This window comes from Uranotaenia lowii, chromosome 1, assembly GCF_029784155.1.
Source record: "Uranotaenia lowii strain MFRU-FL chromosome 1, ASM2978415v1, whole genome shotgun sequence".
NCBI classification, from domain to species: domain Eukaryota; kingdom Metazoa; phylum Arthropoda; class Insecta; order Diptera; family Culicidae; genus Uranotaenia; species Uranotaenia lowii.
The window spans coordinates 117,851,207-117,923,295 of record NC_073691.1 but is presented as its reverse complement, the minus strand read 5'-3'; the positions used below and the strand labels follow the sequence as shown (position 1 = coordinate 117,923,295).

General features: G+C 36.5%; 1 protein-coding gene, 2 long non-coding RNA genes and 1 pseudogene across 3 annotated transcripts; 3 read left to right on the top strand and 1 right to left on the bottom strand.

Annotated features, from left to right (window-relative positions):
- Positions 1-14,174: 14,174 nt before the first annotated feature.
- LOC129739344 (uncharacterized) lies at positions 14,175-42,950 on the top strand. The gene is made up of 3 exons (XM_055730753.1): positions 14,175-14,626; positions 29,113-29,405; positions 42,365-42,950. The coding sequence occupies exons 2-3, from the start codon at positions 29,394-29,396 to the stop codon at positions 42,797-42,799; spliced, it is 447 nt and encodes a 148-aa protein (XP_055586728.1). The 5' UTR covers positions 14,175-14,626; positions 29,113-29,393; the 3' UTR covers positions 42,800-42,950.
- A 2,102-nt stretch (positions 42,951-45,052) lies between these two features.
- LOC129739345 (uncharacterized) lies at positions 45,053-48,664 on the top strand. Its single transcript, XR_008735828.1, has 4 exons — positions 45,053-45,427; positions 45,495-45,588; positions 45,648-45,844; positions 45,908-48,664. It is a non-coding gene; the product is annotated as an uncharacterized LOC129739345 (long non-coding RNA).
- Positions 48,665-59,622: 10,958 nt separating this feature from the next.
- Positions 59,623-62,563, top strand: LOC129738227 (translocon-associated protein subunit alpha-like; annotated as a pseudogene).
- Positions 62,564-63,405: 842 nt separating this feature from the next.
- On the bottom strand, positions 63,406-66,183 carry LOC129739335 (uncharacterized). The gene is made up of 5 exons (XR_008735824.1): positions 66,169-66,183; positions 65,783-66,088; positions 65,348-65,696; positions 65,159-65,285; positions 63,406-63,671 (listed from the first exon to the last, which is right to left on the bottom strand). It is a non-coding gene; the product is annotated as an uncharacterized LOC129739335 (long non-coding RNA).
- Positions 66,184-72,089: the final 5,906 nt, after the last annotated feature.

The following is a 72,089-nucleotide window of genomic DNA, read 5'->3' as shown; positions in this document are numbered from 1 at the left end:
TCGGAATGAAATATTATTATTTTTAGTATTCATTGAAATTGAATTAATTACGAGCTTTAAAATCCCAGACAAAACAAAAAACAATCTACATTATTGAAAACACATTTTTCCATAGCCTGAGAATTAATGAATTTGGCATGGCGAAGATTTTTGATGCGATAAATGCGTCTTTGATACTTTTTATGCTGGTCGAATTCAATAATGTTGTCGTTAAAATGTAACAAATCGTATATGAGAAGTTAAAAAAAGGAGTTGTGTACGGTGAATAATCTATTATAGGAAATAATACCATTCGCATCGAAAATTTGTGCGATCTGTCAAATCAGTATAAAATCTGACGGTTTTCTACACTCTAACCGCTTTTCGGTTAAACTTTATACGGATAACTCCGACTGCAAAACATAGCACGAAATCCAACATTCAATGAATGATCGCTACCGTGTCGTCAAACTCTAAACTTATTGAAACAACTACAGGTTTTCATTTTTTTTTTCGTGAATTTGTCTGCTGATTGACCCCATCGCAAACAGGTTTTTTTTTACTATTCATTTTTCCGTGATTTTGACCGCTGATTGACCAAGCTCAAGGCAAACACAATTTTTTGTTTTATAAACAATAGATAATCCGATAATATTATTTGGTATACATGTTTGTTTGATAACTTTTTATTAAATCATCTTGCAATGTTTTCCGCTTGTTCATCCGATTTAATTTCAGTCGATAAATAATCCTTATGTCGAACAATGCTCATTTTTTTCTTGACTACTGTAATTTTTTTTACAGTGGTACCCTACGGGAGCCCAAATCAGCTATAGCAGAAATAGAAAAAAAGAGTGGATCAGCAATATATACTTTGTATACATTGAACCATTGGGTTCACCATGGGATCTATTTGCTGATCAAATAAACTTTAGAACTACTTGCCAATCGAAGGTTTATAAATTAAATCGATTTGAGCGACCATTTCGTGTTATGTTTATACAAAGAAATGTTTCCCCCCAAACTAGTGAATGATTGTAAATTTATATTAATTCAAGTAATTGTTCCTAACTGTGTAAATATTAACTCACAGTTATGTAAAAAAGAATTTGCGTGCGTAATGTTGTGACACTGGAGAGGCCATTCTCTCAACGATGTTTGGGAAGATTAGTTCGGTAATTAGTCGCGCATAAAAAAAAAGCATTAAAGTCACCAATAATAAAGAATTTAGATTTATTTTTGGTTTCACCAGTTATTTTTCTGTTCACCGCTACGTTGAAAAGGCAAATATGCGGCAATAATTATATCGACGTTTCTAATTCAATTCCAATTGTTTCTAAGACTTTTGTATTGAAAGAAGGAAGAAGTCCAAATTTAAGACGACTATTAATGACAATAGCTACACCCCCACCTTGTCGATCAAGTCGATCCTTTCGCAAAATTTTAAATAAAGCATTGCTTTTCAAGTTATTGTCCGGCTTTAAAAAAGTTTCAGTGACTGGAGCAATATGTACCTACACAGTAAACGAAAATTACCGAGTTCGGTAATTTGTTTCACCGAAATCCTACACAGCAAAAATTATTTCCTGTAAAATTAAGCAAATGTCCTGAAACAAAAAGGAGCAGGACATTTACCGTAATTTTACAGGTCAAAAAACAAATTACGTGACATTTAATTTTCAGTGTACAACATTTTTACAGGAAATTTGCTGTAATAGTAAATGAATCTTCGTTAACTTTCAAGGAAATCAATTTTAAATTACAGGTTTTGTTAATTATTTACCTGTTGATTTATTTTAATGGTAGCAGTTTCGGTGACACGTATTAGTCAAAAAAAAATTCTGTGTAAACTGTTCGGTAATTTTTTCGGTAAAAAATAAACGAACATCGATAAATGAAGAATCGATTTACCGATGCTCTTTTATTTTTTACCGAAAAAATTACCGAACAGTTTAACGATTTACACATGTTAGGATTTCGGTAAAAAAAATTACCGAACTCGGTAATTTTCGTTTACTGTGTATGTTTTAGGTTTTCAAAAATAAAAAGAATTCATCTTGGTTAGCCAGCAAAGATCTGGCGTTCCAATTCATAATATTTAAACACCTTTTTGGATCCATGAGGGAATCGTAAAGTCATAATAATTTTGTTAGCATAATTAAAAGAAGTTTGGAAAGCTTCAAACATTGAATTTGCTTTCAACATAAGTTCCCAAGCAACCAGAATTCCCTTAAAAAGGTTCATAGAAGCTTAATCAGCTCTCGTTTGTGTCTGAAGAGAATGCTAATCAGCCCAAAATTTAAGTTCTTAAAGCTACTTTCAAGTTCGTTTAGAGAACGCTATTCAGCTTCTAAGAGAATGTCAAGAAACTTCTACGCGCCGAAAAAAAAAATCCGATTGACAGATTGCTCTGACAACCACATGTCAGGTTGCTAGGTTGCCGGTCTATCATGGTCTACCTCATTGATTTTAATTATATTGTTTTGATTACAAAAGCTGCTTACACGCCTAGAGAATTGAACCGCTGCTCTCTAGGTTGCAATGAAACTCACCAGCCTCTCGACCAATCCAGCAATAGCTAATTGCCACTGTAATGATTAGTATTTAAACTTAATGTCATTTGAGATGATTGAGTGGGTTGGTCAATAGAAGGTACCTTATTTCGTTCAAGGACTTTCAGTACACAATATGAATCATAACAAAAATTCGCATCATCAAAATTTATTGGAATATCTTATTTAACATTTATAAGAAAAATTCGAAAAAATCTTGAATTCCATTTGTAAATATCAGTACAGATATAAACAAAACAAATACCATGACAAAAAATTGACAGACATTTTTGACATGTCGCTTAGAATTCCCATATAGGTTCTTTAAAACACCTTCAAGTATCTTAATGGTGCGCCTTAGAATGTTACGCGAACGTTATCGACCTTCTTGAAAAACATTTTTGACATGTCGCTTAGATTTCCCATATAGGTTCTTTAAAACACCTTCAAGTTTCTTAATGGTGCGTTTTGGAATGTTACGCGAACGTTATCGACCTTCTTGAAAGTAATTCCATTGAAAGCGCCTAGAAGTTCCGTTATCGATAGTTTAACCTTTCAAAGGGCGATGGAAGTTCCTGAGTAACTTTTACGCGACAAGAGTCACCTGAAGTTCCCGTAAAACATTTTTTCAGCCAAATGTGAACTTCGGAGTTCCATCTTTAAGTAAAAACGCGACTTTTGGTTGCTTGGGTTGCATCATTTCCATTAAATTTTGATGAAAAATTTTTTATGTTTCCTCAGTAATCTCATCCAAATCTACAAAATTGTTAGGATCAGAAAATGTAGGAAAAGAACAGATATTTGAATTTCGGGGACTTTCCCAAGCCTTCGCATGAACGTTGAGACTTGTTTTTTTTTTTCATTTTTATTAGTTATACCAGAAGTGGGCAACCCATTTTCAACCACCTCTGAGAACGTTAAACAACGAGTCTGTGGCGCTGAATTAGCTCAGGTAACATTAAAATCACTTCGAGCATTACGACGTGATTCTAAAGTAAGCCGAGGCTGACCGCGAACAGGCAGATTGTTTGCCGGCCTCACGTGTGAAGACGAAAAATAGAAAAGAGGAGAAGAAACTTTTCTGGAAACTTTGGGATTTTTCCTAGAGGCAATAATTTTTGCCGTAACGGGACAGTCTATAGAATTCGAGGAATGATTACCTGCGCAGTTCGCACACTTGGAAAATTCTGTTTGTGGTTTATCACCACCAAAAAGGCATTCAGATTTACCATGATCGAATGAGCCGCAAAGCATGCATCTTACATTCATTCTACAATTTTTAGTGCCGTGACAAAAAGCTTGACAACGACGACATTTCGTAATATTTTGAAAAAAATTGGTAGAAGATTTTCTAAAAGGTTCAAAGACGAGCCTTTTCAACAATTTGCAAATTATTAACCTGATCCTTTTTAAAATGGATCGACCGATCTGAAAAGAAATTTTCACATCCTTGACGAAAGTGACGATTTCTTTTCGAAAGGCATTGAAGTTTGAAAGCGTAACCGTAATTGGTGGAACCGTTTCATTTTGAAGAGTAGAAGAAGAAGAAGGTTTTTCAGTACTCTTATCAGAATTAAATATGAATATATCCTTATCACCGATGTTATGAAGGACATCGAATGAATTGGAAATTTCAACTTTTTTGGGCGATAGATATGAATTAGGTTTGGCAAACCGTTTTCTTCCGGCTCTTGAGCCGGCCGACGACTTCGATTCCCGGCGAAGAATTCATCCTACACCGATTCAGGTGACTCACCCGCTGACGACGTGAAGTCACCCTACCCGAGAGTATTTCGCAGCGTAAATACTCTTCCCCCTAAGAGTTCGGCTGCGAAGAAGGTATTCCCGAGCCTCCGTCGCAGAGGGCGCGTTCGACTCGGATACTCCACGACGGTAACGATGGAGGTATCCTACAAACAGAAGCGCGACGTACCTACCTAGCATATCGGCATACGCAGAAGGTAAAGTCTTCTCTGGGTTTGCTTTACTACCAGGGTCTAACGCACACAACTCAGGTGCTCCCCGACGAAGGAGTCACGTGGAGTCACCCTACACCGGTCGCGGACTGGCGCTGGTTCCAACTGCTCTGCAGGGCAGTCATGTTCCGAGTGAACCCATCGCTGACCCCGCGCTAAGTATTGGCATCCTCACACATGGATAAATGGATACGGGTTCTTCTAAGCATTCGACAAGCTTGGCTGAAGTAAATCGTGTTCGGGAGGTCAGGAAAATTGAATGTTATAGATGCTGTGCTGATGACAATATTGCAAATACATTGCAAATTACCCAGCTTGTCCGGCGATCACGAAGAGAAGTGACAGATGTAATCGGGCATTACGCTGCCAAATACAACACTGCTCTGAAACGTTAAATGTGGAATACCAATCGTGGGCGTGATCAAATGAGAGGCTCATTCAACTCAACCGAGAATATCAGCGCAAGTGTTTCAAGAATCAGGATGTCAGGATGATTGAAAACACTGGAGCTGAAGGTAATTTTTTATTTTTATAGTATACCGTCTAGGACTGGTCGATCTTGGATCGATCTTTGCGAGATCGATCTTTTAAACTCAAATTTTCGATTTTTTGGATCGATTCTTTAGCTTTGAAAAAATCGATTAAATCGGTTTATTTTCGATCCGATCTTTCGATCTTTTGGAGTATTTTTTCTATTTATTCCGAAAATTTCGAAATTCAGTTTCGTGCAGAATTTTGATTCCTGCACCATCTTAAAAGCTTTTTTGCACTTTTGGTGCTTCTATACTAATATAATCGAGACCGACCTTATAAGTAGCGGGTGTTTTATATTACACTTATGAGGAAAAGCAGAACTTTAATCAAATCTCAAGTAATTGAAAGTTCCATAGAACAGTCACTTGAAAGCCAATTCAGCCTTAAATTAAGCATCAATATTCTATAGCATTTCACTCAGCTCAAGGTTTAACATCTTATCGAAACTTTCGAGTCTCTTATAGTCAAAATTCGGTAAATTCAGCATTTGCATGAAACTTCAATTAAAAAGTGTTTGTAGAAAAATAAAGTCTTAATTTTATAATTACATGTCAATTATCTCAAATTGATATTTGAATATTGCCTATACTCTAAATGCAAATATTACTTTAAAAATTAGATGCTTGAAGAATTGAGCTTGCCTTCCAAATGATCGATGAATACCTTAGAGAGCCACGACCTGTGGCTGAAATGATGGTATTCAGCGTGAAAACACAAGTGAAATAAAAATCCGTAGTGTTTTCAAATTTAGTATTTTACTAAGTGAACTAACTTAAAATGGTTTGATTATTTCACTCATTAAAGCTACACTATCTATTGCTATCTAACGCGCTTATAATTTGAACTTGAAAATATGTCGTATTAAAAAAGTATTTAATTTATTTTGTTTTTGATATGTCATATGCACTCAACCAAAGTCATGAAAAGTTAAACATGCTACTGTGGAAATTCAATAAAAAAATTTTTATTGCTCATAACTTATGGGTCATAAGTATTTACATTTGATATTCAAATGTATGAGTTTTCCTGTCGTTTTTCACTACTTATTTCAGGATGAAGCAGTCCTCAAATTTAAAAGATCGATCTTGAAGAAATCGATCTTTTTGATTCGATTTTTCAGGTGGATCGATCCTGGAACCATACAGATGAATCGATCTAGGTAATCGATCTGTTCCAGAAGATCGAACAATCCTAATACCGTCTCACGACATAATTTAATGAACGAAATTCCTCCAGCAGAAGGTAGATATGACACATATGAACACTACTAAATAGTGTTGTATTCAGCGTTCGTGAAGGGGAGGATTTTTTATGGCTGTTGGTCGGAGGAGTTTCGACTCAATTCCTCATTGAATCGGAATGCGAGAAAAATATTGTGGATGACAAAACTTGGGAGAATATGCGGAATTCGAAAACTCTCGTTCATTTTGCAACCAAACATTTAAAGCTTATGGCAAAAATTCTCAACCGCGGAGTTTCCCGAGTAGGCCTTGGTCGAGTGCGGACGCGTTTTTCTATTTTCTCCTTGCGCTACGTATTAAAAGTTGTCTTTTCTTAATAATTTTCGTGATTTTCAGCTAAAAATGGCAAAAAGTCGAAAAAAGTATTTGTTGTGTCAAAATGAGCTGATATGATGAGTTAAACTGAAAAAAAAACCTGATTTGTACCTGAGAAAGTGGGGATTGCCAGCGAGTTTAATTTGTGCGGCGCGTTTAAATTCTCTTCCCGTGCGCTGTTGATTGTATTTTCGCCAAGCGTGGGTCAAATGAACTATTATTTAATTGACGAAGCTACGACGGAGAGGGAGAAGCATTTTTTCGAATTATGTGGAATGGCTTCGAAAACTGCGAAAAAATGAAGGTTATTTTAGAAAAATAGCCAATCCACTGTGTTGAGAAGATTTGAAAAGGGAAAAAATTGCTATAAAGGTGCCGTTTGTGTGTGTTTTGAGAAGAATGAGTGTTTGTTTAATGAGTGTCTTTAAGCAAATAAGAAGTTTAAAGTGGTGGAGTGAGAAAAAATAGAAATCCTTAACTATGAAGATTAAATTGCGATTTTGGTGTCGTGCCGTCCAGGTAGGAAAGTTTGATAGCTTGAGGAAGGGCAAATCTTGATGTAATGTGTTATGCATTATAAAGCGCAGCCTACTACGCGTCGTTGACAAAGTTACTTGCACATAGAAGATAAGAAGGGAGGAAATTCAGCAATCATTCATGCTTAAAGTTCTTGCACACGTTCAAGATGCACGACAAACTCTTTATTCCGCATAACGCGTACAAGTTTTGTTTTTGCTCGCACTGTTTTCCGTAAAAATCATTTGAGTTAAATGGAAGGTTGTGAAAATTGAGGAGAACATAACTTACCGAGAACGTCTGGCATTGTCAGAAACGGGAATGAGGCTAAAGCTACGGTAACATTTATGTAAAATGTTTAAAGGTAAGGTAAGATAAAAGGTGAGATTTTGGTTCCATAAAAAGGTAAGATTGATTCATTGAATTACCTGTATGTATAATTGAAATCGTAAACTAAATACTTGTCCATCTTTTATTGGACGTATTAGGGGGCTAAGTTCATATAATTTGGCAATTATATTTATGAAGTTTCTGGATATGTCAACAATAAAAGAAGGAAAGGCTAATCATAATTACAGGACCCATTTGGTCATGCGGCTATGATTGGGCGGGGCTTATTGGCAATGAAAGTAGCCTCGGGATGTGCAGGTGCCATTCTGAAATGGGTTACTGGAATTTCAATAGAGCTAACACCACCAGCACCCGCGATTGAACAATTTTAATCGAACGGATTAATATTGGCTCTTTTGCATAACATACCTGCCAGCTCAGGGGGTCGTTGGATGGATTATACATACATACATATATGGCAAAAATTCTCAACCGCTCCAATTGGTGCAGGTCTTCGAAGTAGAATTGACTCATAGAAACAACGCCAAGCATGTGCAGTGCAACATTTTATGTAATTAAAAATGGATCACAGCCTTTGTTACACACTAAGACTTCAATTATTCTACTCGGGATAATGTTCCTCTGAATTACAGGAAAACAGCTCAAAATGACACTTGGAACTGTCAAAAACAAAAGTGTTTCTAGGCCACGGGGAGATAGCTAACCGAATCACGTGACAAACACTTGATTCCGAAACTCGAAGGGATTCCCTTCCGAGTGTTCAGGGATACATTCATGATAAACATCCCCTGTGTCTCGCAACGTTGCTGAAATGACAGTTGCGATTTCTAAAAATCTCCGATTTGAGAGCTGGTGACACGGTGTTAGCCGAACACATAGTTCGTCAAAATAAATTCAAATCGCAATTCAGCCCACAGCAATATGCAGTGAAAAGTGAACAAGGATCACGAATAAACATACAAAATACAGATAATGATAAACTTTACGACCGAAAAACGACTCACCTCAAACTGATACCAAACCCGAGCTCAAACTCTTCGACTTCCAGTTCTACAAAATCGCCACCTGATGATACACAATCCGAATTACCTTCAAGCACAGCTGTCAGTTATTCTCACGATAATCAACCTTATCATTCTAGATCAGGCCGCACACGAAAAATACCAGAGAAACTGAAGGACTATGACCTCGATGAACAGGACTGATGAAACCAGAGATTTAGAGAAAAGAGGTTTGGGCAAGTGAGCACAAAACCCCGAAGAGTTAGTTCGAGTTCTCCCGGTAAAGAATTGATTGGGTCACTCATTCTGGCCTCGGCTGCAAAACTGGTGCCTCCGTTGATGAACACATTTAATACGGTAAGGATTACGTTACCACTGTGACCTAGAAATGGAAATAGTTCATTAATTGATTAATTTCGAAATAATTCGACAAATTTACCTCTCGTGACGACAAGCTAGAAAACACTTTACACACATTTAAAAATACTCAAAAAAAATAGTTAAAATATATCTAGTTGGGGAAGTTTTTAGTTTAATCTATTATACATCTATCATACAATTGTAATTGAAACTATCATATTTACAGTTGAATCAATCATAGCATTATAGTTGAGTCTATTATATCCACAGTTGATTGCGTAAGGTCAAGCAGCATTTTTTAGTTGAATCTATTAAAATTATAGTTTAATGCGAAAAAAACCAACTACATTTTGATGATTGGTATAACAAGCTGAAATAATTGGAACAACAGTCGTCTTTTTTCTCCGTGTAGCGACATCTAATGGATGTTAGAGCGCTTACGATTTTGATTTGAAACTGAGGTTGATATTTTTACACACAGTTTGTAGCTCAAAATCTGTTCTCTGTGATTCGGGTTTTGAAAACAGTTCATTGATATTTAGCACTATTTAGTAGAATCTGGAAAGGGAATTTGGTGGTAAGCAGAAGTTTTGCGACAAGAAATCCATATGAATTGTAGCCCAATTTGGAAAACCACACAATATGAGCCCCCTTTAACCCTCATCCGCATCAGAGTGTCAATTTGACACTATTGCAAGTTTGAATGCTTGTAACTTTTTTCAGAAGCTTCAAAAAACAAAAATTTCTACGGGGACCTCAAATGAACACAAAAGTTCTTTAATATTGCATATCAAGCCTGGACAAAAAAAAACTCCCTTTTCCGACTTAGGGTGAGATTTCACAAAAATATGAAAATTATAAACGTAAAATCATTCCTAAATTTCTAGAACTACAAGCATAACGCGTCCAGCAAAACGTGTTTGTTTGCTCTCCGAGTAGGTAGGGTGGGAGGTGATTTGTACAGAAAGCCAAGCTGAGAGCCGAAATAATGATGCGTGTCGTGACTAGGAAACGCGAACTACTATCAATAGAAAATTTCCAACCAAGAAACGCACGACACGCATCATTATTTCGACTCTCAGCTTGGCTTTCTGTCCAAATCACCACCCACCGTACCTACTCGGAGAGCAAACAAACACGTTCTGCTGGACGCGTTCTGCTTGTAGTCAGGGATGTCAACCTTCCAGATTTTGTCTTCCAGACTTTTTGGACTTTTGCCAGACATTTTTTTAGGTTTCCAGACTTCCAGACTTTTGACATTTCTTCCAGACAATTCCAGACTTTTGGGTTTGGACATTAATTATTATAAGAAACTATGAAAATTAAAATTGGCCATGGTGTAATATGACAAGAAATGATAAATTTTATGAATTATGAATTCAAAAGTGTTCGAAACTTATTCATAATTGCAAATGCTTTGAAGATGAATATTCAATTGAGAGTCAGACAGAGCACGTGACTGGTATAGTAACAGAAAAATACAAAACGCAGAGAAAACTTGGATTTTGAAACAAATCAAAACCGACTTTGATTCAAAATATTCAGTTTTTTTTAATCAAATTCCTGTTTTCTTTGAATCAATGAATTATTGTTATGATTCGAAAGAATAATTTTGGAAAGAAAGAATTAATACTTTGAACTGAATAATTTTGGACTTTGATTTTAAACAAATTCTTGGATTCAAAAGATATTTGTCCACTTGCACTTTTCTATTGAGTTGAGTTTTCTTTCAATGAAAAAAAAAGTTTTCAACAGAAAGGAATAATTTCTTTAAATTGAAACTTCAAACTTAGAAGATATTTTGGATTGAGCAAGAACCGAATGAGAATAATTCAAATCAGAGACAGCTATTTAGGAGAATTCCTGATAAAAAATGGTGTGTGTTAATCCGTTAATCTAAAAGTGAATATTTAAGATTTCATATAACATCTTGCATTGTTATAGGACCACGACTGATTCCACCCCAAATCCTGATCTTAGGGGCCGTGCACCACGTGGACAGAAAAATGAGATTTTTGACCCCCTCCTCCCCCTCAGTGGACAAGCGTGGACATTTGGCAAACCCCTACTCCCCTCCCCAGATGTCCACGTGGACAGATTTGAAAAAGTTTTTATTTTATACCTATGATTTAAAGTTAGAAAACACCACTTTTTGCCTTTTTGTTATTCAAATGGTTGATTTTGAAAAACCGAATGAAAATTTCCTTTAAAAATTAAAATTTTTATATTTCGTAATAACCATATTTATCACTTGCTTTCAAGTAGCTGCTTATTGTTTAAACTTCAACTGGAAAGGTATGCTATTTTAAGATTTTGATTTAAACATCTTAATATTTATTTACCTTTCGAAAATATTTTGAAAGTAAGTATGTCCACGTGGACATGACCCAAACCCCTACCCTCCTCTCCGTGGACAAGCGTGGACATTTTCATACCCCCTCTCCCTAAGTTGTCCACGTGGTATGTGACCGGCCCCTTGTGGGGACCAAAAAAAAGGGAGCCACCTTTAAAACTTTGATGTCCAGACATTTCCAGACAATTCCAGACATTTTTTCAAAATCTTCCAGACTTTTCTGAAAAATAGTTGGCAACCCTGCTTGTAGTTCTAGCAGTTCAGGAATGATTTTACGTATATAATTTTCATATTTTTGTGAAATCTCACAGTGTGAATTGTTGCATCTCATTAGAATGTAGATTAAATTTGCTTTCCAATGAATATACTTTTTACTGCTCCAAACAAAGTAGAAGCACTGAAAATCCGGGTACAACCTGACGGTGGACCACAAAAACAGATGAAATTTCAATTTGTAAAAAGAAACGCGCAAAGTAGTCAACTTTGAGAATTCCAGTAAATCAGGCATGTCAAACTCGTTTAGGTGTGCGGGCCGCATTAAAAATTTATTATGACGTAGAGGGCCGCAGCCAAAATCAGATAAATCGGTACATTCAGCTTTAGTTTTTTTTGCAGTAATATTTTACATAAAAATCAGTGGTGTTTTTTTGTGACAATTTAAGACGGGGCTACGCGGGCCGCATTGACCTAGACGGCGGGCCGCATGCGGCCCGCGAACCCTCAGTTTGACATGCCTGCAGTAAATTAAGTTTTTGCTGTATCAAAAATTTAAAGGTAACAACATGTTAGAATTAGAATGAATTTTGTAGTCATATTTTTTCAAAAATTCTACCACCGCTCAAACAGTTTTACCAGCAATCGAATGAAAAGTAGATTTTTCAGACCACTTTTTTTTAACTTTTTGTGACCCATTCATTAAATTTTTTTTTAAAAAAATATATCTTGGCTTCATGATGTCGACATTAGCTTCAGCTATCATATGCAGAAGGTAATTATTTTTTGGACGTGTTATATGTAAACTACAGCAGTTTTCCTGAGGCATGTTTTTTTCGGATTTTTTTCTTTCATGCTGAATAACGAGAAAACTATTAGCTTTAGCTATATATAATGTTCTTAACATATTTTACAAGGTTTCTAGTGATACAAGTTTCATTGTAATCGGTTAGATATAAGAAAAGTTATATCGATTTTAGCTTGGAGTGTCAAATTGACACGCCTAAGTCTGATAAGGGTAACAAAATCTAGTGCGGATGAGGGTTAAATAGTGCGTTATGAAATTATAATCGAAGTGATAAAGTTAAGGGTCAATTTCAATTGCATAACGTATGCTAATAAGGTGTACATTTATTCTGAAGCATCCGATAGTGGGTAAACACAGTTGTCTAACGTGCCAGAAGCAGATAAGAGGGGGAAATATAGTTGGTTCTGTAAAATATTAATTATTAAAACTGTTTAATAACCTTTGAAATATATTTTAAGCTTTTAAGCATAAGCTCTTAAAATCGAGTTTTTTTTTGCTGCCGTTCTCAACACATTGAGGATGAATAACTCGAGAGAGTTAAAATCCTAGAAAAAGAAAAAAAAAGTTCTCAACACATTGCGTAACTCAATATCCTTAGCACCGGACTTAAGATAAAGCAATGTCAATTGCTTCCTGATCCGGTGTCCGTGAGTTCGAGTCCAAGAGTAAACATCGAACACAGTGGTACTGAATAAGTTTTTCAATAACTGTCCGCCAACTGTAACGTTGATATAAAGTCGCGAATGTCAGAAAGATGATAAAACGAGCATAATCGAAACAAAAAAAAGTCTAGCACCTCATGCGCCAAAAAAATTAATATAATTTATGAAAAAGTGTATCTTAAAATAATTAAAACAGGTAGAATAAATTTCGTTATAATTTAGGGGGTGAGATTGGGTTTAACACTTCAAAAAAATCGATTTTTTTATTTGCCCCTTGTAAAACATTTCAAGAATGTTGTGTCAAATTTTCAAGTCAATTGAAGCAAAACTGTAGAAATTATAGGCCTTTATCTCCTCCTATCTAATACTGCAAGAAAGCAAGAGCAGAAACTTCAAACGCGTTTTTCTCGAAAGCACATTTTTAAAGTCCGTGGACATCGTCATTTGAAAACTACTTATCCGATTCTTTTCAAATTTGGTACATATTTTCTACATATAAAATACCAGACCCCAACGTTTTTTTTTTTTACTTTGGGGAGATTTTACAGATAAAAAATGGCGGATATTTTCGTGAAAAAGTTTTTACTTCAAACAGCCACAAAAATTTCATAAAATTTTTTAAGTTAAATAAAAACTTTGGGGTCCAGAAAAACATCAATTAAAAATATTTTGCTATGATTTTTTGACTTCAGATGATTTTGTGCTGAGATACTGTGTCCACCGCAAATTCTGTTTTCTAAAAGGCATCCTCAAAAGTGCTCCGTCACCGGCTCATTTTTCAATATTTTTCTACGAAAAAATTACTAAATGTTCTTTTAACAATGCTTTGTATAATACAAAAAATTTGAATACATTTGTTTGAACGATAGCTCTAGAAAAAAAATCGTGAAAATGGTGTTTTTTTTAGCCGTTAGACACTACCCCCCCCCCCCCCCCCCTTAAGGTAAAAAGAACGGAAAGTTAAGTCAAACGTAGTAAATTATTCATTCCTAGAACATTTTCAGCTCTGATGAAATAAAAAAAAATTCTATGGAATTTTAGGTGGCTTCGCTATTTTGCACTACTTTTTGAATTTGGATAAAGCAACACCACAGCTCGGTAAAGTCTGTATTAAAATTAGGTTTTTCTTTGGAAAACTTTTCCTTTTCAAGCTTCCTTCTAAATAACGACTTCCGATTATTCATTTCTCTTGCCAGCCAAACCGCCAAGAAAACTGCGCATGTACATCGAACCCCTCAAAATAACACCTCTGTTCTGTATTGCCAATGTAGTAGATGGAACCTTTTATTCTCCCCTTTTGCCATCAGTATCGTTTTGCATTCGCTGTCGTTCAAACGTATTTTTCCGGCCGGAGAGCGCGTATTCCTCTTTTGAGCTGAAAAGAAAACTCTCAAGGGGGGAAATTATTTGCACCAAAACCCAGTAGGCGCATCAACAGACAGCATAGGCATCCTTTTCGAAAAGTTCTGGCTATTGTGACATGCAGACTAAAAATACACCACGTTACCGGCGACATGTGCAGAAATTATTGTAAAACAATCCTTGCTTGACTGTGATGAATCAAAAATCAAATAGTTTTCTGTTAATGCAGTCAAGTGTATAGGTTTTTTGTCAGTGGATCGATATCGGCAACGAATCTGTAGTACACAGAAAGTGAACGTGCTAATTATTAGATTTGAAGAAAAATTAACAGGCCTATACAATAATTAACGAAACCGAAACATTGCAACTGAGGAGTATTTGGAGCACAGCCCACATCGATAAGGTAGGCATACAATGAACATTTGACGTGTAATTGTGAAACATTCTTATCAATCTCTGAGCCAAATAATAGCAGTACGAAACATTCTTCAAGGTGATGTGAGCACGGCACTAATAGATGAGTAATAGTTCGAGACAGAAAAAATAGTTTGCCGGCAGATAAGCTTCCAAATCTTAACAATATTTTATCAAAAAACTAGCTTAATTCTTTATGCATTGCAACAAAATCTAAAAAATATAAATCATACTGTGAAAAAAGACCCCCAGTCTTCTTACCTGAATTAGAATGAAACTTAATTTTGCATAATATCAAACGTGGAAAATGTGTAACTCAGATGTTTATTTTCAACGTATCTAGTCCCAAAAAATACGTAATTAACATTATAAACTATCTGATCAAGTAAATATTAGAATGCATTTTAAATTACTCCGAGTTATTTATATTTCTTTTTTTCGAGTTCCCAAAAAGATTTGAATCTACATGAATAATAAGTGTATTATTTTTATTCTGAAGAGAGTTACAGCTGAAATCTGTTAAAAAAAGGCTTGGCACAATTTTTTCGTTTGCTTGGATAACGTGCTGCTTTTAAGCATTCCCCTTTTCAGATACCTCAAAGTGATGATTTTCGTCCCTAGGAGAGTAACAGTTTTCAAATGTTGTTTTGCTTGCAGATAGAGCTTTTTTCGTGACTCTAAAAAAATATCTGATCATGTTTTGGCTAATAACTACCGTATATGCTACCTTTACAATATGGTCATCCACTTTCCATTCGCATACCTATCAATAAAAGAACATCATTAACACGTAGGCCGTGCGTTTACTTTTTCGACACCTTCTTTTCATCCACAAAGGGCTATTACTTATCGCCATTGTAAAAATTAGATCATTCATCAACTTTTTCATTTGCGATGAACTATTGACTCATCAACAATGTGAGAATAAGATCATACTGTTGAAAACTAAACTTGTCGAAGAGCAGCAACATGTAGCATATTTGTTGGAGACAATCATTCCTTTGTACTTTGCTTCACATTTGAAAAAGTGTTCTTTTCAACTCATCGCAAAACACTAACCAATCTAAATCAATTTAAAAAAAGTCAGAAATTTGTCAATGTAAGGAAAAAGCCGGGAAATCTCAAAAGGTCAAATTTTTAAGGTTCAAAACATGAGAATCCACCATTTATATTCCTGCGTTACACATGATTTTGATTATAATAACTTGCATTGTTTGCTTTTGGCATTAAATTTGCTATCTTGATATAATCTATCGAATGACTGCCCTGCTAAATCCTCAGCTTGGTTGGTGATCAGCGATGCGTGAGAAAATAATTATAACGAGCTGAACCAGTACCTAGAATGCATTTCTTTGGATATCTCCTGTTTATCTGCTTCAAAAGTGAGTAAACTCATGTAATACCAAAGTTTCGCTGATCTTGTAAGTTTAAAATTATTTATATAGCTACAACTACAGCTATCAATATCAACCGAAATGTTAAAAAATGATCAAACCATGGGTGTCTTGTCTTAAATTAACAAGCTCGCTTCTTTCATTGATGTTCATTTCGTCAACATTTTGGTCTTATCTGGATGGTAAACCTCGCACGATTGTCGGAAACACTCCCCATTCCACATAACAGATCGCACAAAAAGTTGACTTTACTATTGATCTGTGAATTTTTCTTTTCTTCGCCCAAAGAATAACTGCACTGCGAAAGGTTTCTTGCGTACCTACTTCGTGCGACATTGTTTCCAATATCCCAGAGTCACGCTCGAAGGCTGACACTGGAGAGTTGTCATTGTCATGGCTGAATGAAGCTTATTTTTAATGGAGCATTATTCGAGTAAGCATAACAATTTTTTTTTGTTCCCAGTTCAACGTGATCTCTTCATGTTCAGCGTGAAGATTCGCTATTTTTCATTTTTAAATTTGAAGCACAAGCAACGAAGGAATCAGTAAATCAAAAAGCAAAAAGCAAAAAGAGGGAGAGGATGGCGGAAGGGGGGAGGGGAACAACCAGCAAATCTATATTGTTTACTGCAAAAAAAAAATGTTAATAAAAAGAAAATTGTCATAATTTGCTCATTTTAGTGGGTTGTGCCAAACTTAAGATCTTTTAACTACACAAAAATTACAAGACGTATTACAGGACACGACACTTAACGTTCTTACTAACGAAAAAAACGAAACTAAAATTACCTTTTTGTCGACCGGTTTCGGGCTCGATGTTGCCCATCTACAGGACGATGTCCGACTGATTACGTAGAAGACAAATACTAACACAGGAGGTTGGTTTCGACAAATACAGCGAAACCGGTCGACAAAAAGGTAAATTTAGTTCCAATCACCGCACACAGGGGTAAACTATGAAAATATCCTATAGTGTCTTCGAGACAAATGACCACCATGACAAGGGCTAAAAAAATAGTTTTTTGAAAAATAGATTAATCCACCTAGTAGTGAGTTAGAAAAACTAACTTTTTTAATATCCATTTTAGAGCTGTATTGTCTGAGAAAAGTTTTTAGCTTGTACCAATTCTAGCAACTTTGCTAAAAAAGTCATAGCTGTAACATTAATAGTTTCAAAGTTATGACAATTTTTAGAAAAATAACACCAATTTTCAGTTTTTTCAACATAACTGTTTTGCGCGTGATTTTTCATATGAAATATGTTCAAGAGAGTTTTGAAGATGGAAAAGTTGTACACTTTTGCTGAATATACTGTATAGAAATTTTGAAGTTTAAACGAGATATCTTAAAAATACTTAACAAAAATAGTCATTTTGAACTGGTTATATCTCCTGAGTTCGGACGAGTTCGGTTACATATTTTACAGTTTTGAAATCAGAATAGTATCGGCTTTCAAACAATATACAACTCAAAGTGGCCAATTTTGATCTTCATTGTGTAAATGTCAATAGAAGTGAGATAAAAATGAAGTTTTGATACTAATTTGAACCCATCTATCATCTCAAGTCCAAGTGGTTCAAGTAGGCCTACTGTTAGGAATCGTACATGTTGCAGCCTAATAGTAATAGTTATCCTCAAATTAGTATAAAAACTTCACTTTCGGTTGACTTCTATTGACATTTACACTATGAAGGTCACAATTGGCCACTTTGAATTGTAGATTATTTGAAAGGCGATACTTTTCTGATTTCAAAACTGTAAAATATGTACCCGAACTCGTCCGAACTCAGGAGATATAACCAGTTCAAAATGACTATTTTTGTTAAGTATTTTTAAGATATCTCGTTTAAACTTCAAAATTTCTATACAGTATATTCAACAAAAGTGTACAACTTTTTCATCTTCAAAACTCTCTGGAACATATTTTATATGAAAAATCACGCGCAAAACAGTTATGTTGAAAAAACTGAAAATTGGTGTTATTTTTCTAAAAATTGTCATAACTTTGAAACTATTAATGTTACAGCTATGACTTTTTTAGCAAAGTTGCTAGAATTGGTACAAGCTAAAAACTTTTCTCAGACAATACAGCTCTAAAATGGATATTAAAAAAGTTAGTTTTTCTAACTCACTACTAGGTGGATTAATCTATTTTTCAAAAAACTAATTTTTTAGCCCTTGTAATGCTGGTCATTTGTCTCGAAGACACTATAGGTCTAAAACGAACAGTTTCGGCGTAAAATAGTTTTGATCGCCTTTTTCATAGTTTACCCCTGTGTGCACCGTTCAAAATTCTGATTTTGATTTTTCAAATTCCCAAAATAAAAAATCAACATTATAAATACAAATTTAGTTGAAAATAAGAATATCAGAACCAGATACTGAAGTATGAAGCTTCTGGAACTTGATTTTGATTGTTTGCTCTTTAATTTCAGGTTATAATACAAAATTTTCAATTTCGATTGAACTGAAACAGATGGAATATCAACAAATAAATTATAAAGAAAATGAAAAATCTTTTTTTTTCTTCATATAGGTACATACTCATATTTCCAAACTTTCAGATGTAGAGTCTCAAACCTCGAAGTGGATTTAAAATTAAAATTTCAGAATTATTAGCTGAATGAGCTAAAAGCAGTTTCGGCGATATAATTGGTGTAGATCTTGAAATCCAGCAGTATTACAAAAAGCTCTTTCGAATGTTAGCTTGATGGATTAGCTTGTTGCCGAAAAAATAAACGACTGATTACGGGAAAGTTTTAATCCACAAGGGAAAATCTAAAACATAGGCAAATTGATTTTTTAAAATTTTTGCATCCTTAACTTTTTGTCAGATTTTTTGTCAGAAAACTCATTAGTTTAGAGCAGGCATGTCAAACTCGCTTAGGTGTGCGGGCCGCATCAAACATTTTCTATGACGTAGAGGGCCGCAGCCAAAATCAGTTAGAAAACACAACATATTAGTTTCGCAGAGATTAAATACGATACAATGGAATATAGTTATAAGTAAATTTGGAATGATATTTTACGTAAAATTTTTATTAAAGCTTTAAATGTTTAACATTCTTATACTATAATGTTTAAACTAGTTTAAAAATATCAGGTTGAAGTTAATTTGTCACTGACGCTTTCATTATTGATGATAGATTTGTATCAGATAATCTCGAACGGTGAGAAGTTTTTGTAGCTAGTAACGATTCTAGGTGAAGTATGTATTTTCCAAATGATGCAGCCTCATTAAATCTTTTCAGTTCTTGACACGTAGAGAAGTGCACAAGGAGGCAGTTATGATATTTTTTTCTTTTCCTTGAAGTTTTAAGTTCAAATCTTGCAGGTGGCCAGTGAGATCAATGGCAAATGTCAAATCCTGAACCCAGTCGTCTGCTTGAAAATGTACAACAGGTTCACCTGTCATTTCCAAAAATAATATTATTTCCTCTCGAAGCAAAATCTTTTTAATATTTTGTGGCAGGAAAGCCAGCGTACTTCTGTGTAGTAGGGAACACAATCAAATTCATGTCCAATTTCTTCCAAAAATGTCGAAAATTGGCGATGATTCAAGCCATGGGAACGGATAAAATTTATAGTATCTGAAACTGGTTTTTGCACTTTTTGGAACTTTAATTGCTTTGCGCGTAATGCCTCTTGGTGAATAATACATTGAAAATGAGCAAATTTGGAATTGCTGCGGTCTCCCTTATTTTCCCAAGCAGTTTTGCACCATTTGTTGTATTAAAATCTGGATTCAGTGCTTATTTCAGATTTTTATAATTTTATCTTCATACTTTTTTGAACGGACAAACACAACTTCCCAAACAGTATATATGGAAAATCGCACAACAAAGAAACTCTGAAGCGTGCTATCCCGAAAGTAGCTTTTGTGCACTTATACCCCTTTAGCTCTGAGGGCCTTATATGATGTGATAGCAATTGTTTACAAAAAACTGAACTTCATTTATTGACGTCAAGTTTTAAATTTAAAATCGAGCTCTGAATTCGAATAGAGTCAAAAAAATATCTGCGAAGAGTAGTTTATTGGTCAGATTATAGAAAAAGATAATTTTATGAACAGTAACTGAAGATATTCAAAAAAAAACACAATTTTTTTTTTCATTTTACAGTATTTCAAAAACTGCTCTAATCAGATTTTTCGGTTTTAACTTTTTTTTAATTCAGTGACTGATATGGTATTAAAAATGATTCTCATTTTAAGAATAAAAAATATTGTTAACTAGTGTTATTACTTACCACAAAATTAACTGAACGTTGGACAAGTGGTAACTGAAATAAAATTATTCTGAGCTACAAATTTAATCACGTAAATTTTTTGATTATTTAGGTTGTGCTTTTTTACAATGAATAATGTTGATATTCATGCTATCTTCAATTTAAAAAATATCACAATATGTCTGTTGTTCCTTCGGTAAAACAAAAATAATAGAACCAAAATACTTGAAAGATATTTATGTTGTTTACGCTATGAATGTTTACACACACACAAAATTTTCGAGGCCGGAATTTAGCAAAATTTTGCTCAAATTTGACCAGCTAGAAACTTAGCAATCAATTTAGCAATATTTTTTAACTAAAATTTTAGCAAACGAGAAAAAAAGTTAGCCGCCACTGTTTTTACTCAAATTTTTAGCAAAAACCGGAGAATAAGATTTGCCCGGATCCGTAATTTAATGTTTTGTTATTTTTTCTGTGGAGAATCAGGGGAATGTTTGATTATTGAGTAGAATACACAAATTTCATTCACTTATAATTTATTTTTAACATTTAAAAAAAAAATCACACTTTTTGTAAAACGGAAATTCCGATTCAGGGAACGCACCTACTGGCTAGCGAAATCCCATCTTCATCAAAGGTACAGCACCGGGGTGTTTGCCGGATGCAGCTTGTTTCCAGTTGTGGTCCTTCTTTATTGCCGTTGCGGGTTTCGTGTTGCAGTTTTAACCTGGTAAAAAAAACACACAAAAATTTTAAATTTAAAAATTGGACAATCTGAACATTTTAAGATCGGACCTTACCTGTAAGCATCCGGTGTCGATTCAGATACCATTTAGTCGTGGAGTTGGCCACCACAAGAACCACCAACGAACAACCGGAACCGCTCTTAATCGCGACAGCTTTTTATTTTCCTCCAAATTGGCGCGGCGGCTGGTGTCTGTGAACAAAGCGGCTGAAAAACCTTTGTTTTACTAAAATCAAGTAAAATGACCTTTTGTATTACTAAAATCAAGTAAATTTAACTTTTTGCTAACTCAACAGTAAAAAAATATTTTTGCTAACGGAAAGTAACAGCGAAATTTTGCTAAGTGGAGCCCCGAAAGTTTTGTGTGCACAAACTTACACGGAAGCGAGAATCACCTCGAACTGTGGTTCAGAGCAACAATGTTACGCGTGTTTTTTAAGAGGAAATTTGAACATCGAAAAACATTTGCATTCAGTTGAAAACGTTACATTCAACTTAAGTTTTTTGCAGTTATACTTTACATAAAATCAGTGGTGTTTTTTTTATGACAATTTAAGACGGGGCTACGCGGGCCGCATTGACCAGGGCCGCGGGCCGCATGCGGCCCGCAAACCCCCAGTTTGACATGCCTGGTTTAGAGCTTTATCGATCAATGATAACTGATGAAGCAACTGACCTACATGAACAACAAATAAGTATTTGAATCTATAAATTATCTTTTATTCATTCATCGATTTTAGGGAAGAATTCCCGAAAAAACGATAGATACAGATTTGTTACGAGAAATGGTTCTAAGATTATTTCAGACCACTCCCACTTCAGCTTCCATTGGAGATACATAATCGAGATCGAGATAGGGCTTTAACCACATTTTTTGCAGAACCTAAAACGTATTCAAGCAAATGAAACCAAATTTGGCTAGGAAGAGTATTTGGATACGATAAATAGTTCTATGAATATTTGGTACCCCTCCCTCCTTCCAGTGAGGAGATAGAAAGTGGGGAGAGGGCTCTTTTACAATTTTCAGCTTAACTAGAAAAATAATTAAACAAATGGAACCAAATTTGGCATGGGAAGGTATTTGATTACGAGAAATGTTTCTATGATATTTTGAGAACCCTCCGTTCTTCAATTCGAAACATCGTAAGGGAATAGGGTGCTCACATACATTTTTTGTATGAAATTTGGCTTGAGAGGGAGTCTAAGCACAAGGAATGTTTCTGTAAATATTTGATACTACTGCCTCCTTCCAGCGCAGTGGGGTGATAGGAAGGAGAGAGGGGGACTGCTTTACAATTTTTTTTCATAACTCGAGAACTAATCAAGCAAATGGAAACAACTTTGACATGGGAAAGCATTTACATGCGTAAAATGGTTATTTGCTTATTTGATACTTCTTTCTCTTTAATTGGGGATACAGTTAGAGAAGAAGGGAGCTCACATATGATTGTTTTGCATAAACTAAGAACTTATCAAATAAATGGCACCAAATATCACACGGGAACAATCATACAATCGAGCAAATGTAACTGAATTGGGCATGGGAGTGAATTTGAATACCCGAAATGTTTGGTGTTGACTCCCTCCTATCAGGTAGGGAATGGGTAGGAAGAGGGGCTCCGTGACGTTATTTTTTTACAAAAAATAATTCTAGGATAGTTCGATACCCTTTCCACATTTAAAAGGGACAGAAATCCAGAGTTAAAAAGGATTAAACATTAATTAAAAAAAAACAAAAGATTTCAAAATAAAAAAAAAGTTATTCAGAATGTTGTGCAAATCATTGAAAAGTTAAATAACTAGGTACCACAAATTTCAATAACTTTTGGAAGGTATAGCAAAGCATACTGGGTCAGCTAGTAAACAAATAAAAATGTTAAAATATAAGAAAATTGAATAATAAGCCAAAAATACAGTGGAATTTACAAAACAAAAATATATAAAAGATTTTTGGGAAAAAAACCAATTGAAAAGTTTGAAAATTTGGTATCCTTGAAAAATGGGATGTAGGTACATATTTGTATTCTCAAATATGGAATTCCATACATTTTAACACGTTCGTCGCCTAGAGTGGGTGACGCAAAATACGTCTTAATTTGAAAATTCAGCACAAAAATTTGGAGATATTTTGTATACAAAATTCAAAATAATCTCAGATTATTTCCAGATTCTTCTTTAGCCGAAATTTGAAGCCGGAACGATATTTCCTGTTTGTGTTTTGGCTTTCCAAGGTTGGACATATTTTAACCCTCATCCGCATCAGATTTCGTTACCCTTTTCAGCACTAGGAGTGTCAATTTGACACTACAAGCTCAAATCGTTATAACTTTTGACGTGTTTAAGTGATTCAAACATAACTTATATCAACAGAAACCTTGTAATGTCAGTAACATATGTTTAGAACATTATACAGGGTGACAAAAAAGTCCGGTCACACTTTTTTGGGGTCGCCTGTAGCCTACACGTTGCATCTCTCTGGTGCCATCTATATGTCAAATGAAAGGGCTAACTTTGCTGCCCAAAGTAGCAGAGTTTCGTTTCTGTGCAGTTTGTTTACATTGAGTTGTGAGCCATGGCAGAGTTAAGGACAGCTGTTTTCGCTGCTCGGTTGGCGCGCAGATGACGAGTTTATTTTTCAGACGAGAAGCTGTTCGTTTTGGAGCAAACAGTCAATCGCTAAAATGATAGATTTTGGAGTGTGAGCTCCAGCAAGCTCCTGCGGACAAGCTGAATGTTCCCGGTTCCAAAATAAGACGTCAGTGATGGTTTGGGGAGGTATTTGCAAGAGAGGTAAACTGCCTCTTCTTTTTATCGATAAAGGGGTCGAAATCAACGCAGCGTACTACTTGGACATGGTTTTGAAGAAAAATGTTCTGCCTCAGGCTGAACTATTGTTTGAAGACGATTACCACTGCTTCCAGCAAGATGGCGCCCCATCTCACACCGCAAAGGTTGTTCAGGCGTAATGGGAGGAAAACTTGACCGATTTCATTTCGAAGAATGGATGGCCTCCGTCGTCTCCGGATCTGAATCCACTGGATTATTTCGTGTGAGGATATATGATGTTGAAGCTGAACGACTATAAAATAACAAATTTGGAGCAATTCAAGCGATTTGTCATGAAAATCTGGGACGAGATGCCGATGGAGCACTTGCGCGCCGCTTGCGACGACTTTCCGAGACGTCTAAAGCTGGTTCGATCAGAAAAAGGTGGTGTAATTCCGAGATATCGACTGTAAAGTATCTTCATGAGTTACTGAATAAAGCTTTGAAAGCCAGATTTAGATTGATTTCTTATTTTTTGAAATATTGAGATTTTCCTGTGTGACCGGACTTTTTTGTCACCCTGTATATACCTAAAGCTACTAGTTTTCTCGTTATTTTGCATGAAAGAAAAAAAAATCCGAAGAAACATGCTTCAGGAAAACTGCTGTAGTTCATGTACTACACGTCCAAAAAAAAAATTTGCCTTATACATATGAAAGCTGAAGCTAATGTCTACATCATGAAGTCAAGAAAATTCTGTTTGAGTGATGGTAGAGTTTTTTTTTAAAGATGACTACAAAATTTATTAAAATTCTAACATTTTGCTGTCTTTAGATATTTGATGAAACAAAAATTGAATTTACTGGAATTTTTGAAAATTTACTTCTTTTCCCCTTTTTGTTTTACAAAATGAAATTTCATCTGTTTTTGTGGTCCATCGTCAGGTTGCACCCGGATTTTCAGTGATTTTACTTTGTTTGGACCAATCAAAAGTATATTCATTGGAAAGCAATTTTAATCTAGATTCTAATGAGGTGCAATAATTCACGCTGTGAGATTTCACAAAAATATAAAAAATTATAAACGCAAAACCATTCCTGAATTTCTAGAACCACAAGCAGCGCGTCCAGCAAAACGTGTTTGTGTGCTTTCCGAGTAGGTACGGTGGGTGATGATTCGGGCAGAGAGCCAAGCCGAGAGAAGAAATAATGATGCGTGTCGTGACCAGAGATGCCAATGTGCCTGATTTTTCAGGTATTGCCTGATTTTTCGCGGCTCTGCCTGACAACCTGATAAGCCATTGAATGTGCCTGATTTTTGAAAATATGCCTGATTTTGCGTGATTTTTGCGAATGTGATGAAAAATGCGTAGTAAGGAACTGGATTAGGTACCATTGCTGAAGGGAAAAAGTGGAAATGTGGCTGAATCAAAGCAATCGAAAGATTCCCTTGAATTCTTATTTAAAAAAGGGAATTAAAGGGAATCTTTCGATTGCTTTGGTGCCTGGATTCAGTAGAATTCTTCAACCAAGTATATCAACCATAGCCTGATTTTTAATTCTCCAGTTTCCTGATTTTTTAAATAAAATGTTGGCAACCCTGGTCGTAATTAGCAAACGCGAACTACAAACAATAGAAAATTTCCAACCAAGAAACGCCCGACACGCATCATTATTTCGTCTTTCAGCTCCGCTCACTGCCCAAATCACCACCCACCCTACCTATTCGGAGAGCAAACAAACACGTTTTGCTAAACGCGCTGCTTGTGGTTCTAGAAATTCAGGAATGGTTTTGCGTTTATAATTTTCATATTTTTGTGAAATCTCACAGCGTGAATTGTTGCACCTCACTAGAATGAAGATTAAATTTGCTTTCCAATGAATAGGGGAGAGTGGGGTATCGTGGGCCATGGGGAAACGTGGGCCACTTTTAATATCTCAGATGTGTGTTGAGATAAAAATCTCAAACCAACTGTCATCGTCGTCGCTTTGCGTGAGCATATATTCCTATATGTTGATGACTGAAATACGCATCATATGCCTCTTTTATTTATCAAGATAAAAAAAAGTTAGAAAAATTTACTTGCATAATTAAAAAAACACGCGCTAATTTCATCGATGGGGAACCTAAAGGTCATAACAAAAATATGCTCATACGCTTATGATCTTGGTTTTGTCATGATCTTTCACGTGGAAAACGAATTTTTGATGAAACATTAATAAGTCACACAAACGCAACCAATTTGCAAATCATTGCTTGTGGGGAATCGTGGGCCACCCATCTTGAATCACCTATATTTTTATGTTTTTATACACATTCAGAACTTAAAATACGTTTTTCCTATCTGTAAAGTTTTCTTATGCCAAATGAAGAATTATGCAAAAATTTTGTCCATCCTATGTAAGAAATTTTTCCAAAACGTTCACGAGCCAGGTTTTGGAATCTATTCGATCATACACAGCACTCTTTTTTATTTCATCATCTGAAATTGCTGTAAAATAACAAAATGAATTAAGAAATCACAATTTTGGGTCAACTCATAAACTTTGCATGTTATTTGGTCAATTTGGATATGGTGGCCCACGATTCCCCACCATTTTACAAAATCCAAAAAATTTTGCTTTTTTTCAAACAATCAGAATTTGGGGAAAATAACTTTTTAAAAATTAAAAAAAAAACCTTATGATACCTTAAAAATGTAGAAAACCTTACAATTTTTTATTTTCATTTTATATTTTATAATAAAGAAGTTATGGAACAACGAAAAAAAGTGGCCCATGATTCCCCACTCTCCCATATACTTTTGATTGGTCCAAACAAAGTAAAAGCACTAAAAATCCGGGTACAACCTAACGGTGGACCACAAAACAGCCCAAACCCCCCTCCCCCCTTTCCATCTTCTCATGTTTTTAAATACTGATTTATGAAGTTAAATAAAAATTAACAAAAAATTTTTTAACGTTCTTCAGCGAAATTAATATCTTCCCAAATCGCTTCTTAAAACTCATTGATGATATCTCTCTCATAAAATAAATTGATTGTCTTATTACGAGTTGCTTTGTGCTTATTATCTGATGATCTACCTTTTTTACTTCAATTTGTGCAAATCATAGCTTGTTATGCAAGATATACTCCACTTAGTAATATTCGTAAGAATAATCAAAATTGCAGTTTTTAAATCAATTGAGAAAAAATAGTAAGATTTCCGTCTTAAGGTTGAATTGAGTTCTTGGGGGTAGATGTACCTCATATTCGGTTTTGCAACGGTTATTTTACGGATATTCAATACAAAAATTTTAAGAAGTCTACCTAAGAATCTTAAAAGACGAAAGGTTACAAACCAGTTTTAATTATGTTGAAGCTTACAAATTTTAAAATGATTTGGCTTGCATATCATTCTGGAAAAATTGCATGACATAAAAAAAGTTGCGATGAAACTGAAATGTTTGAAGAAAACGTTACGTAACGATGAGCATACCTCCCCCCTCCCCTATGTCACAATTCATAACACTCGAGCTTACCCCCTCCCCCCCTAGGAGCGTTACGTAATTAATGGATGCCCCCTAAGACAAATATTTTTTTGGACGTGTAGTACATGAACTACAGCAGTTTTCCTGAGGCATGTTTTTTCGGATTTTTTTTCTTTCACGCTGAATAACGAGAAAACTAGTAGCTTTAGCTATATATAATATTCTAAACATATTTTACTGACATTACAAGGTTTCAATTGATATAAGTTTTATAAATGATTTTTTATAAATGAAATTAATTATAATTCAAACGACTTAGAAAGATTTTACTTTTGAAGTGTCAAATTGACACTCTAAGTCAGAAAAGGGAGCTTTCATCCAGGCTTCCAGGGTTCGTCGATAAAAAAATAAAGATATAATATTCAAGATCTTTTGAAATCATTTGGGGTCCCCGAAGAAATTTTTGTTTTTTGAAGCTTCTGAAAAAAGTTACAAGCCTTCAAACTTGCAATAGTACCAAAATGACACTCTAATGCGGAGGAGGGTTAAGTGGGTGAAGCTTGGAGACGAACGTGTTAATGTTATAAGCTTGCATTTCATATCCGAGAAAAAAAGTTACATATTTGAACATAAAGATATTAAAATGGCTGAACCAGACATCACGATTAATTGGAAAAAAAATTAAAGGAAACGGAAATAAATATGGATTAAGAAAAACATAAACGATGATAAAGACATTTGTAAGTAAATTAATGAAAAAAGTGACTATTGTGACCAAATTTCAATAAAAGTAAAATAAGTGACAGAGTTACTGAAAAGTAACCAACTTCTAGCCTTGCAAAGCTTAGATCCCAACGATTTGTTCGAGAGAGCATCAGCTAGGTTATCTTGATAAATACTGAGATTTTTGCTTACGTGTAGGTTCACAAGTTTCCAGCAAAAAAAGAAAAATTGCTGTGTATGATTCCACCTTCAAGAAAGTTCATTATTGGAGAACAGTCTGATTTGTGGGTGCATTAATGAACTCCCGGTCTGAAACAGTGTCGAGTTATTTATATACTCCCTGATGCACTGACTAAGTCGAGGGAGCGTTGGAAAACATACGCCATTAGCATCATGGAATGAAAGAAAAGTCAGACGCTTGATAGGTTGGCGTTAGTATTTTCCAGTTGGTAAACTCTGTCGGCTTCGTTTAAACAAACATTTTCATTCACACACCGAGCAGAATGAGTGCACTGATTTAAATATTCGTACTTTTCTGTCCATAGAAGGAAAAAAAAATACACGATCTGCACAAAGATATTTCCTCCAGTTAAATTGGTTTCAAATTCATTTCACATAATTTACTTTTTAGTTATATATAGTTTTCCAACTCTAACCCCTTCTGAAGCGTCCTACCGATACTGTTCCTATTGCCCTCTTCCAACTCCAGTCCTTAATTACTATGCATGTTGATCTTGTAGCACCCCTTCCCAGATCGATAATGTTTAACAGTATTAAATTAATTTTGTTGTTCGATGAAGAAGTTCATCAAAACAATTTCTTACGCACCATACCAAGTATTCAACCTTGATCTTCTCCCCTTTAAGATGGAGTTGTCTTACTATTAATCCCCGTAGCTCCATTGTAAGGTGTATTCAGATACATAACGTCATAGCTTCCATCAGTACAACTGAGCGCGATGTAGGGGTTTTCAAGCCTTCCTAAAATATACGAATAAACACAAAAGTTCCCACAATTATCAACCGTTCGTGCACTTTTTTTCTGTCTATTCGCATCGTTCGTCATCGTTGTCTGGTTTATCTTTGGACGTGAAGTGTATGCTAGTAGACTGTATAGAGCCTAATATAATATTTATTTTCATTTTCAGACGTTTCCCTCCAAACTTGAAACGAATCGTAAAGTGTGGATCTGAACCGAAAAACAGAGGCCGTTGAAGTTTGAGGCAGCTGAAACTATGCCAGTACGGTTGATTTGGCTAAAGAAAAATGCGAACAAGCTGTAACGGTTACAGAGTGCCAGCTAAAATAGATGGTAGGAGGAGAAAATAAAATCCAAAATTTACCAAATCAGGAAATAACGGATTAATTGTTGCTGCATCGATCAAAGACTTTACTCGCAACGAGAACGCAACTACCTAGTAGAACCACAATGAGCAATAGGGTAAGTAACTTCTTTCGTAGTGTTCTGAGTTAAAATAATTGTTTTTTGGAAATTTCGATTTGAGCCATGGAAAAAATCCAAGGAATGAAATTAAAATAATATTTATTAAAAATGCCAAGATGTCTGGAACTAATACAGAGAATATTTATCAAATGACATTTATTTTAGAATTTCATAATATAGGATATTAATTTGAAGTTTCCTAATTCACATTTGAATGACGCAAAATTGAGGGTGAAATAAATCGTGCGGGGGAATCTTTACTGTGATTCAGAATTCTTATTCTTATTTTCAAATCCTAAATAATCAATATTCTAATTTCAGATACGTAATAGCTTTTTATACATGAAGTGAAGTTTTATTAGAATATTTTGTCCTGATTCTGAATTGATGATTTTCTTACGATTTTAAAAATATTTTGAAATCCAAAAAAGAAGTCCTTATGAGGTGGCTCCCGTTTCCCGAAACTTAATTTAAAATGTATTTAATGAGGCATCAACACTTGTTGAAAATTATGATTGAATTTGTTTTATTAAATATTGGTGTTAAAAAGAAAGATTAGAAAGTTAGACTGCCAATGAAAGTCATATGATTTTTTTTTAAATATTTTAAATTAATTTTTTTTCTAAATCTTGACTTTACATTTCATGTAAAATTTGATTTCATTAAAATTAGGTGAAATGTGTTGGTAAATTTTCTGTAATTTTACATGATTTTTGAAGGAAACGATGTGTAGCAGAATCGTTCCACAAACAAACACCAAACGACCGACCGGTAAGCAACAGGTTCGACTTGATACTCCAAGAAGTACCTAGTATTTCAAATCTTGAGCTCGTTGATTTCAAGAAAAACATAAACATAACGAATGACTTTTTAATAATTGAAATGTTAAGACTAAGGCAATTGATAAACTAATGATTTAAAAAATAAAAAGGAATAATGAGCTGGAACTGTTTTATTACAAATGCATAAAAAACAAAAAAAAAACTTGAACACAAAAATAAAAACAAAAGGAATTGGGAAGAAGCTTCATGAAACTTTCTTGAAAAAAAAAACGGTTTCATTGGTATGATCGAGTGAATTTACAATGGCATTTTTCTTTTTGATATTTTACATTTATCATGTGCATTTAGTAGAAAAGACTTCTTCCTATAATTTACAGGTAAAAACATGTAAAAGTACAAGTGATCACTCCAATGGAGAATTTGACTACAATTTAAATTTCTTACTTTAAAGGTAATTAAACACTTGAAGGTCAAAGATGTTTTTCACATCTTAGAACGACCAAGATCTGTTAATCTCTTAAACATAGTAGAAATTTCTGAAAATTGAAGAAAATGGCAAATGACATGATTCCATACATACAGACCCCGTTCGTTTTTGGAAACATTCGAATTTGGAAACAGTCTGACAGCCAGAAAGAACATTAAAAAGTGATACGGTCGAAATTTGGTCAAGGGAAAACGCGTGTAAATCGGTGAAATCGTTTATTTAAAAAATCAAATACAATTTCTTTATCAAGTTTAATTAGTATAAAATTCAGGAAAAATATTGAGTTAGGCTTCCACTTTTCCAAATCCGCATTGCCGGGTCTTACGTTTAACCCCTGTTATCAGATTTTGTACAGCCACCTTGTCCATCTTCTTCGCCGCAGAAAGCCAGTTTGCCTTGAACTGCTGCTCGTCCTTAGCAGTTTTTTTGGTCTTCTTTAGGTTCCGCTTGACAAGAGCACAGTATTTTTCAATTGGGCTGAGTTTTGGCGTGTTGGGAGGGTTCTTGTCCTTGGGAACCACCTGCACGTTGTTGGCGGCGTACCACTCCAAGGCCTTTTTACCGTAATGGCAAGATGCCAAATCCGGCCAAAACAGTACGGAACATCCGTGTTTCTTCAGGAAAGGCAGCAGACGTTTATTCAAACACTCTTTCACGTAAATTTCTTGGTTGACAGTCCCGGAAGCTATAAAAATGCTGCTTTTCAAGCCACAGATACAGATGGCTTGCCAAACCAGATATTTCTTCGCGAACTTTGACAGTTAAATGTGCTTGAAAATATCTGCTACCTTTCCCCTTCCTTTTGCCGTATAAAACTCCTGTCCCGGAAGCTGCTTGTAGTCGGCTTTGACGTAGGTTTCGTCATCCATTACCACGCAGTCAAACTTCGTCAGCATCGTCGTGTATAGCCTCCGGGATCGCGCTTTGGCCGTCGTATTTTGTTTATCATCGCGATTTGGAGTCACTACCTTCTTGTAAGTCGATAGTCCGGCTCGTTTTTTTTGGCTCGATGCACGGTTGTAGACGATACACCCAGCTTATTTGCGGCATCTCGGAGAGAGAGGGTAGGGTTTCGCTTGAAACTACCGGCAACTCTCTTTGTCGTCCCAGCGGCTTCCGGTTTTCGATTTCCCCCCGATCCAGACTTCTTGGCTGTCGACAAACGTTCCCCAAAACTTTAATTACATTTGTAACGGTTGATTTGGCAACTTTTAGCGAATTTGCCAGCTTTGCGTGCGAGTAGCTCGGATTTTCGCGATGCGCGAGCTCTTCTTCTTTGGACGGCATTTCGACAACTGAAGAGTGAATTCCAAAATCAAAATAGGAGCAACATTCTACACAAACACACCTTCAAACGAGTGGTGTTCAGGTTTTTTAAATGCAAAATTGAAAGAAATACGTCAAGTTGATATTGACCGAATCACCCTTTATAACGCAGAAAGCAGCAATTGCAGTAGGTTTTGGTTTTGTTCTAATTAAATTTAACTTTTTTTTTTGTTTTGTATAGTCGTTTCAACATCTTTATGTGATTCGCAACTTATTTCAACGATGCAGTTGGCGGACAGTCAAACTATATCCGACGTTTACTCTTGGGCTCGAACTCACGGACATCGGCTCAGGAAGCAACTGACTTGCCAACTGAACTTTATCACAAGCTCACCTTTTTATTCTGTCAAAAATCATTTAGAAGAGATAGCATAAATGTATGCATGCTGCATACATTCAGGGTTAAAAAATACTTCAAATAATACTACTAGCTGATAACATAAATATTAATGTTTGGGTGGATGAAATTTTTAAATCTACAAACGCGTGATGCAAAACAATCATATTGCACATATGGAAACGAGATTTAAAAAGTGTATCTGATATGCATTTTGATGCATTTTAGCCCAGACTGCTAACTGAATTATAAAAACATTTATTTAAATAAATTTGGCGATTATGCGATGATTTTTCACACCATCAGTGTCGGTATAGGGTAATAAAAGCAATATAAAGCTTGTAGGTGATATCATTGAGCCAATCCGTCATACTGGGTTAAGTTTTTTATGGCATCTATTGCGCGATATTCAAATTTTCTATAAGAATCAAAAATTTAAAAAAAAAACCTCTCACAATGTTAGAAACTATGTTTCATCATTTTGTAATCATTAAATGATAACTTTATAACATTATAAAAATTGAATAAGTGTTGTGGTACACAAATGTTGCATCTAACCCTGCTGTTGCATGATGCCCTGTTTGACGGTACATCATTTGTTAATGTTCCGTTTTCACTTCAAATAATAATATTATCGCGCTAACACTCAATTTTACTTCTGCAGTCCGGACTTCCGACTTCCGACAAAAGAAGATGATGTACTAGATTGTCAGAAGTCTGTGTTCAGCTGTGAGTTCACCAATGACGTTTCTAAAATTGTTATTAAACTACAATAAGATTAATGCCCAGAAGTTGATACCAGTGAAAATGACAAATTACATAGATCTTTATCGAACATTCCGCCTAATATCTAGATTTACCTATTGAATTATGTCCTATTGACCCCATTATTTCTCATTTTGTGTGTTCGCGTTGATCTCTTTTTATCTTCGCGCACCATCTGAGAGACCTTTTTGATCATGTTCAAGTTCAATCATCATAATTTGAATAATGCGTATGGTATTGCGTTTCCAAATCAGTGTACTCAAACTGACGAACCAATAACAGCAACGGTAGGTAGATAATCTAAACAGTTTTATTTTTCGTTCGTGCCAGAAACAGAAAGCCGATGATGTGTTTAATGTCTTTTTTTCCTTGCTCGCAAGAGGCCTGGGTATTCGGTATAGCTCTGTTCAAAAATTCATGATTGAGGTTCCTAATGACGAGGACTTAGGCAAATTTTTGGAAGGCATAGTTCGCTGGCTTCGACTTAGCAAGTAATTTCCAATCCCGTAAGCTTCATCGCGGCAAGATTGATGAGAAACGACCATCGCGCCTGACGTTGATTGACAAAAAAAGTGCGTACATTTTGGTAAATATTCATTCAGGATCACGGCAACACGTTTGGAATTGTGTTCGACAATTATCAAATGTCACGACACGATCCATGGGGGAAATATTTGCGTAACATGTCGAGCATTTACTATATAAAGCTTAGTTCTTTTAGAAATGGGACAGTTACGAATGCATGTATCTCAAAAACCAATCGTTTGATCGAAATACTTTCTTTGAAAGGAATGAAGGTAATCTTATGATAATTTATGAAAAAATTTAAAAATTTTTTTAATAGTTTTCCGTGAGAGAAAATTCTACTTCATTCTTGGTACCTCCCATCGGCCGGCGCACACTTTTTTCAGTTATGATATTGATCAGTTTTCAAACTTATATGTACTTCGTCTAATCTGTATTTTAGGTGGCTACAACCTCCTCCAATTTCTGCTACTTTTCGGTCCAATACTTCTGTTTTAAAAGAAATTGAGGGAAATTTAGTGCATATAGCTATTTCGAAATTAACAAAACTTGATTATTTTTGAGCCATTTTAAAGTGTTTTCAATGGAATTTCTGCTAGCAAAATCTGACAATAACGAAGTAAAACCATCATGAGATTGAACCTAAAGTATAATCGTTTAGTATAGACCGTAGGTTGCGAAGGGTACATTCAACATTACTCTTTTTAGTCTTTTAAAAACAGCAAAAACCAAAGTTTTCGTTTTGAAATTTATTGTTTTATTTCCACAGGATCCGAATTTTGGCAAATCATTATATTTTATACAAAACAACCAGCAAATACATACTTTAATATGCTCGGGACGTGGCCACGAGTAGACTGGTATTGGATTCAAACGCTGGCATTTGTTTGAAATAGGGTATTCTATAAGTTTTGTCGTTCATCAGAAATCATTTGTCCGATAGCCTCGGTACCAGCTATACAGCTTACGAGCTATGGAACTAGCAGGAAAGTATTGTTTGAGGTCAGGTTTGAATGACTCATTGCTAGGCAACACTTTCGGCTTATCAGAGAAATTTTGTTTGGACATTTCAGCGATCTACCCTTAGTTTTTCGCTTATTCAAAATTAAAAATGCTAGTTGAGACTTGATTACCCTGATGACCCCGAAACGTAGTTTCCGATCATGTGCTTCACTCCAATGCTTGATTCGAACTTTGTGGACATTTTTGACAGTGTTACTATGTGTGAGTGGTGGAAAAGTAACATTCCACCACTCACACATAGTAACTCTTTGAATAATCAACGGTTTTGTCAACTATCAATTTGATAATAATAGATTTTGAAGAAAACTTTGCAAAATTATATTTTTCTTTTACTCTTGCATCGTAAATATCTCAAAAATGCGTAAATTTTAAATTTATAAAAAAAAAAGATCGGATAAAGGGTGTCCACGATGAAAAAGGCCATAAGATTCTGCACAACCTGTGAATCAACCGTTTTTTGCATGTAAACCCATCCCATACTTTCTTCAGTTCCTCGACTGTCTTCACTACCTTAGGTCTTCTGGTTTTGGCCTTCTGGACAAAACTTCGGCTTAGGTGCAGCATGTTAGCCACATCCCGAACAGCGGCGTTCGGGTTTCGGTTGAAGGCCCCAACTACGTGGTTGTGATTTTTGGTGTTGTACGGAATAATTTTTCCTTCACTTCTGGGCTTCCGATTGGTGGTCATTCGTTCCTCGAACCGCTCAATCACTCGCGACACCGTGGAATTCACGATTCCCAACGTTTTAGCGATGGAACGATGCGAGAGATCCTTGTTCTCGTGATGAATGCGCAGGATTTTATCACGCACAAGCTGTTCTTTCGACTTCATTTCCGTTAGTTTTGATATAAACAACCCCCTGGCAACTTGGCAGTTCTGGCGAGTTTCGTGTACCTGATTAAAATTCGCAGATGTCGCTTGTGTACCGCTTGTTTACATACTTTTCGAGCCATGCGTATAGAAAGGGCACATCATCAAACGTGGTGCGAATCATAAAATTCGAATGAATGTAAAAAAGTTTCAACCGAAATTATTATTCTTATTCAATATTCTACTTATTTATTTATTGTATAGGAACAGTTTTCCATAAACCGAGAAATGTTCTGCTATAATTTGAAAATTTTGTTATACTAAAATTTTCAAATGTATCGCAGTTTATGAAAATCACTCGATGAACGTTGTGGTAATGTTTTGTTTTGCATTTATTGTGTACGATCGTTATCAATAGTTTCGGTGGAAGGAGTTCTTTTACCAAAAATCAGCCGTATATCAGTGAATTATTTGGATCAGTCCAGAAGTTTTAAACCTTAATAAGGGACACACAGATTTACGTCTGTGTGCCGTTTGCTTCGACTGAACTTTTGAAAACAGATTCACTTTACGTATAACTGAGCTAATTTTCAATTCTAAACTTTTTTTTCATTTGTTGAATCGATTAAAAGAAAACATATTTCCATATGCGTCCTTCCGACATGTTAAAGCGTTGGTTTTCGATTTGACAGAATCAGAGAACCAGAAAAAACTGGCACACGCGCTTTGTATGGGAAACGTTAAGTTGCTAGGGGGTTGTATATAAACAATGTTCTTTGAACTAACTCCACCCTAATTTTCATTGAATTCCACCCAACGGTTAAATCCTGATTTTAAGTCAAAATAATAATGTTTTGAAGAAAATATGAGTAAAATAATGAAAATCGCACTTATTTAAACAAATTACAACAAAGTCGATTTCTTAAAATATCACTGAAACAAAAGATACCGCTCGAAATATAACGTAATATGAACATTTTCTGGAACACAATGCAATGTCTGAACCTTTTAAAACTTTCCTTTTTTTTGAAAATTGATATGGCAATTACTGATTCAGTAAAAGAATGTTTCTATTTCAATAACACAACCAAGAGGTCAAATTTTGATTCAAGCTATTTTTATGCATAGTCGCGTGGGTCTTTGCCGATTTCCATCCGAATTTTGTTGTTCGTTGTTCGTTGCTTATGTTTTTTGTAGTCACAGGCTCGCAAGGCCCGCAGCTAACCCCACTATCTCGCAGGAGGACCGTCGTGATGTTGCTGTGTTGGGTCCCGAACACCACCAGGACGTTGTTGCACTCCGCACGCCGCCCCTGACATGGAGAACAGACGCGTACTCTAATATTTCACATATAAATTAAAACTTGATATTTATAGTATCACTGAAAGATTAAAATCTTTTGAATATTAGTTGTGATTTGTGATTGTTGTGACTATAACAATATCCATGCATTTCCGAAAAAAATTGAATTTATTGTCGTTTTGAAACCACACTATGCATTAAGGATTAAATTAATTCTGAGCTAGGGCCCTGTAACTTTGAAAAGCTGAAACACAATCAAAATGATGGGCTTGTGATATAGCTCAGTTGGCAAGTCTGTTGCTTCCTGAGCCGATGTCTGCGAGTTCGAGCCCAAGAGAAAATATCGAACACAGTTGTACCGGATAAGTTTTTCAATATTTGTCCGCCAACTGCAACGTTGATTCGCGAATGCCATAAAGATGGTAAAACGACTATAATCGAAACAAAAAAAAAATCAAAATGATGAAGACAATGGCTTAGCTATGAATAATGTAAAAATATTCTTTCGTATCAGCACAAACCACCCTACGTAGCCATGCGGGCGATTTCTTCAGTTTGCTATAGAAGGCAGATTTAGAGAGTATAACTGGGGAACCATGGATTTTATTCGATTTAAGTTCTCCTGATTGTAAGGAGTGTGAAGATGCTTTCTAGCTTTAAAAATTTGGTCGAATTTAGACTTTTTTTTTAGTAAATTCGAAAAATGTTGCTGAAAATTTTTGAAAACCCTCATATAAAGCATATCAATCGATTGTATATTCAGTGAAAATGATGATCATGTATGTTGTATATTGACAATCCACCATGGGTAGACTTTTTTACCCTGTTCAATACTCAAACTTCCTTATTCGCCGTGCTATTTCAATTGAGCCTTTATTTCTCCAATGAAAAGACATGCATTCTCACCGAAAGTGCTGAAGTGCTGTCACGTAGAAATTGGCAAGAACTTGTTAGTTTTCATGTCACTTCCATCTCGCCTTGTAACTACCATTTTTTATCCTGGATAGACAAGGAATATTTAAAGAACGTAGTGCCAAGGCAGCCCTGCTCTGGTATTGGTTCAGACTGTGACGTCACAATCAAGAAAATTCTGGAAACCAGCAAAATTTTGCTGGTTTTTGTCCCGATGGTTTTCCAGCAAAATTTTCAGCAATGAAGATTGCTGGACAGACCAGCAAACTCAATTGCTGGAAAACAGCAATCTTCAACAAATTTTCTACACCAACAAATTTTCTAAACCTACAAATGTTCTGTTCATATTAATGTCTTTTCATAAATATTGCGTCATATTCATATTTCCCAAAGTAAAAGCTTACGCCATGTTTTGGTATATATAATTGCTTTTATTAATGGATACAAAACAAAATTATAGTTGCGCAAAAAATTACGATATCGCATGCTTTTCCTTAATCTTTCAGTGACTATTTATCCGGCCGGAATTTATTTTTTTTTAAATTTCAGCCGGAATTTTTTTTTATTGGACAACATCAAACTTCGAGCTCTTTCTTTTCAATCACCTGAAGTTAACTCAATTCACCTAGATAATAAAATTTCTATATATTTTTCTACGTGTCATTTGAACACGTGGAGTAATTTTTGAATGCTAGCGCCATCATTTCCAGTGTATTAATTACATACTGAGCAGTTAAGACACGAACCTTTGGTTGATGGAAATGTGGTGCAGTGTTATCACTGACCACACTAGCATGACACTTAGAATAAAAATTGAACCATTTTGTGTCCAATTTTTTGTTGTCAGATTTTGCAGGTTCGCAATACCGACGGCAGGTGGCGAACCTGAAAAATTTGACAAAAAATGCCCTGTAGGAAAAATGGTCCTGTTCAGCCCGATTTTATAGTAGAAATTGCGTGTTTTATTTTTAATGTTGGGTGGCATTTCCTAACTGGGATAGCATTTCTTCAAATCGATCGATGCGCACTCTGGACTCGACATTGCGTACTGTTGGAAAAATTATCCAGAAAACAAAATCGAGTGTCCAGTCAGTATGGTCAGTGGTGTTATATCAGTTAATCAGTGCTACAAGGTCGGTACAAAACATTTGGATTTTCGAGTAATTCTAGAGTTTGTTTTGATTAGGTCGTATGAGCCACATGACTTGTTTCGAGAAAATCGCTGTTGATGTTTTGTTACATATTTTGAATTCCAATATTTAAAGTATCGTTCAAAATTATCTGGAAATTTCGTTTTCGATACTAAAAAAGATGATGAATATGCTCTTGTATTGAATAGAGGCATACATTCAGTTGTTCAAGCAAACATGCTTATACAACCTTTTGCATTGCACAATTGTTTGAAACATCGTTTTGCAAATTAATAGATGTTATCTCAAAACCTGATTTCACTTGTCCTAAACTTATTATTTCAAGCTAACTTATTTAAGGTGCCAAAGTTCTACGTGGTTCTACCATGATTAATGTGCTTATGCATAACTGCACAATTACTTGCATGTAATTTGGAGGTTTATTATGTAGCAGTATTCAAAGCATTTTCAAATAAAACAACAGAAAGAGGACTTACTATTGAACACCTTTAAGGGTTATCTGGATCCCCGTTGTGATATGCGTGATATCTCCGGTTTCTACGAATTTTACAACAATCGTGGGACGGATCTCGCCATCTGCTCACCTTACATTGCTCTGCCAATGGAAAATCTCCTTTTCATCGCTGCAGCAGCCTGGAATCGGAGCTGTGGGGGCTGCTTGCACCAGGAATATTACTATCCGATTGGACAACTGGTTTCTACATGTGGCTCCGATAACTACGGTAACCTATCCGCTGCTACTGTTATGAAAAATTATGAAGCTGAAAATATATCCGTCCATATAAATAACGCTTCTTGAACTTACCTAGCAACAGCAACAATGAAAGTGATTTAACTTAGATAGAATAAACCACTTTTACAAACCATTTTCGTTTAAATTTCTTAACTTTGTAACACTTGGTGACGCGATTTCGGCGAAAATGCAAAACGTCGCAAAAATCAACTAGCCAAACAGTTTTTTTACGTCCTTTGGCGGCACGGCCGAAGGACGTAAAAAAACGGCGAGGTAACCCTCGCTCCTTTCAGTGGGGTGATGGGAAGGGAAGAGGGGGGCTATCTTACAATTTTTCATATAACTCGAAAACTAATCAAGATATTGGAACCAAATTTGGCATGGGAAGGTATTTGGATACGAAAAATATTTCTATGATTATTTGAGAACCCTCTCTCTTTCCAGTAGGAATATATAAAGGAAGGTATCACTACATTAAGATACCACTTACCATTTGGAACCAAAAAACTATGGAACTACTTAATAAACTCGACCGTCGACCGAAATTTTTGCGTCCGAGAAAAATTACAAACGTTTTGCGACGTAAAATTTTTCTTACACGAAAAATTGGAAATGTGTAAAATCAGCCAAAGCTTACAAACTTTACAATGAAATACTATGAACTTACAATAAATTTCACAGAAACCTTGAAATTTATAATGATTTTCATAATTTAAAGCTGTTGATAAAGATTTAGATATAAGGATGAACTTGATTGTTAAATTGAAACTCATTGTTCAGTTATATTAATATCATGGTCTTGACTATTCGGGGTGACTATCATAATTTTCACCTTAGAACCAAGGCTAACACGGGAGACAAAATAAAAACAAACCGCGTCCGATGAGAGAACAACGATGACTTTATTCAGAGAAAACGATGAACATGTTATCAAAATAAAACTAAAATTTGAATTTTCAAAATCGGTTCAATAAAGAATGAGATACAGGGAAAAAAATAACCTCTTTTAAAAAGTGAGAATTTTTTTCCGGTGATTCCAGGAGAGTTGCTTAAACTCCCATGTGGCCCTCCAAATTTTCTATATGACTAGCTGACCCGGTGTGCTTTGCTACACCTTTCATAAACAAATATGTAGTACATATTTTCAAAAATTATTCAAATTTTTATTATTACCGCTATAAAATGAGAGCTGCAGCTGGAGTTTTGAATTGCAGTACAAAGATGACTGAAACTAATGTTTTGAATCTTGATCTATAAATTTGTTGTCAAGATCTGATAATTTTAATCTGTTTCTTTAAGCTTCACCCTGAGCTGGGAGGGCCCAAATTAATCGTACGCAAACAATCTAACTTATAGAATATGGATGTTTTTGCTTGATATGTTCTGAATTTATGCTAAAAAACTGATAAGAGAACCCCCTCCCCTGTTCTTTCCTTCACCTCCTGCTGAATGGAGGTCGTGATCTTTAATAATCATACCCATTTTTTTCGTTCCCGAAAATCCTCTTATATCAAATAAAGTTCCATTGATTGGTTGATAAGTTTTTAAGCATTACAACGAAATGTATATGGGGCCTTCTCCTTTCTTCCCCTCTCTACACTATAAAGCGTAAGGGTCTATAACAATCGTAAGAACATATCTCGTAACCAAGTACTTTTCCATGTCATATTTGTGTCCATTTGTTGGCTTTGTTAGAACTTATTCGTTGAGAATTTATGCTAATAAAATTGTATTGGGCTCACCTCCCTCCTCCTTTGTACCTACTCACTGAAAGTGTGTCAAATAATCATAGAATCATACCAAAATGATTTTCATGTTAAGTTTTGTCCATTTCTCGGATTTTGTAAAAAAAAAGTTAAATGTAAGCCTCATCTTCTCCTCCTATATTCCAAATTCTATCATCCTATTGCAAGAAAGGAATTGTTTCACATAGAAAAAGTATTTTTCGTACTCAAATGCTTTTTGATGCCAATTTTTTTTTCATTTGCTCGATTAATTCTCGAGTTATGCAAATAAATTGTATGGAAGCCCTCCTTTCCTCCTTTATATCTTTCTGCTAAAAAAGATGGGGCCTCAATTAATAAAAGAAACATTTCTCGTATCCAAATATCCTCACATGCCAAATATGGTTCAATTTGATCGATCAACTCTCTAGTTATACTGAAAATTTGTTCCATGCCAAATTTGGCTCCATTGGCTGCTGTAGTTCTTGAGAAATGCAGTAATAACTGTATGAAACTTCCCTCCCTCTTTCCTTTCTCCCGCTGGAAAAAGGAAGGGGTCTTAAATTATCATAAGAATATGACACGTTCCCAAATACCCGTCCATGCCAAATTTGGTTCCATTGCTTAATTAGATATTGAGTTATGTAAAAATTATAAAATAGGCCCCCTCCCCCTTTGAATCTCCCTACTGGAAAGAGGGAGGGGTCCCAGATAATCATAGACATATTTTTCGTATCCAAATACCCTCCCATGCCAAATTTGGTCCCATTTGCTTTATTAGTTTTTGAGTTATGTATAAAAATATGAAAGAGGGGCCCTCCCCTTTTTTACTGGAAAGAGGGAGGGTCTCAAATAAACATTGAAATATTTTTCGTATTAAAATACCTTTCCATGCCAAATTTGGTTCCAATATCTTGATTAGTTTTCGAGTTATCGGTCAAATTATATATGTATCCAGGGGAACGAAATCAATTTACTAGCCAAAACGATCGAAAAATAATTTCTTTAAAATTTAAATAACTTTAAAATAAAACTAAAAATTGAACAACTAACTGATCAAAAACTTTATTCTTTCTCAGGTTGTTGAATGCATAAAATGCTTCTGTGGCTGCGATGAACTCACCAAAGATCGGATTCAGGAGCTTCTGTATAAAAAAATTCACGGATTCCTAAATGACGAACCAGCTGTCGCCATGTTTGAAAAGTTTATCCCGCCGGATTCTCGTACCCACAAACATATCGGTATTATTCGGCAGGCGAAGCACTACCAGGAAGATGTGACACAAGTCGACAAAAGTTCCGATGAATGGGAGGAATTTGGGGAAGATCTAGAGGAACATCTAGAGGACGAGCTGAAGGAAAATGACGACACCCGGGAAGCCCTCGAGAAAGTTATCTTTCATTACAGTAAAAAGATAGAAGTTTCACAGGACTATACGAACTTTCAGCAAAACTTGAAAGCGAAGTATAAAAATAGGTTCAAGCAGATGAAAAGGTCCGGAGTTACCTCGTAGAATGTGTTGGAATATCTTCCGGTAAGATATGGTTCCTCAAGATTGTTGGAAGGATACAAATCCTATACCGATAAGGCCTTAATTTATTGACCTAGTGATGTACATTTAAGCACTTAAGCGTGTTATTAAAATCTTATGGTTAAATCTCAAATCAACCTGTGTTCCACTATTTAAACGTAATGAGAAAGCCAACATTGAAATAGTATTATGATTAGTCAACTGTAGCTTTTTCCCTTGTAGGGGAGAGCCCACTGCCACCATTAGACGCTTAAAGCGGGGCATAGACTACAGGGGAAAACTGTACAAGACGCACCAGTAGGGTAATTTTTTTTGTTAGGATTTTAAACCAAATGGTTTATTCATCCCCATATCAGCAGGGTAAGATGGCGCATGTCATTCTTTTTTTTTTTTAATACACTATCCTTTGGCCTCGATGATGTTTTTCTTCATTTTTTCTTCATTTTTATTATTAAGCAACACAGTTTTTCATAATTTATTAGATGAAAAGTTCGCAAAAACGACTCAAGTTCTTAGAAACAGAAGGATTCATGGAATCAGCGTTTTTTTTATTTTTCATGGTTAACATATATAAGGTTTTATGGTAAACCAACCTGCGCAATCTGATGAAACTACAGCTTATCGTTTTTCCACTGGCATTCACTTTCTATAAATATAAGACTATTAATATTTGGTAGTATTTTACTTACTTCCCACAAATTTTAAATAAAACCAATCACATCACAATTGGGAAAGAATGCCCAAAAGACCACGTGTTTTACGCTCTAATTTTGAATGCTTATAACATTTGGGAAAACCCGAATATCAAAACAAAATGCTAATCTTTTTATTTGCTGACTTCCAAATTACGATAACAATGCATTATTATAAAAAATCGTCCTTGTTCTAGTTTAAAAGGTGAACCAATATTTGACTCGAAAAATTAGGGGAAAACTGTACAAGACGCACCAGCGGGGTAAGATGGCCCATGCCATTATTTTTCAAAAATATGCCAAATTATGGCTTCGAATGATGTTTTCTTCATTTTTGTTGCGGCAACAAGCTTCTCTGTGCCAAAATCAAAACGACTTAAATTCCTAGAAACAGAAGGAAAAATTGAATCTGCTTGAAACATTTAATTTTTTATGATTAACATTTAAGGTTTTATTGCAAACTAGACTGCCCAGGCTGATAAAATTTCAGCTTTTTTTGTTTCGATTTTAGGGTAACGGATCTATTTTAAGCCGCTTGGGAAAGAGGCTATGCTATTATCTGAAATAAAAAAGTACATGTTACAATTTTTGTCTGTTTCATCCGTTCATTACGAAGATCAAAGCTTTTCTATCGAAACATATCGTCATTTGTTGCAATTTAACAAGATTTAAGCCTAACAACTCGTTTCTTCGATCATTAATCTGGTCGGTATTTTAGACCACCAGGTTTCTATTTTGGACCACCCTACCTAATTTGGACCACTCTTAAACTAAATAAGTTATTTTTTCTAAATTTTGCTATAAATATTTACGACAGCTATTGATGCGCAATTATGCGAATAATTGAGTTAATCTTTTCATTCACTTCCATCTGTATACAGAACGAAGCGCCGGAACAAAGGCGGATGACATATAGTGAGCAAGGTTATTAGATCACAAGCTTCTCTGACTTTGTCAGTAAGAAGGCGAGGAGAGCGCGGTGAGGTTCAGTGAGTTTGTTTGTAAACATCGGAAAATTTGTTTGAGCTGAGGGCTTTGTTGGTAATCAAACTCCACGTACTCCATAGTAGCCAAATCAAAATGGCTGAATCGGGAGATTCTCATATCGTTACACCTCCTATATATACACACACCTTGATAGTGAGTGCGATGCGATGCGAATCGGCGGAAAATTTACGGACGCAGCCTATGCGAACTCGTGCGGCGGAACAAATTAACATCTGCTTCGCCGCGTTGAGGATGTCAGGTTTAAGCGATTCACATACATTTTCATCAAATGTGGTTCACCGCATTGAATCGCATTCGCCGCATCGCATTTACTATGTCATCGGCCATAGTAAATGCGATGCGGCGAATGCGATTCAATGCGGTGAACCACATTTCTCGCGTGAGCCCTCATTACGTCGTTTGACAACTGCTGGCAAGATCGCCATTGTGCAAACTTAAGCTGCATACTGCACTGGCTGAATGGGAGACTCGCTTCTATGTTACATATGAATGTTTTCCTTATTTACTTGATACGATAAGAGCGCACTCACAAACAGTTACTATTAACCCATTCTCTCATACCTGACAACTAAGCGTGCATATACAAAACAAACAAAGCAGGGATATCTGCCATCAACAAACTGGTAAACACCGAGATAAAACACTGTGCAAAAATTCGTACTGCGGAAAAAGTGTTCATCAAGGAACCTGTCAGGCATGGAACAAATTCGAATTCGACATCTGTAAACTCTCACACAGCCAAGGATTCGTAAGAAAAGGCTCAGAAAAAACTCCATTCAAGGTTGGCAGCATTGCACCGCTTCATTGCGTTTCCGGAAAGCAGCACAGACAGTGCAAGAAAATTAAAGTGCGCCATTGGTGTGACGAAGCCGCTCCCCGGAGAATCAGCAATTCTCGGACGAATCTGAAGGTAAGCGGCATTTCACAACCTCCATTTGACCCGACGTACCCAGCGCTAATTAAAGTGGTTCTTTCAGTGTCGCTCCGCAGAAAGCCGCAGCCAGGAAAACCGTTTCGAACCCAGAATCGGGAAGCAAACGAAGGCGGACACGCTAAGCGAGGAGTTGGCAGGTAATATGACAACAAACAACCTTTAACTCAACCGATCCCTCACGGAAGGTTTATTTTAGTCGCCGCCAATTGGTCGTCTCAAAACCCGCCAATCGGGATCCGCTAATCCGCGGACGAAAGGCAGGAATTCGATTTCGTGCACGTCGGACAAAGAGTGGTTAGTTCCGATCCACATCAAAGCGTTCGCCAATCAGCTTATTTCGACAAGCGGTGGGCGAGAAAACGAACAAGATCCAGGAAAGGGGTCAGAAGCACTGTAAGTAGCCACAGCATAAAATGCAAATGAATTCATGCCTGACAAGGTTTTGTGTCCCAATAGGACCCCTTTTTTGTTCCGTCATCCATCGTTTCCGGCGCACAGCACAGCAGCGAGCAGGTGATTCAGGAGAGATCCTGTCTCAGGACGCGGGATTCTCATCGAGGCGGGGTTCCTTCTGTGAGCCTTCAGGTGAATCCAGGCGGAGAAGCAACCATCAACGAACAAAAGCTTGTTTCGGTCGGGACCGGAAGACTCAGCCTAAGCTACATCCAACGCCCACGCGGTCTAAGGGGAAACCTCTCAGAAGAGGAGGAATTTCGTTGCCGACGTGGCCGGTAATTGGTTGACGGATGACAGGAGCGAGCAAGCGTTCCCGAAATCTAAAGGCGCGGATCAAGTGTCAGCCAGGACGAGCTCCGTGTGGGTGCGGTGTGCCGAGTAGAAGCAGCGGGATTGCATCGACAGACAGTTGGCTGGCGAATCAGCTCAGCAGCGTGGTGGGGGTCAGCGGAATTCCCCGATCCATGCTCCGAGGGATTGACACTGCATCGGGCAGGAAAGGCAGGGGGATCAGGACAGCTCCTAGCGAACCCATTCGATCTTCAGCAGTTGGTTTTCGGCTGTGAGTGATCCCGCCAAGACAGCACGAGCATGGGCCAAAGCGGAAGTGAGCATCGCAAAGAAGTCCAAGCACGGCCGAGTGACGAGGAACAACAATATATGTAAGTCGCTTTGCTTGTATTATCATGGGAGGGAGAAAAATGGGTTTTATTCAAAATTTTAGCAACCATTGAATAAAGTTGCACCTAAAACTGTTTGAGCTAGAGAATTTCATTTCTCAAGGGACCTTCAACAATCGAGAAGAACGTATACACGCTTAAACTTTTTTACCTCTTTTTGAGATAGCATAACCTGTTTTGAAAGGATTATCACTCAAAATTGAGAAAAGCGTGCTATCAAAATGATATAAATTAACACAATCTAATTCATGTGAAAAATAAAAACATATTTGTTGTATCCGCATTCATATTTCAAAACAACCGCAAATCAGTCCACATCATTATTCGCTCAATTCGAATAAAAGCCTACTGTGAATAAATGGTTTTTGTGATTCGATAAGAATAACTGTATTAGAAAATTCATTTACAAGTATGCCTATTAAACTACTTGTTTTATTTATCCATCTCTGCCTCTCAATGCAAAGTTGATCTTTATTTACGTCATCCAATCCAGAACTAACCAAATTATTTTCAGATCAACCGTCCTTGAATATTTCTAGAAGACTGCAGAAACCGGCTTCAACTCAGCAAAGACGGAGAAATTGAGTTTCATCACAAGCGAAAATGCTCATTCTAAATCAGCCTCAACAAGATTCAGATGATATATTCAGAATGAAGACCACTAGCATTGGCCGATCATTGAAAATAACGATTTATTTAAAGCGTAATGCAGTTCTGGTAATAGTAAGCAAAACATCCGAAGGACGTTTTAAGGATCGTTTTACCGCTTCCAATTGTTTTCCCATACAACTGTTTTAACTGTTTTTAACTGTTTTACATAACCTAACTACACATTCAAAATTCAATCATTTCGGAATTCACGAATCAGGCAATGTTTTTACAATTTCAATAATCGTTTGCTAAACGTTTAATTACGCTTCAAAAATCATTTGATTATAATCCTCATTTATGCGGGTTATTATTTAGCTTTGAGGCCAGGTTTTTGATGACAGAAAATGTTCTATTCCAAAACAGTTTGAGATTATTTGATAGCAATATCTACTTTTTATTTAAAGATAATTGACCATTCATAGTTAAAAGGAAACAAAACAAAAAGTTACATGAATGCCTTTTGCCAAGCAACAAATCGAAATGTTCTCAGTTATTCCGAAAAACTTCTCTCTCTCAAAAATGGATAAATCCATCATGAGCGTGTATTCCATTATGAGAAACGTCAAACGAAGATGTGATTCAAGGTCTCTTAAAACCATTTAAAAACTGTTTATTGAAATTGTTTTATTACCACATTTTTCTAACCGGCATAAAACCATTTTAACACTGTTTTACAACTGCCTTAAGATTTTCAATATTAATTTAATGAACGTCATGTTAATTGTGAAATTGAATCGAAATTACTGACGCCATGTTGCTGGAAATAATACTTTAATACTAAAAACTAGACATTTTCATCAAATTTGACAATGTTGGCGGTACTATTTGTTGTCTAGGTGATGAATTTCAACGCAAAACAAAAGTTGCATCTTTTGAGCCAATTTATTTTTTTCCTTTAATTATAATTTTTTTGTTTAAAAAATGCTTAAAATATGGTCAACCTTGATTTTATTTGAGGCGCGCTTAAATTTTGATGCTATTTCGTATATACTTTACCAGAAATCTGAGGTTGCAGGAAGTTTCTTGCTTAGATATATTGAAAATGAGAATGAGAATATTTTTAAAATATTTTAAATGGAATCTTTATCTATCATCAAATGCTTGGGAGAGTAAGTGATAAAACGAGAAAAAACACGGAACAGAAAGCTCCCACAGTAAAATTTATATTAGATTCCACAGCTGCCACAGTAAAATTCCTATCAGATTTCACAGCTCCCACAGTAAAATTCCTATCAGATTCCACGACGTAGTTTTAAAAGAGCTGTGGATAGTCTGAAGAGGGCTCTGAAAGGTTTCTTAAAGCTATGTCTATAAGGTCGAATAAAACTATTCTGTTGGAAGTTTTATTATAGCGTATAGAATTAGCTTTAAAAACGTTAACAAAATGGGCCCTTTTGGCCATATGTTAGCTTTAAACACGCAGAAAAAGAACGGGGAGTCGTTTCAACAAAACGTTTTTTTTATTTTATTTTATATTTTAAATGCAATTTTTGCAGTAAGTTACATAAAAAAAGCGATTGTGAATAGCTAAAAAATTTTGTTATTCATACACTCTCATTTCTAATTACTTGGAATCAAAATGTGTTTAATTTTAGATAAAAATTAAGTTTTTTCCAATAAACGTGCAAAATGTTAAACTATGAAAAAAAGAAAAAAAAAGAAAAAGAAATTTTTGAGAAATTTGTGATTATTTGAAGAAAGACCCAAGCAACCAAAAGTCGCGTTTTTACTTAAAGATGGAACTCCGAAGTTCACATTTGGCTGAAAAAATGTTTTACGGGAACTTCAGGTGACTCTTGTCGCGTAAAAGTTACTCAGGAACTTCCATCGCCCTTTGAAAGGTTAAAATATCGATAACGGAACTTCTAAGCGCTTTTAATGGAACTTCTTTCAAGAAGGTCCATAACGTTCGCGTAACATTCCAAAACGCACCATTAAGATACTTGAAGGTGTTTTAAAGAACCTATATGGGAAATCTAAGCGACATGTCAAAAATGTTTTTCAAGAAGGTCGATAACGTTCGCGTAACATTCTAAAGCGCACCATTAAGATACTTTAAGGTGTTTAAAGAACCTATATGGGAATTCTAAGCGACATGTCAAAAATGTCTGTCAATTTCTTGTCATGGTATTTGTTTTGTTTATATCTGTACTGATATTTACAAATGGAATTCAAGATTTTTTTCGAATTTTTCTTATAAATGTTAAGATATTCGAATAAATTTTTGATGATGCGTATTTTTGTTATGATTAATATTGTGTACTGAAAGTCCTTTGAACGAAATAAGGTACCTTCTTTTGACCAACCCACTCAATCATCTCAAATGACATTAAGTTTAAATACTTATAATTACAGTGGCAATTAACTATTGCTGGATTGGTCGAGAGGCTGGTGAGTTTCATTGCAACCTAGAGAGCAGCGGTTCAATTCTCTAGGCGTGTAAGCAGCTTTTGTAATCAAAACAATATAATTAAAATCAATGAGATAGACCATGATAGACCGGCAACCTAGCAATCTGACACGTGGTTGTCAGAGCAATCTGTCAATCGGATTTTTTTTTTCGGTGCGTAGAAGTTTCTTGGCATTCTCTTAGGAGCTGAATAGCGTTCTCTACAGCCACCTAAACGAACTTGAAAGTAGCTTTAAGAACTTAAATTTTGGGCTGATTAGCATTCTCTTCAGACACAAACGAGAGCTGATTAAGCTTCTATGGAACCTTTTTATGGGAATTCTGGTTGCTTGGGGAGTCGTCGAGGTGACCATAGTCGGGCCGTTATTTATTGTCATATGGTTTCCGGAACCATAGTGTTGCAATAAACAACAGCAATGGAACCGTCCAAAGTTATAGTATTGGTGGGTACGGAACTTCTCGAAACACAAAAGTTTGAGTAAGATTTAAATTTTTATTATTTTTTTCAGATGCCAGACGGAAGTGCAATTTACCCACGAGAAGCTCTATGCAGACGAGCCACAGTAAAGATCTTTATTTATTATGAAGGTTTGTTCCGGAAGTTGTTGGAATAGCGAATCGTACCGATGCCTTAATCACTCAGCATCTCGGCGGAATGGGAGGGCCGTTACCTCTGCTATGGCGAAGATTGATAAAAGCTAAAGATGCAAAATGATAGTTAATAAAAGCGAATAAATTTAGAAAAAAAAGCGTCTTCTTTGATCATTTCCATACATCCGAAAATATTTTTACTTTGAATAAAATGGAAAATAAATAATTTCAAATCACAATCTTTTTCTGTTTTTAATCCTGTTATATTTTTTCATTTTGGACCAAATTTATTTAGTGTGTTTTACCCAAAATTTTATTGTTTCCATTAAGTTCATAGCATTACTTTCAAAAAGGGACTATTCTATTTTTATTCGAACGATAAATTTAAAGCAAATCGATGTTTTTTATCCATGTTACGAAAAATATATTTGTGCTTTTTCCCAACCAAAAATTTTATTATTTTTGGTCCAAACTTTATTGCTTCCACAATATATTTTTCTGCGTGAAGTAGTTGTGCTAAAGCGTATAATGCGCTTTGGCTTATAAAGTAGCTTTAGGAAATAGTCTTAAGCGAACTGTTAAGGTTGGAATAAAACTTAAATTGTTACTTGGGTCAATGTTGTTGTCAAAACAATAAACAGCTGTTTGTGGCAGAAAGCAAAACAGTCGAAATAATGAACGGGAAAATGATTATTGTCGCTATTTTGAACCTGGATGAGCCCAGAAAGCGAATCCAAAACAGTAGAAAGAAGAAGAAGAAGAACCTTTCAGCCAAGCAAAATCGTACTATCTGCTGTCCAGTGCAATTCGGACACGAAAAAAAAAAACAATCCGGAGATGAAGAACCGATTGAAGAAATCCAGAAGGAAAAACAAAATGACAGTTGAATGTAAACATTGTGCTCGTTCTCACGCACACCTACGTATGGAATAACTCGAAACCCGAAAGTCGTTTTTTTATTCGGACGGATCCAGAGTCAAATCCGGAATAAAAAAAACACGCTATTAGTAGGGTGCCGATTTAGTCTGGCTACGAATCACCCTATTAAATCGGCTGATGAGTAGGCTCACACAATGATGTATATATGATTTGGTAGCACCTCGGGGAGGAAGACAGAATAAAAAAAGAAAAAAAAATCTTTCAAACGTCAAATTTCTCTCATCAATCTGCCGACCAGTGCGAAGGTTCAAAATTTTACTTTCTTATTGAAAGATTTTCAATATAACTTTTATGATGCTGAAAAGCACTTGTTTTGCATAAAACATTTATTTAATTAGGTTTCGTTTCACTTTGGCAAATTTTTGCATGTTCAGGCGTATTAAGTCACTCAAATTTCGTTGAAGTTTTTGAAGCTGATAAATAAAAATTGTTTGATCAATGGTTGTTCTTAAAAGTAGCTTTAATAACAGATTAGATTTTGGGTAATTCCCATGGACAGAAAAACATGTTTATATACTTCAAAGTTTATATTTACGACTAGTTGACAGACTGGTATTGGATAATCTAGCTAGTGTATTCGATTTCGATATTTACCTTTGAATCTGCAGCAATTAACTCAGAAGACTTAAATGTAACACCTAAACAACTGAGTTACATGACTCGCTACACAGAACTGATAATCTCAAGTAAAAATTTGAACGATTACAAATCTCTTCAACAATTGCTGGTTTTTTGCCGAATAGTAAAAAAACGATACAGAAATCGATACAGCGAATTTCAGTCTTCCTCCCCCAGGGTAGCACAATAAGGCCGAAGACATAGGCCGATGATATAGTGAGTGCGATGCGATGCGAACCGGCGAATGCGATTCAATGCGGTGAACCACATTTGATGAAAATGTATGTGAATCGCTTAAACCTGACATACTCAACGCGGCGAAGCAGATGTCAATTTGTTCCGCCACTCGAGTTCGCGTACACTCAGAAATAAATAAAATATCAAACAGTTATTTTTTACACGCTAACTTTTGGCTACCCCTTAACGAATACTTTTGACCCGTTATTCGATAAGACTGGGAGAACTCCTTTTTACGGATAAAGTCACTTTACCCTTTAAGGGGTACTCAGCATGATAACGCTTGTAGCGGATGAAAATTACCCCTTATTTGAAACGCTTGCGTTTGGTGGAGGTTTGTGTATTAGCTAAAATCAATTTCGTTCGCAGGGAAAAAAATCAAACCAAATGAATAATGTTTTATTTTGTTTATTCAAATACCGATGATTGAAGACTATAATTTTAATTAATCTTGATGACAGTCAATTTTTTTAAATTAATAATTTGTTGGCACCGGATTGTTTTTTTTTTCTGTTGGGTTGTGTGTATGTTGATGTTTTTCATACTGCTGTTCCTCCATCGTGTGTAATGTCCCTAAAATAAGATGAGAGATGATTAAAGACAAAATTTGAAATAAATAACAAAAATCAACAAACTTACCAAAAACTTTCTTAACCACGTCAATTCTGGTTGAATCCTCTTTGTTGTTATTTGAACTTGACCGGTCCTCCATTGCGGCGTGCTCATGTTATGCTTGGAATGAAAATGAAATAAGCAAAATATTCAAGAAATATGAATTTGTAAATCTTTCCACAATCTTTCTGCAAAAACAGTTCGATGTAAAAAGTAACGTATCAAATGACAAGTTCCAAAGTTACCCTTTTTGAAGCGTTCGCTACTTGTTCGGAATAAAGGGTAATATTGATCCGTTATAATGACCCTTTATTTGACAGATAATGGAGCTTCTCAATAACGGGTCAATTTTACGCCTTTAAGGGGTAGCTAAAAGTTAGCGTGTAGGTATTTTCACATATCTCCCTCTTTACGCACACGGATATTTCTCATGGTGTAATTACTGGGATATTTCTCACTGGGAAATATTTCTGCGATTAAAATTTATGCACGCTAACTTTTGGCTACCCCTTAACGAATACTTTTGACCCGTTATTCGATAAGACTGGGAGAACTCCTTTTTACGGATAAAGTCACTTTACCCTTTAAGGGGTACTCAGCATGATAACGCTTGTAGCGGATGAAAATTACCCCTTATTTGAAACGCTTGCGTTTGGTGGAGGTTTGTGTATTAGCTAAAATCAATTTCGTTCGCAGGGAAAAAAATCAAACCAAATGAATAATGTTTTATTTTGTTTATTCAAATACCGATGATTAAAGACTATAATTTTAATTAATCTTGATGACAGTCAATTTTTTTAAATTAATAATTTGTTGGCACCGGATTGTTTTTTTTTTCTGTTGGGTTGTGTGTATGTTGATGTTTTTCATACTGCTGTTCCTCCATCGTGTGTAATGTCCCTAAAATAAGATGAGAGATGATTAAAGACAAAATTTGAAATAAATAACAAAAATCAACAAACTTACCAAAAACTTTCTTAACCACGTCAATTCTGGTTGAATCCTCTTTGTTGTTATTTGAACTTGACCGGTCCTCCATTGCGGCGTGCTCATGTTATGCTTGGAATGAAAATGAAATAAGCAAAATATTCAAGAAATATGAATTTGTAAATCTTTCCACAATCTTTCTGCAAAAACAGTTCGATGTAAAAAGTAACGTATCAAATGACAAGTTCCAAAGTTACCCTTTTTGAAGCGTTCGCTACTTGTTCGGAATAAAGGGTAATATTGATCCGTTATAATGACCCTTTATTTGACAGATAATGGAGCTTCTCAATAACGGGTCAATTTTACGCCTTTAAGGGGTAGCCAAAAGTTAGCGTGTGCATTGAGAAAGTTTATGGAGCGACATCTGGTGGTCAGAAAAAAAAGTTTGAGCCGTAACATAAAGGCAAACGCTTAAAGCAGAAATAATCTGAAAAAGCAAACGAAAATCGTTTGCTTTTCGTTCATGTTCTATGGTCAATGTGTATAATTGACCATAGCATAAAAACATGTGCATTTCGCTGGTAATATTACTTGATGCAATTGAGTCCATCCTTTTTAAATATTTAAAGAGAATGGAATCTGCATGCAGTCAAGTTGAAAGGCATTTAGCAACTGAAGAATCTAGCATGTGCTCATACCCGTTTAGTTGGGACTCAAACGCACAAAGCGTTTGTTTGAACAAAATAATATATAATATCTCGGTAAATGTTATGCATTGGATCATTACACGCCAAGAAATTGTTCGGATGCATAAATTTAAATATCTGAAATAGTTATTTTTTAATATTTATGGATATTAATGTCAGAGAAATATCGGAGTTATTGAAATATAATAATTTTCATATTTTTTTCATTTCTGAGTGTAGGCTGCGTCCGTAAATTTTCCGCTGATTCGCATCGCATCGCACTCACTATGGCCGATGACATAGTGAATACGATGCGATGCGATGCGGTGAATGCGGTTCAATGCGGTGAACCACATTTGATGAAAATGTATGTGAATCGCTTAAACCTGACATACTCAACGCGGCGAAGCATATGTCAATTTGTTCCGCCGCACGAGCCTATGGCCGATGACATAATGAGAGCGATGCGATGCGAATTTACGGACGCAGCCAATGCGACCATCGAGCGGCGGAACATATTGACGTCTGCTTCACCGCGTTGAGTATGGCCGATGACATAGTGAGTGCGATGCGATGCGAATTGGCGGAAAATTTACGGACGCAGCCTATGCGAACTCGAGCGGCGGAACAAATTGACATCTCCTTCGCCGCGTTGAGTATGTCAGATTTAAGCGATTCACATACACTGAAAATCGAAAATACCCAAACTTGAGAACTGCCACCCGCCAAACCTACACTCAGAAATAAATAAAATATCAAACAGTTATTTTTTAGGTATTTTCACATATCTCCCTCTTTACGCACGCGGATATTTCTCATGGTGTAATTACTGGGATATTTCTCACTGGGAAATATTTCTGCGATTAAAATTTATGCATTGAGAAATGGTATTTGACGACATCTGGTGGTCAGAAAAAAAAGTTTGAGCCGTAACGTAAAGGCAAACGCTTAAAGCAGAAATAAACAGAAAAAGCAAACGAAAATCGTTTGATTTTCGTTCATGTTCTATCTATGGTCAATGTGCATAATTGACCATAGCATAAAAACATGTGCGCATTTCGCTGGTAATATTACATGCTGCAATTGAGTCCATCCTATTTAAATATGATTCAGTTAAATATTTAAAGAGAATGGAATCTGCATGCAGTCAAGTTGAAAGGCATTTAGCAACTGAAGAATCTAGCATGTGCTCATACCCGTTTAGTTGGGACTCAAACGCACAAAGCGTTTGTTTGAACAAAATAAATAATATACAATATCTCGGTTATTAAATTTTATGCATTGGATCATTACACGCCAAGAAATTATTCGGATGCATAAATTTAAATATCTGAAATAGTTATTTTTTAATATTTCTGGATATTAATGTCTGATAAATATCGTAGTTATTGAAATATAATAATTTTCATATTTCTTTCATTTCTGAGTGTAAGTTCAAGATTGACAACTTAAGTTTGTGAAAAAATCACAGCTTGCCAATAAGTCAAACTTGTCCTTCAAGCGAAGAACTGTTTTTTTGGGGGGTTTTTGTTGTAAGCGCATCTGATTCTGTTACCTCCATCGTGGCAGATTTAGGTTTGGGGGGTAAGTTCAAAGCGAAGAACTGTTTTTTTTGGGGGATAACTTTTATTCCCGCTTCATTCGCAGAAAGTCTCACATATACGATGATGTAGCTGCCTCTCTCAACAGCTCTCCGGTGGTCGAGCGGTTAGCATCCTGAGATGGTAATCGCAAAGCCATTGCAGGTATGGGTGTGATTCCTGTATCTGGCGATATTTTTTTTTTATTTTGATTTTCATTTTATTGTGGTATCAGATTTACGGGGATGAGTTCTCCTTTAAGAGCTTAACTTTGTGCTATGCCACCAATAGCCAAACCTGTAGGGAGGGAGTTTCATTCGGGTTGGCGGGGAAAGTTCTCAAGTTTGGGTATTTTCGAGGTTCAGTGTACATTTTCATCAAATGTGGTTCACCGCATTGAATCGCATTCACCGCATCGCATCGCATCGTATTCACTATGTCATCGGCCTATGTCAGGTTTAAGCGATTTACATACATTTTCATCAAATCTCGCGTGAGCTTTCATTACGTCGTATGAAACATCAAAAGATTTCATAGAAAAAAGCTGCAAAAGTTATCAAAACGACTTTAAATTTTGTATTAAGCATATACACTCAGAAATGAAAAAAAAAATTATTCACCCTTATTCTTGTTTACGGCGTATCCTTCGTTCGTTCGAACGGATACTTTCGAACGAATTCGAAAAAGCTATTCTTGTTTTCTTTCGAATGCGATACGTTCGATGTTGGTGTTACCAGATCAAGTTCGAAAAATCAAAGCACCCCAAATAACGTTTGTTGTCAGCACATTAAATGTAAACAACTTTTCTTTCAAGTCGAGGTGTGAATTTTTTTCTGATTACTCAGACGGAACACGATAGAAAATCGGTCGGTATGGAAATAACGGAAAAAGGGACGACAGTTTCGGGTGTATTTTAAGTATTATCGTTTTGTTTCCTGTGTACGGTTTTTAGTATGTCGTAATCCAAGAGACTCTCGCCAAGAGTAGAATGATCGGTTCAATCTATCTCCCCAGTCATCAGGAGGTGGCCAGGAAAGCAACCAGAGAATTCAAAACATCCCATGGAGCCTAAGAAGATGATTCCGGTAACAAATATTTACCGTCATCGTCGATAAAAAGTGCCAAGTGAATACTTTGAATAAAACATTTGATCCATCATAATCCACAAAATTTTATTATTTTAAACCGATACATGTTAGAATTTTTCCCAATAAATTTTGTTTTCATTCGAGAAAATTAGAGATTTTGCAATCGATGTAAACTTTTTGGGGTGAGAATGTATTGTAGAAAATTTGGCCGTCGTTTGCCGGGGGCCGTACGGCCGCTGAATATCAGAGAAGCAGTCTTAGAAGAGCAATCAGCAGTTGAAGGGTCTGATTACAGTAGCGGATTTGTCCGGCAACGATTTCCATCTTTAGGTGCTGTCGACAAGCAGTGTAGAAAGCTGTTTCCTAGATGGTCCCCCAGGAGCTGGTTTTTTTTTCGGACGCAAGCAGCCGGTGGTGTTTGTGATTTGCCGGATTACGTTGCTTTAAATCTCACCCGCTGTGAAAAAGAGGATTTGGAAGAAATAAAAATTTTAAAATAAAAAAAACGATTTATTCAATTCCTTAAAAAAAACTTATCCTTAAAACACTCATCACTATTTCCGTCATTGTTACCCGTTTTACTTCACAAACTTTTGTTTCAAATGCCGTTTTCAGTCTAGTCAAAGAAAATAAAACGACGATTCAACTTCAAAACGCTCCCGGTTCGCAGCATCTGACTCGCGTTTTGAGCGGTAGTAAAAATACTTTCGATCGAAAACGAGAATGCAACCACTCGTTCGAACGAACAATGTTCGAAAGATCGAACTGTTTTCATTCGTTCGAACGAAAAAAAGAATACGAAATTGCAAAACTTTCGAACGAATGTCATTCGATCGAAAACAAGAATAAGGGTGATTATTTTTCATGTATTTTCATGCTTTACCGTGCCCACTCCCAGAATTATTTTTCGGCGTGTAATAACTGAAATATTTCTCTTCGAGGAATATTGCTGATCCACTCTTTTTTTCTATTTCTGCGATAGCTGATTTGGGCTCCCGTAGGGTACCACTGTAAAAAAAATTACAGTATTCAAGAAAAAAATGAGCATTGTTCTACATAAGGATTATTTATCGACTGAAATTAAATCGGATGAACAAGCGGAAAACATTTAAAGATGATTTAATAAAAAGTTGTCAAACAAACATGTATACCAAATATTATTATCGGATTATCTATTGTTTATAAAACAAAAAATTGTGTTTGCCTTGAGCTTGGTCAATCAGCTGTCAAAATCACGGAAAAATGAATAATAAAAAAAAACTGTTTGCGATGGGGTCAATCAGCGGACAAATTCACGAAAAAAAAGAAAACGCTGTAGTTGTTTAAATAAGTTTAGAGTTCGACGACACGGTAGCGATCATTCATTGAATGTTGGATTTCGTGCTATGTTTTGCAATCGGAGTTATCCGTATAAAGTTTAACTGAAAAGCGGTTAGCGTGTAGAAAACCGACAGATTTTATACTGATTTGACAGATCGCACAAGTTTCGACAGATCGCACAAGTGCGCAGTCCAATTTTTTGCGATGCGAATGGTATTATTTCCTATAATAGATCATTATCCGTACACAACTCCTTTTTTTTAACTTCTCATATACGATTTGTTACATTTTAACGACAACATAATTGAATTCGACGAGCATATAAAGTATCAAAGACGCATTTATCGCATCAAAAATCTTCGTCATGCCAAATTCGTTATTTCTCAGGCTATGGAAAAATGTGTTTTCAATAGTGTTCAATATTTTTTGTTTTGTCTGGGATTTTAACGCTCGTAATTAATTCAATCTCAATGAATACTAAGAATAATAATATTTCATTCCGATGACTTCATGTTTTGTCCTCTCTTGCAAAATAATGATTTGAAGATTGATTCAAGAATTTACTTCTTAACTTTTCAATGAAATTAGTGAGTAAAAGTGAATTTTTTAACTGTGTTTACTGCTCCGGCTAGCCTACCGCACGGAAGGCTACCGTCGCTCGATTAGAAATTTTCCCAGTAACCGCAATATCTCGGTTATTAAAATTTTGACAAATATCTACGGCAGTGACATCTGGTGGCAGGGATGCCAGGTGTTGGGGATAAAAAATCTGGGCAATTTAAAAAAAAAGTCTGTGTATGTCTGTGCACAAGAAAGATCATAAATTTGATACCGATTTTTTTTTTAGTAATGCGTGTGAGCGGGGGGGGGGGGGAGGGGTTCTGGTTATTTTCGAGTTAATAACTGTATAACAAATTGTTTCTGTTACTGTTTCGCACCACGTACCATCACTGATCATACTGACAGGACACTTAGAACAAAAATTCGATCATTTTCTGGCTATTTTTTTTCGTCAAATTTAGCAGGTTCGCAATACCGACGGCAGGTGGCGAACCTACAATTTTTCCGATAGAAATGCCCTGTAGGAAAAATGTACCTGTTTTGCACGATTTTATCGTCTGAACTGCCTGTTTTTTTGCGAAAGTCGGGTGGCACTTTCTAACTGGGATAGCATTTCTTCAAATCGATCGATGCGCACTCTGGAATCGATATTGCGTACTATCGATTCCAGAGTACGTAAATTATCCAAAAAACGAAATCGACTGTCCAGTCAGTATGGTCAGTGGTACCATATCGATCTTATTAAAAAAAAAGTTTAATAAATGATTGGTCAAATATCAATCAATACAAGTGAGATTTCAGTCTAATATGGCGCTTACGGATCAAATTCGATACATGAATATAGCTTTCATCACTCGATTTTGAAAGTCTGTAAAATCTGGGCACTCTCAGGAAAAATCTGGGCAAAATCTGTGTCTGACCAATATCTGGACGAAGGGTCAAAAGTCTAGAGGATAATAGTTATCCGGCAAATGAGCCATCCTGCAAATGTACTAAAAGTGTTTAGAACAGTGTGCAGCCAATTTAGTACAAGCCAATCGAATGTTTTGGTTGCGTATTGCTTTGCTCTCTTATTCGTAATAGTGAAATTTTGGGGTGTCCATTAAATCCGTCAAAGTTGTTTTTCGGTACAGATTACTCTCGCGTAGTATACAGATTTCAGTGGAAACGTTTCGGATTCAATCCGGAAAGTTCACATCAAACAGATCCTTTTAGGTAGAGCCTGGGTTGGCACGTTTACTGACGTTTTCATCGCAAAACGTCCAGCCGTGCAGCTCGATCGGCTAAGCGGATTTGGCTACCTCATATTATCACGGTTTGCGCTAGCGGATGTAAGTGTCTTTTCCAGTGAATAAATAAAGTGTAAATTTTGTGAATAAACTCAGTGATTCAAGTAGCAGAACAGTTACTTCCGATGAAGAAACTATTGTTCTTTGCTTTGCTGGTTTTTTCGGCGGTTCTCCTTACGGCGGACAACGGTAAGTTTCAATTCATTAGAAGTTCTATCACTTTCACTTCGACGTGGCATTTCGTAACCATAACTTTGGGTTTTTCTATTTCTGGCAGGCTTCCGGTTCAGGGCCAATGCTACCGAGGATGAATTAGACGAGGAATTGGATGTGGAAGTTGAATCCGATGAGGCATCGGTAACCCAAAACGAGGAACCGAAAACAGATGAGGAACCAGAAACGACGAAATCGCCAGATGCTTCTATTTACAAGGCCTCTCTATGTTATGTTACTGGAACTCAACTGGAATTGCCTGCCGGAAATCCTGTCGAATTCCTCGTTGGATTCGCCAATAAGGGAAGTGAAGATATCATAGTAGAAAGAATCGAAGCTTTCTTCCGGTATCCCATGGATTTCAGCTACTTCATTCAAAACTTTTCGGCTATTGCCTACAACTGAGACATTAAACCGGGTCGTTTGTCGTTTGCCGGTCGGCCATTCGGATTGAACATTGCGCTCAACTACCGTGACGCCAGCGGAAATCAGTTTTCCGAAGACGTCTTCAATGAAACCGTTTCGATTATCGAAATCGATGAGGGTCTGGATGGGGAAACGTTCTTCCTGTACGTGTTCCTGGCGGCTGTTGTAGTTTTGTTGCTGGTGCTCGGCCAACAATTCCTGGATCGTATGGCAAGCGTAAACGCTCCCCAGCTGCCCGTGGAAACCGGAACCACAAGTACCAAGGATGTGGACTATGAATGGATTCCACAAGAAACACTCAAGAGGATTCGTAAGTTTTTCTTGTATTTTTTTTCTTATAGAAACTAGACTTTCTTTCTGGAACATATTTCGATAACCAACTTCAAAATCTTCAATGAACGAAAATTGGAAGTCCTAATACTTAATTGTACTAGCCCACTAACGAAAGTGGTTTGTTTCTTCCAGAAAATTCTCCCAAGGGCGACAAAGTGTCCCCGAAGCAAAGCCCACGACAGCGGAAGGCAAAGCGAGCTGACAGTGCCGATGATTGAATCAACGACTTGGAGAACTCATTGCTTTGAGAAGAGTAGCTATCGTTAACAAAGCATAAAACAGAGACACAAATATGTAGAATGCCCATCACCATCATCAACACAAAAAGCACAATCGGCGTGGAACGATAATTCTGGCATTATTTTCCGGAAAGTCGTTTGACCGAATAGTTAGTTGGCATAACAAATTATAATGAAAAAAATTTGTATTATGCGAAAGGTCACATTATGCTAGATAACCGTTACGTGAAATAACCCTAAAGTCAAAACGGGACGAGCCAGATTATTTCCATTGGCAAACATGAGTGATGAGTCCGGTGCGTGACTGCACTCGTTTTTGTGAAGGACATTTATGAACGATTTAGTCAAAATGAGTTGAAAACATCGGAAACTTCCTATTAGAAACATCCACATAAAACAACGTTGTAGTTTATTTTTGTTGTCATAACGTACCAATTGTCGCAATTTGCAATCATTTTGTTAAGGAAGATTTTTTTGATCTTTATAATCAGAACAAACATGATTTTTGTACTGGTAGGAATGAATCGGAGTTCCGACGCAGCAATCGATTGCAGCAGGAAATTGAGCGGTTCGATGATAGAAGCGCATGAATGGATAGAAATGAGATGCGATTATAGAAATGATCCGGTAAGTAAAATATTCCGATTTGAGGTTCAGCAAGAATAAAATTGTTGTATGTTTCCCTATTGTAGAAAGCTTATCCAATGGATCTCGACTTCTAAGGTCTATCGCACTAGTTTGCCTTGGGTTACCTTATCACCTACACCTTGAAGACGATGCTCTCACTTAGCTGTTTGTGGTAGAAGGATGCAAACGAATAGAAGAGACGATATTGAATCCGGATGAAATCGTCAAATCCGCTCGCTGTTGAACTAAAGATGTAGCCATGCTTGGTGTCAAAATCAAGTAGAAGCCATTGTATGCCAAATATTTACTAGAAGAAATTCATCAGATAATCGACGGCGGAGAGTATCCCGTACAATCAACAGCAGAACAAGAAGAAGAAGAGAGTATCCCAATGGACACATGTCTGTCACTGGGGATGTTTGGCCATCTCTCAGTCGATCTTATGGGTTCCAGTTTTGATAGTAAGCGATGATATTTCAAATCCAGCTCGAAATCGAGTAGAGGCAAAGTCTCTTGAGCACCACCACCGGACAAACATTCGGAACATACGACTGGAAGTGCGGAATATAATATGAAATTGAAATTCTTCGATACAAAAATTTACAAATAAAATAAATGTGTTAAATAAGTGTGTTTGTCTGTTTTTTTTTCGGAAAACAAAGTTTAATAAGCTTAAAATACCAAAAAGTGAGCTCGCTATGGTTTTCAATATTTTTATTGTTGTTTGACGATATGCTGTATTGCCATTATTTGATTATTTGATCATTGGATAAAGATAACACGTATGACCAACTCGTTACGGAAAGAGTTAAAAAGGCAATAAAAATGGAATGGTAACTGTACTTACTTCCCTGTATCGTTGAAGGATGAATCATCCTTCGGGATGAAAATCCAGAGAAAAATTAAAAGAATTCCCTGTTTCGTAAGGCTATAGTTTGGATAAGGACTAGTAGAGAGGTGCCACCGGTTACAGTTACGTTGCTTCTAAAATTTATAATGACCTACGTTTGAATGGTCGGTGGCATCATCATCATTTTGATTTTTGAAATCAAGAAAATCATGTAAATTAAACTCGCACCCTTTTCCTTTCCCAAAAGTAGTTTTGATGCTAATAGTTGAGACGCCGCAAGTCTCCTGCTAACAAAGTATAAAGAAATTGATAAAATTGGCACACACATCCTTTAGAAGTGCACGACTTTAATAAACCTATTTGGGAAAAAAGTTATATATAATAAGTATATTAATAAAAAAAGAAATATTCTAGGATTCGGCTTGTTTTGTTCGTTGTTTTTTTAACATATTTAATGCCTTTTTTATAGAGATAAACAAGTTATTTCATAAAACGCATAAATAGGTAATACATTTGTCCAGCTTTTTTAAGTCACACACATAAGTCACAAGTATTTTTTTTGCAATATATTTATTTATTTATTTATTTTTTTAATTTCTTTATTCGAAACGGCTTATACCTTGAGGCTTCAAGGAGCCAAACTCGTTTTGTATGTTCACAATTGTTTGCTTAGGTCTACAACACTATTTTTTTTTATCAATATAGGGATTCACTTCACGTAATTTTCCATCCGGCGAAATTTTCATTTTCGAGTAAGTACAACCACTGGTACAACTTTATTTATGGTAGGGTTCAACAACCTCAATTATACGACAATAGATAAGTACAATTGGTCAGCAGTAGGTGTTGGGTGACACTTGGCTTGAAGCTTGAAGTGTCCGGGAAAGCTGAAAAAAATTAAGTCTTATTTTTATTTTCCGAAAAAAAAAATCTATATAGATATATAAAAATGAATGTTTGTCTGTCTGTCTGATTGTTCTCTATAGACTAGAAAACTACTGTTCCGATCAACGTGAAATTGGGTGTATGAGAGTATTCGGGGTAGGAGATGGTTTCAACAATACTTTCAAATCAGGAAGGGCTTCCATACAAAATTAACATAAAATATGGAACACCCATACAATTTTTAAGCATATTCCATAAAATTTCGTGGCAAATCAAATTTTTGCAGCATGAATCTATTTGTTGTCTTGTTGGACAAATTTTGACATATTCTGATGATTCATTGTATTGAAACCCCTTTGCCACTGTTAAAATGAGGGAGCTCCCATATACATTCAATATAATAGGTGATAGAATCCCATTAATTTTCAAACTATTTCCACCAAATTTGGCACACATCAAACTTTATAGTTTAAACATCATAAGGCGTTTCCCTGTATTTAAAAGGGACTTCTATACAAATTAATCAAACATATGAAAAAAATCCTTATATAAATTTCAATCCTTATATAAATTTCAGGATATTTTCATTAAAATTCGATGCAAATAAATTTTCTCATTCCGGAGATCGTACAAAATCAGATTCCGGAAGTTAAATTGAATTATTTGGTACAAAAATTAAAATCAACATTCCTATTTACCAGAAACGAAAATTCAGATTTAACTAAAAAACTGACTAAATCGTGTTTCAACTGTCAAGACAGCAACCGTTTTGCAGAAAATCTTCTGTGGAAAGGGAATGTAGTCAGAAGCGCTCTTGATGATTTTCAATCATTTTTGTTAACAATGAGCGTTACTATTTTAAAGGGTAATTTTATACGAGACATTTCCTTCTTCCTTGTTTGCAGCCGATCGAAAAAATTTACAGTATCGTTCATAATTGTATAGAAATTGGAAGCACGCGCACTGTCACTCCGACTTTGAACATCCATAAATTTTCACTCTGATGATATTTCTTGATCAAATTTTCTGCGTAAGATAGATCAACTATCACGCTATTTTAAAATTTGTGCGGCCTGAGATACAGTAGTTCTACAAAAATCGGACGTTTTGGACTTTCGCCATTCAAATTGCAATATCTCAGGAAATACGCAACATTTTTTACTGAAATTTTGCAGGGTGGTTGTTGGAATATTGAGTAAGCATTGAGTTTCTGAGATATTGCAATTTGAATGGCAAAAGTCCAAAAAGTCCGATTTTTGTAGAACTACTATATCTCAGGCCAAACAAACTTTAGAAAGCTCAAATTTTGTGATATAATAGTGTGATAGTTGATCAATCTTACAGAGTAAAAAGTTATGGATGTTCAAAGTCGAAATGACAGTGCGCGTGCTTCCAATTTCTATACAATTATTAACGGTACTGTAGTTCGGAATGCGGATGCTCAGCACTGGTGAAAAAAAATGACTCTAAGAAACTTCGGACTGCTCACCCTAACTTTCTAGATTTAGACTGGTGCTTTAAAAAGGCGGCTTGGTAGCTCGCGTACACTCATGCGGATGACTCGACGTTTGCCTCCGTCATCCTTGCTGTGCCGCCGATTCCATTTTCTCGCGAACCTGCAGTGAATGTTGGAGGTTTTTGACTTTAGACTAAAATTTATGTTTTCGTTAGAACTTACCTCGAACTTCTGCCCTATCAAAGTTCCTCCTGATTGAAATACCTTGACCAAAGTCTTTTGGACGCGTCAGTGCGATCGAATTGGGAAGGCAAAGCCGACTGTTGAGGAATCCTGGGAGATTTTTTGTGGTGAACAAAAAGGTCTGGCATCCGCATCCTACGAATTTATTGTGGTCACACATTATCGTCCAGCGCATGACGGAAGTGAGTAAACGGGGCGGCGAACAATGTTAGATCCAACAACGTCGACGTTTAATTGAAGGAGTTCATAAAATCTAGAAATTTCCGTCGACTGTTGATGAATCGTTAATCCTGTCCTGCTAACAGGACAACAGAAGCCGATTCCGCCGCTGGAAAAGTTAGAAAAAAAAATGTTAGTAACATCCCTTTAACTTGAATTTCTTAAATTTTAAAGCATAACAAATCAGCTACTAACCTGATCTGAAGTTGATCTGTTCTTCCCGCTGCCTAAGGGCCATTTTTCGCCTTAGCTACAGCCGCTGCTTCTGAAAAAGGTTCGACCGGGACGAATCCAATCGATTGATTTGAGTTGAATCAGATTTCTCGATTTTTGATGTAATTGAGGAAAGTTTTCTGCCAGGCGATGCAGGATGACACAGATCTGTACTAAAAAGATCATAACAAAGCTCTCACGCTAACACTGGCTTGACGTATGATTGAACATTTTAAACTTATATTTTTGCATTATATTATGGCGCCGGATAGCTAAATTCATGCCATCCTGCAAATGTTCCAAAATAATTTAGTACAGATCCATGCCATCCTGCACCCAACGGTGCCATTCTCAAGGGATGTCTATACATAGGCTGCGTTCTCTGCAGGATGGCATGGATCTGTACTAAATAATTTTTCGTTTTCCGTCGTTTGTTTTGATTTTGATATTCATCTTGCTTTCGGTAATGCCTGTGCGGCGAATTCGGTTAAAATTTTAGAAAATCATTTGCTCAACGCTAATTTTCGTCGGGACAGAAGTGTGGAGTGCATTTAGGTCTCGGTCACAGGAAGAATTACGGAAAGATTTAGATACCCGAATGTTTTGTATTGTGTGATTGTTTGCCGGTTCGAAATTCGTTGGGGTATCGTTTTAGTTAAACATGAATCCGTCGGAAGTGATGTTGTAAGTTTACTCGAACGTCCATTGATCGTTTTTTCCGGGATTTTGCTAGTGATATAAGATAATTGTCGCGGATTGCTTCGGTTCGGCTCATGATGACCGGTGAATATTACCCCCCTGGAAGAGTGATCAATAGATGGTTTGCTGAAGAAGCAATTCTACAAGTCGCAAGAGGGGCAAGCGAGAGCGGAAGTGGGAAAAGCCTTGTACTTGTTGCAGGATAATCCGGATGCGTTGTCCAAGTGCAGTTAACATCCCAGCCTCAGGTCTCTCAGCCTACAAGGTTTGGTAATGCAGACAATGATGGCTTCGAATGGTGAAACTTACCAGGGGCCTCGGTTGGAGCACTGCAATTTCTAGCTAGAACGTTGTCTATGGGGAAAACAATTTTTGCTATAATATTAGCTACATGGAGGATGCCCAGCACGGGCTTTCATACGCTTGATGGACCTGCTTCGAAATTGTTTTGAAATTGATTGGGCGGAACCTCAGCATATGATCCCGATTAACTGGCGACCGGCGGGTGATTGTTTTTTCGATCGAGAGAAAATGCTTGGCTGCAAAGTGTTCCATTGGCGTTGGCTTCAGTTAACATTTTAAGGTAATGTAACATTTTCAACGATCATATTTGTTGTTTAAAAGTAAAATTAAAAACTAACTTAGTAAATCTTATAAATTTTTACTCCGTTGATTAGCAGTCAACTGTTCGGGAAAGTAAGGCACCTTAAGTAGCTGCTCGTTTGAATCAGCTCTTTTAGTTTTGGCTGCTACAATAAAAATGTGCCTGGACTCGTGAGATGCTGCTACCCACTAATCTGATCTAATCGAATCGTTTTCGAGAATACAGAATTAAACTTGAATATCATTTTTCGACAACTTTCTATAGCTTCAACTTTTCTCTTCCGATCGCAAGCGAAAATCAGTCTTTGCCCTTTTTCAGCCACTGTCACTTACGTCCGTCCAGGGAGGTCAGCTGAAGGGATTTTCGAATCTGTGCTCACTGGTTTTAACATTTCCCCGACCCTGTTTCCTAGACAGATTTACCAATTGCCTCAATCTCTATGTCTGCGAGTATAGCCACAGGTCGCCGAAACAGTCCACAGGAAGTGCGAACCACCGCCTGTGGAACACGGCCGTCTTTTCCAACGATGACTTCAGCTACTTGTCCACGGACCCATCCGTTGCTGTTTTGATCATCCGTGATATACACTAAACCGCCTGGCTTCAGCGTTCACGTTCAACGACGGCATATATTCCTTTAGCCACCGCTTCCATAGTTCATCGGCGATGCACTGGAACCTCTGGTAAGTGCTTCGAAGTGCCTCTGCCAGACTTGTTAGCGCTATGCAAAGATCCTTCAGTTCGGTGACCATGCCACGCAAAAAATGGTTCGGCGTAAGCGCCTCAGCAATAACGGTTTTAGTGTGTTTCATCGCTCATTCGGTGTTCCGCATTCAGGTTTCCATAGTCGTCTTGACCGTTCGTACCATCCGCTCCCATATACCCCCCATATGGGGTGCAAAAGGTGGATTGAAGCGTTAGTGAACACGATAGCGCAGTCTGTTCCGATTCGACGAATCTGCTCTTGAAGTTCCTTTCAGGTTGGCCGTTGTCAAAGAAGATAACAATATGAGGGCCTCTGCGCAGCACGAATCTCCGAATTGCCGTGATACACGAATCACAACTTGTGTGTGTGTGCCACTTCCAGGTGCACTGCACGGACCGCCAGGCGCGTGAAAAGTTCAATCCACCGTTTCTCGACACGACATCCCACGATTACTTCAAACGGTCCAAAATAGTCGACTCCCACATGACTGAAGCGGCTCAGGAAAGGCGTGCGATACGTGCGGTCGGCTCCTTTTTACTTTGCACCATTGGCAATTATCCATCGACCGCTACACACAGCTCCTCAGCTTAGGGATATAAAAGCGTTGCCGAACTTCGTTAAACGTGGTCTCCCGGTTAGCGTGTGCAAAACGCCGATGATAACCAGCTAGCAGTAGACTAGTGATTTCGTGGGCGCTTGGTAGGATGATGGAGAATTTCGTATCGTATGGAATGAATTCTGCAGATTTTGTCCTGCCGTTCATTCGCAACACGTCACAATCGTCCAGGAACGGCCTACGATGATAGATGACACTGTGTTTCTCGATCGGAAGACGTCACGGATCACCAATCTCTTCAATCGTTCGGTGGCGTCCGGAATAACCTCGACAGTTGGAGATAAATCTGTAAACGCAACAGATCCCAACAGACTCACATCGATGCTGGGTTCGTTCGTCTTGAAAGTGTGGGACATGTGGCACACTCGAAGCTCGATTGTGGTGTTTGGTATTGGTGTTTTCTGCGTCGGCCACCTCTCTTCTGGTTGCTGGAGAAACTCCCGTTGAACCAGGTGCAGTCGTGGCAATCAAGACATCGTTTGCTACTTCTGCGGGGAATCTGGTTATCGAAAACGAGATTGTGCGGCGTGGCTCAAAACTAAGAAGAACGGCACGCACAAAAATCGAGCGAAGTTGTTTTCCGAGGCAACTACCTAAGGGTCCGGCGCCGATTGACCGACGCATAGGGCTGAGATAAAAGATCTCCACTGCTGGCGATCCGGAGCCACTTGCTGCCAGCTAAGGTTCTCGTCAACTGTGCGGATTTCAGTGGCTAGACTTCGCCGCCACGAGCTTCTAGGCCTGCCTCTTCTTCGATGCCCATCTGGATTCCAGTCAAGCGCCTCTCTGCAAATCTCGTTTTCACCTCTTCGCAGTGTGTGCCCAATCCATTTCACTTACGTTCCCGAATCTCGATTTCTAGCGCCTTTTGATGACACCGGCGATGAAGTTCAACGTTTGAGATCCAGTTGCCAGGCCACCAAGCGCGGATGATGTTCCGCATGATGTTTCGGAGACTCGCAAACAAAAATCGGGCTTTTCTGATCCGGGTTTCGATGTCCTTCTTGGTACCACCATCAGGCGTAATCTGGCTACCAAGATACTGGAAGCACTCCACTGTCTCAACCTGTTGTCCAGTTATCACGAAATTGGAACGATTTTCTGTATTGACTTCCATCGACTTGGTCTTTCCGACATTGATTTTGAGACTTCCATTTTTGCCGCCTGTGGACCCGACACGACAGCAGATAACGTCGTACGGAGGATGTAACAATTAAATATTATACTTGGTTTATTCTGTGCTTAAGCCAATTCGGAATAAATCTAGAGTTTGTTTTGATTAGGTCGTAAGAACCAATGTAAACAAAATTGCGTTATTGGCTGCAAACGATTGATAAACATGTATTCTATGTTCGGTGAAAACTTGATTTTAATTGATTAATTCTCGCGTGAGCTTTCATTACGTCGAATGAAACAAAATTTGAAAAACTGAGATATTCACTAAAAAAGCTTCATTATAACATTATCTACCTATGTGATTGATAAAACAATCAATTTAAACCGTTTTAATATGTAAAATTTAAGACTTCCAAAATGACGAATGAAACAAAACCTTGATTGCCAATTTCAATGTTGCTTACGTCCCTTCTTCCAAACGGCGAATGTGCAGAGGAAGAAAAACCTAGCACATTCGCTATGGATTCCATGAGCAAACAAGTGTATACAGGTAGAGGTTTTCAGAATATCAACCTGGCAATGAATATTATTTCAGATTCTTCTTTTCAAGCGTTCTTAAATCGATACTCAAGCAGGCTTTCGAACGCTGTAAAATAATGCAGCAAGGAAAAAAAACCGAACAGCAGCAGTATAGCAGCAAACCTAACAACTAACTGCATCAGGCTGAGCGGCAGCAGCCTGCTGCTGTTAGTCACCCAATCACCCGATTCACACTTTTATTACGCATTCATTAATAAATTTACCGCTGCACTCGACAACTCAATAAGTTAACATTCACTATGCCGAGAAAATTGAAAATTTACCGGTAATTGCCTCAGAAACATTTGGGCGTAAGTGCAAATTGTTCGAATCAAAGGACGAATGAGACAAATTTCCCCTCCAGCTGGTCGGCAACAGAAAGCTGATCAGCAGCAGCGAGCTGGTTTGACCGATGGCGCGCCCGATTCACACATTTCATTATGCATTTACTCACCAATTTACCGCTACACTAGATATTTCACTTATTAAACAGCCACTACGCCGAGAAAATTGAAAATTTTCCATAGTATTTGCATCAGAAACATTTGGGCGTAAGTGCAAGTTGAACGAATCAAAAGACGAAAGAAAAGAGACGAATGAAACAAATTTCCCCTCCAAACGACGAATGTGTTAAGACGTATGAACGATTTATGTTTGAATATGTCGTATGTTCCTATATGATTAAAAAATAGCTCTAAAAATTGCAAAAAATTATATTCATAATGTGGAATATCTGACACAATTAGTGTCCATGAAAATTACGTATTTTTTGAAGGGTTATCGGCGAAGGAATGAAAATAGGATTTGAAAAACACTCTTCAAATTTCAGAAGCGTTTTTCTCGCTTCGGTGTTTCTGTTTCATTCGACGTAATGAAAGCTCACGCGAGAATTGATAAATTTAAGAAAATGCTTTAAATTTTGGACGTATAATAGCTTTCATTTTTCTGAGTGCATTTTGGTTTTTGCGACTTTTTGCGTCACCCTGCATTGCCGTGCATGCAAAACGACGCAAAATATCAATTCGATAAGTTGGTTTTTGCGTCGTTGTGCATTCGTCGTGAATAGTGCTGTAAATTATTACGAAAGTTTACGTAAAAAATGCAACATATTGAGAATAACTGTCTACGGGAGTGATTCGAGTTGTAGGGTGAGTACAATAAGATTTACTTTAGACCGTGCTGGAAAAAAGTTTTTGTTTTCATTACAGAGTCAGCCGGAATATCTGAAAATGATGAATACCATTCCGAAAACCTTGGACAGTCACGAGTGGGGACCAGAACAAACGTGTGATATCCTAGGTGACCAAGGTGATTGAAAGTCCTATTAAGTAACAACTCAGGATGCTCTTGGGCGATAAGTTTCGCATGCAGTTCGATCAGACTGTGGTGTTTATACATTTCCTTAAGTAACTGAGAACAATTAAGCGGATTTTTAGGTTAGTGAAACAAGCTTTTGCAATAATACTTATCGTTTGGTAAAACGCGGTATGCGCCAAATCGAAAATGCTTTAGGTCGTAAGTACGTTTTCACTATCGAAGACTTAACTTACAGGAAATTTAAGTACATCGGAATGCTTTCCGCCCATTCTTATGTTGGATTTCAATTTCTCAGACGAATTCAGCCAACATTCACAAAGTGAGATTTTAAAACTTGTTTCGTAATTTCAATAGCGATTTTCTCAAAACACGTCAGGTGGTTCATACGACCTAATCAAAACAAACTCTAGAAATGTTCAAAACATTGCAAATCATAATCGACGCAAATTACTCTTAGTGCAGTAAATTGACCTTTATCGACGACGTAGTTTGTATGTGTTTTGAATTCCAGCTTACGGTCGAGTATTACGCCCAAATCATTGATGTGGTCCACCCGCGCAATGGACTCATCTCCTAAGAAGTACTCCGCGCAAAAAGGCTGCCGTCTTCGTGAGAAACTGATGACTGCACATTTACTGCGATTCAAAGGCAGG